The 72089-nt window shown below is 44.6% G+C and overlaps 1 protein-coding gene across 7 annotated transcripts; it reads left to right on the forward strand.

Moving 5' to 3' along the window:
- Window positions 1-16471: 16471 nt before the first annotated feature.
- Window positions 16472-48543, forward strand: LOC137528945 (cytochrome P450 2C18-like). 7 transcript variants are annotated; one of them, XM_068250744.1, is made up of 10 exons: window positions 17268-17681; window positions 23352-23514; window positions 28560-28709; window positions 36645-36805; window positions 38144-38320; window positions 40354-40501; window positions 42359-42546; window positions 44416-44557; window positions 48236-48264; window positions 48362-48543. In XM_068250744.1, the coding sequence occupies exons 1-10, from the start codon at window positions 17502-17504 to the stop codon at window positions 48479-48481; spliced, it is 1458 nt and encodes a 485-aa protein (XP_068106845.1). In that variant the 5' UTR covers window positions 17268-17501; the 3' UTR covers window positions 48482-48543. The 7 variants fall into 7 exon arrangements, 5 of the variants coding, with proteins under 5 accessions (XP_068106847.1, XP_068106848.1, XP_068106845.1 ...); XM_068250746.1 differs by lacking the exon at window positions 17268-17681 and adding an exon at window positions 16472-16519 and having other exon boundaries at window positions 48236-48543; XM_068250747.1 differs by lacking the exon at window positions 17268-17681 and adding an exon at window positions 16528-17251 and having other exon boundaries at window positions 48236-48543.
- The last annotated feature ends 23546 nt before the right edge of the window (window positions 48544-72089 follow it).

Raw genomic sequence — 72089 nt, forward strand, 5'->3', positions numbered from 1 at the left:
TAACGGAACCCAAGATATTGCCTGTTTTTGAATCAGTTCTTGTACGTAAGAGAATAGGATGTTCCTCTTCTTGTGTGAAGCTGGGATTTTTGTTGCTATAAACCGGAACTCCGGGGTGCGTTTGAACGTCCAGAAATGACCTGTGGAGATGGTTCTGTTGACCCAATGTGAGTCGATCTTGTCTTTCCAGATTAAGGTGAAGTAACTGAGTCTGGCACCTACAGGTACATCCTGGACTTGGACACCGTCAAAACGACTTCTTCTGAGTGGTAGGAGCTTCTGTGGTCTTTTGCTTAGTGATTTTGCGTAATGTCCCTTGTGTGCTTTTCCAATCCCTTCTGTAGTTCTTGCCCGGCCGGTATGACCTGGCATTTCTATACTTGTTTTGTTGCTGCTGTGAAGAGGAAAAACTTGGTTTGGTGGATCTTCTGTCCTGAGGTAAGAGACCCGATTTTCCTCCGGTAACCCTTGAAATGGCTGCGTCCATTTTTTCTCCGAATAAAGCCTTCCCATCGAATGGAATCTTGCACCAGGCCTGTCTCGAGTTTATATCTGCGGACCATGATCTGAGCCAAAGAGCTCTCCTAGCTGTGACAGAATACAGCATGGCTCTGGATGCTCCTCTCACCACATCAAATGATGCTTCGCCTATGAAGTCTGCCGAGAGTTTCAAATCTTCAAGTGCTGATACGATTGTATCTTTGTCTACATCTGTCTTGACAGCCGTCTCTATGTTTTCCGTCCAGGATTTTACTGCCTTGGCTACTGCTGCTAATGTCACTGCGGGTTTGCATGCACCCCCCGCCGAGGTGTATATTTTCTTCAGGTCTAGGTCTGCTTTTCTAAGTAGCACATCTTTAAAGGATACGCAGTCTTCAAGAGGTAGTGTCATATGCTTAGCCAACCTCATTATAGAGGCGTCTACTATAGGGGCATTGTCCAAAACCTTAGAATTCTTCTCAGGTAGTGGATATAACTTTGAAAGTCGGTTGGCTAGAGGGGCCTTCTTTTCCAATCTTTGCCATTCATCCTTAACTACTTCTTCGATTTCCACTAAGTACGGAAACGTATCTTTAGGCTTATCCAGGTGCGTATAGTATCGTTTCCTTTCCTTTTGCTTAGAACAACCCTCCTCTATTTCCTCCTCTGATTCCCATTCAATCGCCTCTCGGACTGACTTGATGAAGGGAGGAACGAGGGAAAAATCGAAACCTCCAGATGTGATATTTTCAGTGCTGAGATCGTAAGCTGAGGTATGCGAATGAGACTGTTCCAAGGATCGGGAAGAAGGGAGGTTCGAGATATATGTCTCCATCGACTCTTGAACAGCTTTTTTAATTAATGCTGACACATCCACCTCAGAATGCTCTGATTCCCCAGACTTTTGTAGAAAGCAGGATTTGCACAGCAATTTCCCCGGCATCACGGTCTCTCCGCAGGCCCAGCAGGCTTTCTGGCGTGGATAACGATCTGGTGAATAGTGTCTAGGAGGGCTTCTCCTCCTATGATATGCGTAATGGTCATCATAATAATCGGAATAATTCCTTCGGGGTGGGGAGCGACTCCTTGAATGGTATCTTGTATATGAGGGTGAATAATGTCTTGTGGGCGATGACTTCCTTGTTGTCTTTCTGGGACTTGGCTCTCGTTGTCTTCTTGGGCTGAAAGAAAATAGCCATACATGACCAACTGGACTGTGCACTCCCAAAATGTAGGTAACCTACCTGAAATGCACCTACCTATATATGGTTTGCTGGTCTCTGAGAGGCGCATCTGTGTCTTGAGATGAAGAGGAAGAGTAATAGCTGGAGAGGAAAAGATAGAATTTAGTACAGACCAGTCAGTAATAGAAAACAGTACCAGCCCTTACTGCCTGCGCAGATTTTGCACAGACAGTGCTATGACATTAGGACTCGGTATGAAAAGAAGAAATACTCACTCCTCCGCTACAATGGATACATCTGCTGCAATAGCATTTCCCGGCTCCATCTGTCCCCCTGCGTAATGTTCCGCCGCCTGAGCAGTACAGAGAACGCCAGCCGCCGCCACCCAAGGATTCAAATACTTCCTGGATGGGCGGCGGCCGAGAGACCAAGGGAGGAGTAAGCCTACGTCACCCCCCAATCCGCACAGAGGGTGGTGACGTCACGGACGAGCGAGCGAGAGGACGCCACTGCGTCTATTCCCCGCCCACCTGCGCTCCAGCATGGAGGACTGTGGAGCGCACGCCCACGGACAGCGAGAAGATAGAAGACACGCGCCAGGAAAAGACTCGTTTAGAGTTGACTAGGAGCCGGTAAGGTTCGCAGACAGTGTGCGTGGCTCCCATAAATAGCATGTTTATGCAAATATAGGGAGGGGGGAGAAGAAAAAAAAAAAAGTAAACGTCCCCCGCAACAACCATATGCAAAGACCTTGCATATAAAAGCATACCGGCTAAGCCCCCAAGAACCAGCAGAACGGGGCATCCACCTTAATCCTAGTTTATAGGATGTAAGAGGGGATCTTCACACAGGGAGGCAATGTGTGGGGACTGCAGGAAAACAGTCAGATAGGTGCAAAAAAAAATAATTTTCTGTCTGTTTGCAGCATCTGATCCTATGAGGTGAGGACAAGAAAAAAAGACAGCGAGCACCTCCTCTAATCTCTATTTACCGTATTTTTCGGACTATAAGACGCACTTTTTCTACCCCAAAAGTAGGGAGAAAAAGTTACTGCGTCTTATAGTCCGAATGTAGCAGTTTTACCTATCCTGCCGCTTGTCTTTTGTGAGCTGTAATTAATCCTAATGAGGTCCGCAGTGGTGTCTCTGAGCGGCATAGCAGCAGCCGCGGTAATGACTGGCTTTGATGTTCTGTCCCTGCATCAGCGCAATCTTAATTAAGTTTCCTAGGGGCATAGCAGGAGCCGCTGTGATCACCGTGTGACTGATGGTTTTCTGTCCCTTCATCAGCGTAATCCAAAGTTTGCTAGCTGCATACCAGGAGCCGCTGTGATGACCGGTGTGGCTTCCATGACATTCTTTCCCTCCATTTGTCCGCGCATCTGCCCTGCTTTAGCGCGATCCAGAGTTTCCTAGTAGCCGATGTGATGATCGCCGTGACTTTGTCCCTTCATCAGCTGATTCTGGCACGGACATACCATAGATCTTCAGCCGCTATAACGGCAATGTCCTCAGAGGCTTCCGTACTGCTTTGTTTATTGGGTGTTACTTCATGTCCCCGGCGCACGTGCGTGGCAGGTCATGAGAGGGCGCCAGTAAAAGCAGTACGGAAGCCTCTGAGGACATTGCCGTTATTGCGGCTGAAGATCTATGGTATTTCCGTGCCAGAATCGTGCTGCTGATGAAGGGACAAAGTCACGGCGATCATCACAGCGGCAACTAGGAAACTCTGCAGGGCAGATGCGCGGACAAATGGAGGGAAAGAATGTCATGGAAGCCACACCGGTCATCACAGCGGCTCCTGGTATGCAGCTAACAAACTTTGGATCGTGCTGATGAAGGGACAGAAAACCATCAGTCACACGGTGATCACATCGGCTCCTGCTATGCCCCTAGGAAACTTAATTAGGATTGCGCTGATGCAGGGACAGAACATCAAAGCCAGTCATTACCGCGGCTGCTGCTATGCCGGTCAATGTATGTTAAAATGTTGGAACACCGGCTGCTTGAGCCCACTGCGAATACCCACACTGGACCCAGCTACTTTTGGAAGAAGCTGCTGTCACCCAGACTGGTGAGATCTGCAATATTCTTGTACTGCTTAGTTAATGTAGCTGGTGGGGGAGGGGAGAAGGGGAGGGGGTTTGTGTAGTATAGTGTAGCTGAAGGGGGGAGGCATCAGGGTTAGTGTAGTGTAGTGTGTATTTGGTGGGGGCAGCTATGGTTAGTGTAGCTGGGCAGAGTTACTTAGATAGAGACATGGGAAGGGGGTCCATAAGACACTTCTGCACTATGGACGCAAGTAGGTTTAGTAGTATTTTTTTTCCCTGGTTTTTGCCCTCTAAACCTAAGTGCGTCTTATAGTCCGGAGCGTCTTATAGTCCGAAAAATACGGTAAATACTAACTGGTCCTATGGGGTAGGGGGGCGGAGCCACTACCAAATGTGCTGCCATGGAGGCATAAGGAAAGCTCAAAAGGCTCCATCCTGAAGGCCAAAAGCAGAGAAGTGATAATTATCACCTAACATTTGTAGGTGATAAAAAATCCTTAATTAACACCAACTTTTCAATTGAGAAGCTCAAATTGGAGATACATTTTGAGGTCATTACCTCACTTTTACCGCATGAGGTAATTTAGGGAGAAAAAAAATTGTGAATTTCAAAATGGAGATATTTTGGTTGGTGTTTATCACTACCTAATTTAACTCATGCGGTAACTCATTGAGAATAGAGCCCATTGGGCTCTATTCACAAAGAGGCAAATTTTCCGCAAAATTTTACCGCTATATTCCCGCCAGCGGTAAACTCCGCATTTTTTCTACATTCACTAATATTTTCCGCATGTTTTCTGTATGCGGGAAAAAAGATGCGGAAACAGCCATTATTCATGCGGGAATCATGCGGTAAAAAGGTCGCATGAAAAAGTGTTTAAAAAAAAAAAAGGTACTTATCCGTTAGCCGGGCGCATCCTCTAGGTGGCGACAAAACTCCACCAGAGTTACATCTTTCCCTACTATCCATGTCGGCCTGGAGGGGGAATAGTAATTAGCGCCACCTGCCGGATGCGCCCGGCTAACGGATAAGTACCAAAAAAAATTAAAGTCCACCCAGCACAGCCCTTAAGCCTCCACACTTCATTAAAGTCAATGGGATGTGTAATATATCACCTACTATTTGTAGGTGATAAAAAATCGGTAAATAACGACGAAATGATGCGCCTGAACATTTTTGAGAATTTATTTTTTTATTGCGGAAAATACCAACTTTTTCGGAAATGTTTCCACATGAATCCCGCACTTTTTCCGCATGCGGAAAAAACATGCGGAACATTTTCAGAATTTCAACTTGACGGTATTTTGGTCGCAAACTTCCCGCATGTACTTTACCGCATGCGGGAAGTCTTTGAGAATAGAGCCCAATGGGCTCTATTCACAAAACCATGTGCGGTAACTCTTTTTTGGGTGAAAAATTACCTCCAGTTATAATTCACTAAAAATAGTGAAAAAAGTGAGTATTCACTAAAAATGTACCAAGTGTGATAAATGTTTGATAAAAGTGCGGTAAAACAGGTGATAAAACAGGTGATAAAACAAGTGATAAAACTGTCAGTAATAGGTACGGAGATAAAGCTTTTTTTGACCACTGTAGGGCAGCCCATATACTTGTCACCCATTACACAGAGATGAATCAGGAAAGCCTGTCACATTTACAGTGGGACCTCAACTCTTGCACAGGACAGAAGGAAAACATATATAAATGTACCCTGTATGTATATAATTTAGCCTGTCCTTCCCCCTCATCTGTGAATAATCACAACTGTAATTTGACCTCTCAGCTGTGCCAGCTGGCTGCCTCAGCAGAGCAGCTAATGTGTAAACACAGGATGTTAACCCCATGTCTGCTTCCATGAAAGCAGGAAGTACATACACTGGAGATTGTTTGCTGGATTTGTATCAGCTGTAACAAAGAAATGTTTTTCTTTAAAGGTAATTATGCTGTTGCTTATCTTTTAGAGCAGAGAAGAATTTCCTCCTCGGCATCTATTAAATCATCTAAAAGACTGTACGAGGTCTGAAAGTGCGCTTTGAGATTAGACACACTCGTCTTTGCTGCCTTCTGTGTAAAATTGACAGAAACTCGAGCAAACAAACTCAAAAGGCTCCATCCTGAAGGCCAAAAGCAGAGAAGTGATAATTATCACCTACCATTTGTAGGTGATAAAAAAATCCTTAATTAACACCAACTTTTTAATTGAGAATCTCAAATTGGAGATAAATTTGAGGTAATTACCACAGTTTTACCTCACTTTTACCGCATGAGGTAAAAAATGTTTGTGAATTTGAAAATGGAGATATTTTGGTCGGTGTTTATCACTACCTAATTTAACTCATGCGGTAACTCATTGAGAATAGAGCCCATTGTGTGGTGAACTCCTCCAGCACATGTCGTAAAATGTAATTAAATGTCAATTCATACAGATTAGAGCAGGCAGTATTGACACGGGGAGAAATACCGTCTGCTTTGAAGAGACGATAAGCCAGCTGAAGAGGCGATAAGAACAAAGTTAGGCCTCTTTTCCACGAACTGTTGAGCTGTGTGCTCAGCAAGCCATTACCAGGCAGCAGTAAGCAGTCATAATGTAGGAACAAACATTTACCAGGCAGCAGTGAGCAGTTGTGAGAGTTTGAGAGGCATTTCACTAACAACAGTTCCTGGAAAAGAGGCCTGAATGGGGACAGATCTCCCCCAGGCAGCAGCAGTGAGAGCAGAACAAACAAGGCTTTCCCAAATAAACATGGCGTCATACTCTTGGGTTAGGCTCCACCCCCTGACCCGATAGGACAGACCACTCTATAAGACTTGCGGTCCCGCCCCCCCCCGCCATTCTCCTTTTTTCTGTCCTCGATGGACAGTCACTCTTTTATCTTTTTTTCTTTTTTTTTGTTTTTTACTTACGGGTTCAATCGCTCTCCCGTTCAGCGGTGGCATAGTTGTCCTAAATCGGACTTCAGCCGCCGCGCTGCCGCCCTCATATGTCTCCTGGCAGAGCCCTCTGAGCGCTTCCGTGTAAGGACACGGAAGAGCAAGTCTCGCGAGATCTGTGACGTCATTCATGACGTATAAGGAAGTCTCCTGTTGGAACACGCTGTTCTAGGTAGGAAGCGTGCGGGGACCTGGGACGCTGGCTGCTGGTCGCTGCTTCCCCTCCACTAGATGTCGAATACATTGGTCGCCTACACCTCGTCTGACTCAGGTCTGATAAGCTACTGTATTTCTGATTGCCATGTATATATGTACAGAAAGGATCCAGCTCACTTACTGAAGTTAAATACTTCCTTTAAAGGTGAAATGGATGATGCTGGTCAAGGGGATTCTGCTGGGAGACACAGGTAAAGGATGCTAAAGGCATCCAAAAACACGCTGACAATTCACAGGGTGCACCTTTTTAGAGTATTACTCACTGGTGCTGGGCAGTTTATAATCAAAAGAGCATGCTCTCTCTCTCTCTTTCTCTTACTGATGTTTGGCGGACATTTTTAGTGAAAACGCTATTTTTTTCTCTATTGTGTATTCACAGTCCGCTTGAGAGAGAAGCAAGGCAAAAGGTTCCTAAAAGCAACCGGCCACAGTCATCAAAAGACATGCAACAGCCTATGGAAGATTTCCAGAGGTTTTCTGCAAGGGGAAAATCCCCACAAAGATCCTATGAAAATAGACCTAATACTTCATGGGGACCTTATGACTATAAGAGGAGATCACCTGATTATGCTTCAGGAAACCCTCGTTTGCGTTATTACGACTATAAATCTCCTAGGAGGCAAAGACCAGATGATTATCAGTATAGAAGGGCCTCAAGAAGGACCTCTCCTGATTATTATTATGACTCAGACAGATTCTCCCCAATGAGACACTATTCTGATAGATCTCCAAGAAGAGATTATAGATCTAGATCACATTCCTCAGAACATGAGGAAGTTACACACCGGGACCAATTGGCCCTAAACACATGTTGGTCTTGTTCTGAGCCAGCTTTGCCTAATAAGAAATTGTGCCAGTCATGTCTCTCGGAAGTCGCTAGAGATAAGGAGGCGGACAACCAACAGGTCCTATCATACATTCAGCAGGCGGTACAAGATACCTTTCAAAAAATGGCTTCCACTCAAGCAGTTCCAACACAGGCAGCACAGCCTCAGATGGAAGAGCCGGGGTCTCAATATGACTTGCCACCCTTAGGCTTTGATTTCGCATTAGTCCCAGCATTTCTATCGGCTATCAAGTCGGCAATTGATTGGCAAGAGGAAGGAAATTCATTCCCGGAGCCAGATAAATATTACCCACATTTACAAACACAACAGAAGGCCTTTCCTTTCATGAAGGTTATTAAAGACATTATACTTAAAGAGTGGAGTAAAGTTGATCATAAGCCTTCTCTAACGAATAGGTTTAACAAATTGTATCCACTCAAGGAGGAAGATGCAAGATTACTGGATGTAGCCCCTATAATAGATGCATCTATAACAAGGCTGGCAAAACACGTCACACTACCAATGGATGATGCCGTGCTGTTTAAAGATCCATTGGATAGAAAGATCGATATGGACATTAGAAAGGCGTTTATAGCGGCAGGAGCAGCCTGCAGACCGGCGGTTGCTCTCACCTCTCTGGCAAAGGCAATAAAGGTCTGGGTGGATAATGTCGAAACAGCCGTAAATAACGAAACAGATAAGCAAGATATCATAAAGGCACTTGATGAACTCAAATTGGCTGGTGATTATGTGGGTGAAGCCGCAATTGATACAATTCGTTCATCGGCAAGATCGATGCTACATTGTGTTACTGCTAAAAGGGCCCTTTGGCTTAAGCCATGGTCGGCCGACCAGGCCTCACGCAATAACTGGTGTAAAATTCCGTTTGACGGAACTCACCTATTTGGTCCAGTAATGGATAAGGCCATCTCCGTAGTTACTGGAGGCAAGACAGGTCTTATTCCGCAGGACATTAAAAGGAAAGAATTTAGGCAACAGGGCTCTAGACGATTCAATACAAACAGATTTCAACAAGCTAAATCTTACAGGCCCGGTAGACAGTTCAATAGAAACTGGAAGGGCACACAATCCTCATTCCTGAAGAATAAGGGTAAGCCAACCGCTCCTTCCCAGCAAAACCAGAAGCCCTTTTGAGGGAGCGTCCATCCAAGATTATCCGGTAGGGGCCAGGCTTCGCCTCTTCTGGGAGTCTTGGGTGGGAAAGATAAGGGATCCTTGGGTGTTGAACACCATAAAGAATGGTCACAGATGGAGTTTCTTCAAGAAACCTCCAAAATCACATTATGTCGCGACAAAAATTCCAGAGAACAGACAGAAGTCTCAAATTCTAATGGACTATGTAGATACCTTACTCCAAGAGAAAGCAATCACCGAGGTACCAATAAGCCAGCAATGTGCAGGAATCTATTCTCAGCTATTCTTGGTCCCAAAGTCGACGGGAGGATGGAGGCCAGTGTTAGATCTAAAATTTTTAAATCGTCATATAAGGGTATCCCATTTCAAAATGGAGTCACTTCAATCCATAATCCCTATGATAGAAATAGGAGACTGGATGACCTCGGTGGATCTAGCAGACGCCTATCTGCACGTACCCATACACAAAAATTTCCAAAAATTTCTACGCTTCTCAATTCAAGGGCATCACTTTCAGTTCCAAGCGCTACCATTTGGGATTTCAACAGCCCCAAGGACATTTACAAAAATCATTCTCCCGATAATAGCGCTGCTAAGAACTTTAGGTCTAAGAACGTTCCATTATTTGGACGATATATTGATCCTGCACCAGAACAGAGACAGCCTTTTACTCCATCAGAACCAGCTTCTGGACATGTTCAAGGAATTAGGATGGTTGATAAATCACAAAAAGAGCCAGCTGGTGCCATCACAGGACGTAATCTTCTTGGGAGCCAGATTTCTGACAACACTAAACAAAGTCTGTCTTCCAGATCAAAAAGTTTCTTTGATTCAAGAGAAAATTTCTCAAATCTTACAGTCTCGACACATAAGGGCAAGGAGTTGCATGAGTCTTCTAGGGTCCATGTCATCAACGATTCCTATGGTCAAGTGGGCCCACTGGCACCTTCGTCCTCTGCAGTGTGTATTCCTAAAAGTCTGGAACAGGCGAAACCTGAATCAAATAATACCTTTGCCACAAAAAGTGAGAGATTCATTACAATGGTGGCTATGCAAGGAGAACCTTCTCAACTGTCATCAGTTCCATCCACCTATTCCAGTGGTGATAACCTCAGATGCGAGCATAACCGGCTGGGGTGCGCATTGCAACGGGATATGTATGCAGGGGAAGTGGGTTACCCCACAGAGATATGTCCCGTCGAACATCTTGGAGCTGAGAGCAGCATTTATGGCGCTGAAGTCATTTCACTTCCTAATACACGACAAGCCAGTCCTGTTGAAAATAGACAATGTGACAGCTGTATCGTACATAAAGAGACAGGGGGGAACAAGAAGTCGGAATCTTCTTCAAGAGACTTGCCAAATAATGGATTGGGCGCAGGAAAACCTGAGCAACATTACAGCGACTTACCTCCCAGGAGCCAAGAATTTGTTAGCGGATCATTTAAGCAGATCATTTGTGGACCCCCACGAATGGCAGCTGAACCACGAGATATACAGGGACATAACTCAGAAGTGGGGGGTTCCGGAAATAGATTTGTGGGCGTCCCCTCAGAATACCAAAACACCGACTTTCTTTGCACGCAGACCTCATCCCCTTGCAGCAGGGACGGACTGTCTGACGCAGGAATGGGACTTCAGCTTAGGGTATGCTTTTCCCCCATTCCCAATGATCCCCAGGTTTCTACAGAGACTTTCAAAGGAATCTTGCTCGATCATAACTATTCTACCCTTTTGGCCAAGAAGGCCCTGGTTTGCCCTGGCAATGGATCTCAGCATAGAGAAGCCGATAATACTGCCGGAGCGACACGACCTGTTATTTCAGAAACATCTCCTCTACCCGAATGTGAGGACGCTACATTTAACGGCTTGGAAGTTGAGAGGGAAAATTACCTAAAGCAGGGATGCTCTCTTTCCGTAATAGAAACTCTCCTAAAGGCTAGGAAGCCTTCCACAAATGCAACCTATAGAAGGATATGGGAAAAGTTTACTTCATTTGCAAAAATCCACAAATTTGATTTTCTTAAACCTGTATTATCCCAAATACTGGATTTTCTACAGACTGGAGTGGAAAAAGGCCTAAGTTTATCCGCAATCAAAGTCCAAATATCTGCCTTATCAGCATTAACTAACGTGAGATGGGCACAAAACCCGCTGATAATACAGTTTGTAAACGCAGTGTTGAAAATGCGACCGCCAAGAAAGCCATTTTTTCCTAAATGGGACTTGTGCCTAGTACTTAATATTCTCTCCTCACCTCCCTTTCACCCGGTGGAAGCAGCTTCTTTACTGGATGCTACTCTTAAAACCGTTTTTCTAACAGCAATTGCTTCAGGGAAGAGAGTTTCCGATCTACAATCCCTAGGTTGTACAGGCAATTTATTGGAATTTTTTCCAGACAGGGTGGTAGTCAGGCCAGTCCTAAGCTATGTTCCAAAGGTAGCATCTAGTTTTCACATCAACCAAGAGCTCACTTTACCTACCTTCACCTTGGAAGGAGATACGCACCCTCTAGACGTTGGAAGGAGCATTAAGGCCTACTTAGACAAGACATCTTCTTTCAGGCAATCCGAGCATTTGTTCATCAACTCGCAAGGCCCCAATAAGGGGAAAAAGGTCTCAACCAGGACTTTGTCGGCTTGGTTGGTAAAGATTATTCAGAGAAGTTACCAGTTAAAGGGTCTGTCAGTCCCAAAAGAAATAAGAGCCCATACAACCAGAGGCATGGCAGCCTCTTGGGCCTCCTTTTCAAAAGTGTCATTAGAGGTAGTATGTAGGGCAGCATCCTGGTCATCTGTACATACCTTCATGTCCCATTATTGTGTTAATCCTGCTGCTTTGTCAACATTGGAATTTGGGAAAGCAATAATGTCTGTCAATTGTAAATAAATTGTGTGATATTTCTGCATTATACCCTCCCTCGTTGGTGATTTGTTACATCCCAAGAGTATGACGCCATGTTTATTTGGGAAAGCCGAAAATTGAATACTTACCTTCCGTAATTTTCCTTTCCCGAATAAACAATGGCGGCATACGTCTCCCTCCCTCCTGTCCATTCGAGGACTAATTTTTAACGAGAATGGCGGGGGGGGGGCGGGACCGCAAGTCTTATAGAGTGGTCTGTCCTATCGGGTCAGGGGGTGGAGCCTAACCCAAGAGTATGCCGCCATTGTTTATTCGGGAAAGGAAAATTACGGAAGGTAAGTATTCAATTTTCGGCTTTCCAGAATACTGCAGGCTGTGTTTTTAACCTCTTGGGTACCTGTTTTCAAATATATTTAATTTCAGAAAGCCTGCAAGTGTAAAGTTTCTTGAAGTTTTTCTAAGTTGCGGCAATTACATAGATTGTTTAAAAAGACTAATAGACAGATTCAGGGCTGGTGCACACCGAGCGGCTTTTTCAGCGTTTCTGCAGCCGCTTGCGGCTGCGGATCCGCTTGGTCAATGTATCTCAATGGGGTGGTGCACACCAGAGCGGGAGGCATTTTGCAGAAACGAAAAATGCCTGGGTGAGGCATTTTTTGGATTTCGGATGCGTTTCTGCCTCAATGTTAAGTATAGGAAAAACGCAAACCGCTCTGAAAAACGCCTGTTCAGAGCGGTTTTGCCGGCGTTTTTGTTACAGAAGCTGTTCAGTAACAGCTTTACTGTAACAATATATGAAATCTACTATACTGAAAACCGTAGCAGCAATCCGCAAAACGCTAGCAAAACGCCATAGAAAAATAAAAAAAAGCGTTTCAAAATCTGCTAGCATTTTGCGGATCTGCTAGCGGTTTTTGGTGTGCACCAGCCCTCAGAGAAGATTCAGGGCTGTCAGAGGCAGTAAAAAAATGCACATCTAAATGGAAGTTGGGGCTGCCTCTTTTATTGTAACGCTGAGACCAGGAATGTAACAAATTAGCCGGCTCATTAATGTAACAACTCAGCCTCATGGACAACTCAGTTCGGAAAATTTCCGCATTTCTACTGCAGCTGAGAAAATGTTTAGGTACTTTTCCGTTAGCCGGGCGCATCCACTAGGTGGCGATAAAACTCCACCAGAATTACATCTTTCCCTACTATCCATGGCGGCCTGGAGGGGGAATAGTAATTATCGCCACCTAGTGGATGCGCCCGGCTAATGGAAAAGTACCAATGTTTATGAATGAGCACACAGAAGTCTAAAATACTGAATGCGGTATTTTCCCTCCCAGATTTTTTGTTATCGCACTGCTTTTATGAATGTTAGCCAAAGTGATTTTGCTATACTTTCTATTGAATTGCAAACGCTCTGGTGCAGGAGCCAAGTTTGCGATTGGATAGGAAGCTCATCACTTGGGTGAGAACAGAACACTCACTCACTAACATCACTAGCATTTAAAAATAAGGAAAAACACTTATAATGTGAACAAGCTCTCAGCCTCAGTGTTTCTGACTGCATTAGCCACATGTTTGTTTCAGGGGTGTAATATGGACACTACTGCAGCCAAAGAGAACAGACGGAGGTACTTATCCGTTAGCCGGGCGCATCCGGCAGGTGGCGCTAATTACTATTCCTCCTCCAGGCCGACATGGATAGTAGGGAAAGATGTAACTCTGGTGGAGTTTTGTCGCCACCTAGAGGATGCGCCCGGCTAACGGATAAGTACCCAGACGGACAGCAATGCAACTGGTACAGAGGCGTAGCTAGGGTTTGCAGCGCCCGGGGACAAAGACTATTAATGCGCCCCCTAAGGTGAAGGGGTGTGGCCAAATGTGGGCGTGGTTATGGGTGGAGCCCAATGTACATGGAGGTTAGCAGGCTCACGCTCACCCACCCTCCCTCAGTATGTACCTTCCAGCATGTTCCAAGACAAATTCAGCAATCATGAGCCCCCCCATCAAGACAAATTCCGCAATCATGAGGCCCCCAACATGACCAACTTAGCAATCATGAGGCCCCCAACAAGACAAATTCCGCAATCATGAGGCCCCCAACAAGACAAATTCAGCAATCATGAGCCCCCCCAACAAGACAAATTCCGCAATCATGAGGCCCCCAACATGACCAACTCAGCAATCATGAGGCCCCCAACAAGACAAATTTAGCAATCATGAGGCCCCCAACAAGACAAATTCAGCAATCATGAGGCCCCTAACAAGACAAATTCAGCGATCTTGAGGCCCCCAACAAATCATGAGGCCCCCAACAAGACAAATTCAGTAACCATGAGGCCCGCAACAAGACAAATTCAGCAGTCATGAGGCACATAAATAGACAGCATTTCACATAAATAGGCAGAATGCCCCCTTAATATGGTAGACACCTCTCACCTGGCAGCAGTTCCCCAAAATACACTCAATCTGACAGCAGTGCTTCCCCAAAAATAGGTAGCCCCAGGTCTATAGGTGTCCCCAGAATAGGTGGTCAGCAGTATAGATGTCCCCAGAACAGGTAGCCAGGGGTAGAGATGTCCACAGAACAGGTAGCCAGGGGAATATGTGCCCAGTATATGTAGGCAGGGGTATGTGTCCCCAGTATATGTAGCCAGAGGTATATGTGCCCAGTATATGTAGCCAGGGGTATATGTGCCCAGTATATATAGTCAGGGGTATATGTGCCCAGTATATATAGTCAGGGGTGTATGTGCCCAGTATATGTAGTCAGGGGTATATGTACCCAGTATATGTAGCCAGGGGTATATGTGCCCAGTATATGTAGCCAGGGGTATATGTGCCCAGTATATGTAGTCAGGGTTATATGTGCCCAGTATATGTAGCCAGGGGTATATATGCCCAGTATATGTAGTTAGGGGTATATGTGCCCAGTATATGTAGCCAGGGGTATATGTGCCCAGTATATGTAGCCAGGGGTATATGTGCCCAGTATATGTAGTCAGGGTTATATGTGCCCAGTATATGTAGCCAGGGGTATAATATGTGCCCAGTATATATAGTCAGGGGTATATGTGCCCAGTATATGTAGCCAGGGGTATATATGCCCAGTATATATAGTTAGGGGTATATGTGCCCAATATATGTAGGCAGGGGTATATGTGCCCAGAGTAGGTAGCCAGGGGTATATGTGCCCAGAGTAGGTAGCCAGGGGTATATGCCCAGTATATGTAGTTAGGGGTATATGTGCCCAATATATGTAGGCAGGGGTATATGTGCCCAGAGTAGGTAACCAGGGGTATATGTGCCCAGAGTAGGTAGCCAGGGGTATATGCCCAGTATATGTAGTTAGGGGTATATGTGCCCAATATATGTAGGCAGGGGTATATGTGCCCAGAGTAGGTAGCCAGGGGTATATGTGCCCAGAGTAGGTAGCCAGGGGTATATGTGCCCAGAGTAGGTAGCCAGGGGTATATGTGCCCAGTATATGTAGTTAGGGGTATATGTGCCCAATATATGTAGGCAGGGGTATATGTGCCCAGAGTAGGTAGCCAGGGATATATGTGCCCAGAGTAGGTAGCCAGGGGTATATGTGCCCAGAGTAGTTAGCCAAGGTTATATGCCCAGTATATGTAGTTAGGGGTATATGTGCCCAATATATGTAGGCAGGGGTATATGTGCCCAGAGTAGGTAGCCAGGGGTATATGTGCCCAGAGTAGGTAGCCAGGGGTATATGCCCAGTATATGTAGTTAGGGGTATATGTGCCCAATATATGTAGGCAGGGGTATATGTGCCCAGAGTAGGTAGCCAGGGGTATAGGTGCCCAGAGTAGGTAGCCAGGTGTCCCTCTCCCCAGCAGGAGGGGAGCAGCGCAGAGAAGAGCTGCTCTCCCTCGCTTGCGTCTCCCCTCCAATGTCCGGTGGCTGGCAGCGGCGAGCGGAACTTACCTCCGTCTCTCGCAGCGCCGGCTGGATCTGCCGCTACTCTGGTCTGGTCCAGACCAGAGCAGCGGCTGCGCACCCGAACTTCCGGCCGGCGCTGGAGCGAGACGGAGGTGAGTTCCGCCCGCCGCTGCCAGCCACCCGGACATTGGAGGGGAGACGCAAGCGAGGGAGAGCACCTAAGGTGAGGGAAGGAGGGGGGATATGGCCCCCCTTCCCCACCGTCCGCACAGCTCTCCCTCTTCTCTGCGCTGCTCCCCTCACCCCTCCGCAAAAAAAAAACGAAGCTCAGCTGGGCGCCCTTGGGGACCCGGCGCCCCGGGGCACTTGTCCTACCCCGACCCCCCCTAGCTCCGCGCCTGAACTGGTATTATTTAAAGTGGAACTTAACTTGCACAGAACAGAAGGAAAATTGAGATAATGCACCCTGTATGTATTTAGAGAGTTAAGCTTGTCTAATTCCCACTCATCTTTGACTAATCACCGGTGTAATTTGATCTCTCAGTTGACTGTCTCGGCAGAGAGCTCATTGGTAAACGCAGGATATTAACAATATGTCTGCTCCCATGAAAGCAGGAAGTAGGCAAACTGCAGACATATTGCAGGATCTGTATCAGCTGTTAAAAAGAAATGTTTTTCTTTTAAAGGTTAGTATGCTGTTGCTTATCGTTTAGAGAAGAGCGGAAGTTATGAGTTCAGGTTTGTTTTGAAGTGTCAGTTCATCTGTTCTGTAAACACGACCTCTCTGACAGTTCTGACGAAACCTCTCAAGGCCAACATTCCACTGGCTAGAAAACAAGCCCGTGCAGCATGAAATGTCATATTATAAGAAAAAGCTGCAAACATGATCAGCTTTCAGAGTATAATGGGCAGCTTGGTGAGTGGATGGAGGAATTACTGCCGAGGCGGATTAATAAACAGCATGAATAAGGCCTCCTTTCCACAGACCACTGATAGGCAGTGAAATGCCTCTCAAACTCTCTCAACTGCTCACTGCTGCCTAGTAACTGCTTGTTGCTGCATGATATAACTGCTTACTTTTGCCTGGTAACTGCTTGCTGAGCACACAGCTCAACAGTTCGTGGAAAGGAGGCCTAAAGGTGCGTACACACATGCGACTATAGTCGTTTGAAACAATCGTTCACCGATCATTTCAAGCGACGATCGTTTAAAAAAAAGCAGCCAATGATGACCATTAAGTCTAACGACGGACGAGCTAGATCGTTAAAAACGAACGATCTAGCTTGGCGGATTTTTTCCAACGGCGATCGTTTGCAAAAGTAGTACATCGTTGGAAAACGGTCATTCGTACTAGGCTTGACAAGCGCATTTCGCAATTTCTCCATGGAACTTAAAATTTTTAGGCACAAGCGCAATAGTTGCTTTATGTGATGTAACGTTCGTTCTAACGATCAGATCGTTACACACTTTTAAGAACGAACTTTACTTAGGTCGTTCTTTCGTCAATTAAAAGTTTGTTTGTCGTTCACAACGAACGATCGTTGTCGCATGTGTGTACGTAGCTTAAGAAAGATGACCGATCCCTTCAAAATAATTAGATGTGGCAGATTTAACATACGTATATCAGTTTGTGTGATTGCTGTAAAATGTGAGTACTCTTTGACGGAGTTACGATATTGATGTCAAGCAGAAATGTTTTTTTTTTTTTGTTTCTTTTTTTTTAATGGGAGGAGAAGAGGCTTTTTGTATCGGGAGGAGGAATGAGCAGGAGCAGAGTGTAGGCTGAGGATGTCATAACAACACCCCTGCCTGAAACACCTCTGATGGAACCTCCCAAAGCCCACATTCCAATGCTTGGAAACAAGCCAGTGCAGTAGGGATCAGACAATACTGCAGACATGGTTGGCCTTGAAGATGTAACATCTGCCTTGGTGGGTATTGCCACTTTTCTTGTTGTGCTTTCTTACGGGAAGTTCCTGTGGAGAAGAGCCAAAATGCCCCCTGGCCCGCTACCTCTGCCTCTATTGGGCAACTTTCTTCAGCTTCATTTTGGGGGATTGCTGCCGTCCCTAATAAAGGTGAGTGTGACACTTCATATGTCAGTACCTATATTAACCCTTGGTAGGTTTTCCCATACCTATCAAGTCTCAGGCTAGGTTCACAGTGGGGCATTGCGTTTAGGGGACGTTATAGGGCACATAACGTGCCCCTAACGCAACCCTGATGTGGACGTCAGAGTGAGCCGCGTTGTGCAGCTCACTCTGGTGTCCGTGAGGCCGCGATGTGTACTCTTGGACGCATGCGGCATCACGTGGTCCCGCCCAGCCAATCGACGCACAGAGCGGCGCTCCGGGAAGTAAACACTGCACGTCACTGAGTGCAGTGAATATTAATTAGCCATGTGCCCAGCCACTCTCCCCTCCTCCCCAACATGACTGAGCATGTGCAAACAGTCTAACGCGGCTTAGCCGCCTACAACGCACTGCATGCAGTACTTTCTGTTGACGTGGAGCGTTACAATGTAACGCAACGTGGGCACTGTGAACAGCCCATTGATTTTTCATTACTGTGCGGTGGGGCTGCGTTACAGGCTGCACTAACGTGCGCCTGTAACGTCCCACTGTGAACCTAGCCTCAGCCATAGTGCATGTACAGGTGAAACTCGAAAAATTAGAATATCGTGCAAAAGTTAATTAATTTAAGTAATTCAACTTAAAGGGAATTTGTTTTCCAAAGCACATAGTGGAAAACACATATGCGATTCTGCCTAGTGCGTTCCTACCCAAAAGATACAAATATTATGAAATAGGAACCCTTTGCAGGTGTTTTGGATAAATAAGTTGATTAGAGTCTGACACTTTGGGCTCTGTTCACAAAGTATTACCACATTCGATTTTATCGATCACCAATTCACTAAACTGATTACCGCACAGAAAATTTATATCAATGACTAGTGCGGTAAATTACCTACTTGTGTGGTAATTGCCACAAGAAACATCAAGATATCAAAGTTTACAAAAATTGCATATTTTTGCACATAAACCCGCATATGGTTTACGGGGCAAAAATGTTTAGGTATTTTTCTCCAACAGCGTAGCAGCCGATAACTCACTGCTTCCATGCTCTCTCTGTGCAGTAGATTTGACAGAGCCTTTAAGGCTTCTTTCACAGCAAGACGTTACAGGTGCACATTAGTGCAGCCTGTAACGCAGCCCACCACACAGTAATGAAAAATCAATGGGCTGTTCACAGTGCCCACGTTGCGTTACATTGTAACGCAGCACGTACGTTGAGGCTGGTTTCACACCAGGACGTTGCGTTTTAGGGGACATTATGGTCGCATAACGTGCCCCAAATGCAACACCTGGTGCTCCCTGCTTTGGATGTCAGAGTGAGCCGCGTTGTGCAGCTCACTCTGGCGTCCGTGATGCCGTGATGCGCACTCTTGGACGCATGCGGCATCACGTGGTCCTGCCCGGCCAATTGCAGCACAGAGCGGCCGCTCCAGGAAGTAAACACTGTATGTCACTGAGTGCAGTGAATATTAATTAGCCATGTGCCTGGCCGCTCTCCGCTCCTCCCCAACGTTACTGAGCATGTGCAAATAGTCTAACAAGGCTCTGCCGCTTACAAAGTACTGCATGCAGTACGTTATATTATGGCACAGCGTTACACTGTAACGCAACGTGGGCACTGTAAACAGCCCATTGATTTTTCATTGCTGTGCGGTGGGGTGCGTTACAGTCTGCTCTAACGTGCGCCTGTAACGTCCCACTGTGAAACCAGCCTGAAAGTGCTGCGTGCTGTACGTTGTAAGCGGCTAAGCCGCGTTAGACTGTTTGCACATGCTCAGTGTGTTGGAGGAGGAGGTTTTCCCTCCTCCTCGGCCAGGCACATGGCTAATTAATATTCACTGCATGGTGTGACGTGCAGTGTTTACTTCCTGGAGCGCCGCTCTGTGCGGCGATTGGCTGGCAGGGCCACGTGATGCCGCATGCGTCCAAGAGTACGCATCATGGCATCACGGACGCCAGAGTGAGCTGCACAACGCGGCTCACTTTGACGTCCACATTCAAGAGCACCAGGCGTTGCGTTAGGGGCACGTTATGCGACCATAACGTCCCCTAAAACGCAACGTCTTGGTGTGAAAGTAGCCTAAAGGAGTCATCATCAAGCAACTAATGCTATCTAGAGTACTACTTACCTGGTGCTTCCTCCAGCCCCTGGCAGCCGCTATGTCCCTAGCTGCAGCTCTGCTCTCCGCTGCTGGCGCTTTTGGATCAGTTTTCGTTTTTAAAAACAGCCTTCCATTGACTTGCATTAAAATGGCAGCAAAATAGCCGAGTTTGAGATTTTTTGAAAGCTTGTGGCAATTTTGCTGCGATTGTAATGCAAGTCAATGGAAGCTTTTAAAAATGAAAACAGATCTAAGGGCCTGTTCACACTTAGAACCGCAGAACGCCGGCGATTACCGCGGGCTTTTTGCGGGAGTGATTTTCCCGCGACACTGCAGCGGTTTTGGAGCGATCGCGATTAGCGTGCTTTGCACGTTAATCACGATGGCTAATCGTGGAACGCTCGTCGGCGGCAAACCGCTGCATGCAGCGCGGTTGCGGTTATCGCTAACCACAACCGCGGCAGTGAGAACACTGCCACTCGCTACATTGTGTAGCGGTTTTTGCTAAACCGCTAGCGGTTTGCCGTGAGCGGGAATCGCGCGATTCCTGCTCAGGTGAGAACGGGCCCTATAAGTGCTGTGTGGTGTGGTCCTAAGATGATATGACCCAGGTTGCTGCTAGGCTGTTTACTGCTAGGCTCTTGATTTGAGATTGAGAACTATGCACAAATACAAAGAACTGGTGTCAATAATAAATTAATTTAAGCATAGAAACCAATTAGGTTAAGGGCTTATTCACACTACGGCCTAGTGCACACCAGAGCGGTTCAGTTGCGTTTTTAGGAATGCTTGCGGCTGAGGAAACTCTTGGGTAATGTATTTCAATGGGCTGGTGCACACCAGAGCGGGTCGGTTTTAGCTGAAACGCAATCTCCCGGGCTGCAGCATTTTTTGGGATTTTGGAGGCGTTTTTGCCTCCAATGTTAAGTATAGGAAAAACGCAAAATGCTTGATAAAACGCCAGATCAGAGCGGTTTTCCAGGCGTTTTTGTTACAGTAGTTGTTCAGTAACAGCTTTACTGTAACAATATCTGTAATCTGCTACGCAAAAAACGCTACACAAAACCGCAAAACGCTTCATAATAATAAGAAAAACACGCTTCAAAAACCGCTAGTGTTTTGCGGATCTGCTAGCGGTTTTTGGTGTGCACCAGGCCTGTGAGCGTGTTTTTTTTTTTTTTTTTTTTTTTTTTTTTTTTTTTTTTAGCGCTGATGATTTTTAAAATATCTTTAAAAGCGCTTAACCATTTCAACCTTCAGTCATTTTCACTTTATGCATCCGAGCAATGTTCACCTCCCATTCATTAGCCTATAACTTTATCACTGCTTATCACAATGAACTGATCTATATTTTGTTTTTTTCCGCCACCAATTAGGCTTTCTTTGGGTGGTACAGTTTGCTAAGAGCCACTTTTAACAGGAAGAATAGGATAAAAACAGAAAAAATTCATTATTTCTCAGTTTTCAGCCATTATAGTTTTAAAATAATACATGCCTCCATAATTAAAACTCATGTATTGTATTTGCCCATTTGTCCCGGTTATTACACCGTTTAAATTATGTCCCTATCACAATGTATGGCGACAGTATTTTATTTGGAAATAAAGGTGCATTTTTTCCGTTTTGCATCCATCACTATTTACAAGTTTAAAATAAAAAAAAAAAAATAGAAATATTTCATCTTTACATTGATATTTAAAAAGTTTAGACCCTTAGGTAAATATTTACATTTTTTTTTTTAAATTGTAATGTTTTTTTTTTTTTATATATACTAAACATTTTATTTGGGTATTTTTGGGAGGGTGGGATGTAAACAGGAATTTTTTTTTTCTGTAAATATGTGTTGATTTTTTTTTTTTTTTACATTTAGTTGTAGTTTTTACTTTTTCGCCACAAGATGGCAGCAATGAGTTTGTTTACATGACGTCACTCTAAGCATAAGATGTACGCTTAGAGGGATGCATGGGGACGCTAGAGCCAGAAAAAGCGAAGCTTCCGAGAGAAGCTGACGCTTTTTCTGCGGGGTAGAGGAATCAGTGATCGGGCACCATAGCCCGATTCACTGATTGCCTGGCTAACGGACCGCGGGCCGGGAGCGTGCGTGCAGGTGCACAATCGGCCGCGGGAGCGTTTGGACGCGCACATGGCCTCCTGGACGTAGCTAGTATGTCTAGGAGGCGAAAGTAGTTAAAGTGGATCCGAGATGAACTTTTACTCATTGCATAATTGTGTTCCTTTCCTATAGTTTATAGGGCATTCCTCAAGCCAAATACTTTTTGTTTTTGTTTTAATACTCTAATTCCCTAGAAACTAAATAAGCCCCACTCAGTTTTCAGAGAGCCTTGGCAGTAGCAAGGGCTTATGGGAGCTCAGTCTGGGCAGGAGAAGGGGGAGGTATTACTAGCCAGAGATTTCAGAAGCAGAGGGGAGGAGGGAGGAGGAGGGGGATTAGGTTTTTTTCAGTCTGAGTGCTGATGGTGCAGATAAGCCTGCTTCTGTGTAATGTTTACAAACAACATGACTGCTGTCATTGTATCACAGAAATAAATAATCATATTCTATTAAAGCAGTATGCAGACGGATGTGCTGTTTAAACCATCTAACCTGTACATAAGATATATAGAAAAGTTACTTGTTGTAGTTAGTTTTTCATCTCAGATCCGCTTTAAGCAATGTTGCTCTATGTGTGTTCTCACATTCAGAATGAGCTTTCTTTCCGAGTGCAAACGCGGGTCCTGCACCATTTCCTGAGCATTTGCGCTTTTTTTTTTTTTTAAAATACAATGGGCTCTATTCACAATCACACATGCGGTAAGAGATATTTTTTTTTACCGCTATATTACCGCCAGTGATAATTTCCAAAATGTTTTCCACATTCCCTCAAAATGTTCCGCATGTTTCCTGCATGCGGGAACAATGCGTAAAAAAATTTGAGAAACATGCGTAATTACATAGTAAACATGCGGAAACCATGCGGAAAAAAAGTGACATAAAAAACTTGTCCCAAAAATTAAAGTTCAGAAAACACAGCACTCAAGGCTCCAGACTCCATTTAAGTCAATGGGAAGCGAAATATATCATCAAATACTAGTAGGTGATAAAAAAAATCGGTAGTTAAGTCAGAAAGAGGCCCCCTTTTTTTGTGAATTTTGATTTTTTTTCTTTTGCGGGAACTACCGACTTTTGCGGACTGCTTTGCTGCATTTTTTACGCATGCGGATAATTGCGGTAAATGTTCATGCATGCAATTTTGTGAATGTCAAGATGGTCTCATTTCAGTCGGGAATTTACTGCAAGTGCATTTCTGCATGCGGAAAATGATTGTGAATAGAGCCCACTGGAATTATTCAGTTCCAGGTCATAGAGTTCACTTCCTGATTTTCGTCAGGTTGAAAAAAAAAATCACTATACAAAAGCGCTTACCAAAGCGCAAATTGCTCTGAAATCACTCAACGCTTGTGATTGTACTAGCGATTTATCATGTGAACAAGGCCTTACTGGGTGTCGCTGCTTTTTCTATGGAATTGTAATTACTGGTAAGCCTAAAATATGTATTTTTAATCATTTCCAGATGTCAAGAAAGTTTGGCCCTGTTTTCACTGTTCACTTTGGTTCCAACCCTACTGTTGTTGTCACTGGATATGAAGCCATAAAGGAGGTGTTTATTGACTATGGCGATGCTTTTCTGGATCGAGGTTCTATACCATTTATGAAACGGATACTTGATTCTAAAAGTGAGTAGCTCTAGTGTAAACCTAACTTGTGCAATTATTTACGGATTTTGGAGAGCAATAGAGAACAATGGGGAGCCTAAAGGTGGCCACGCACTGGCAATCTAGTTTGTCTCCTCCTCTCCCTTCCCCCTCCCCGTTTTGGGCTCACATACACATGTACTCTATCCCCTTATGGTAGGGAATAGATTGTGAGCACTTCTGAAGACCGACTCAAATAGGGATATGTCCAAATGCGGCGCACCGCAGCAAAAATAAATGGGTGTCACCACGCACTGGAACATGGACGTGGTCATGATAAGTCATGGGCAGACTTAAAAAAAAAAAAAAAACTCACAAAATAAGTAGTGTTGTTATTCACAGAGATTAGGTCCGACCAGATACATTTTAGATAAAATAATCAAGTAGTTACATGCCTCATGATAATTCATCAAGTAGTCAAATGGCAGCAGATTATCTGCCAAAATGCAATCAGATTGGCAGCAGATATCCCCACAAAATGCAATCAGATTGGCAGCAGATAGCCCCACAAAATGCAATCAGATTGGCAGCAGATAGCCCCACAAAATGCAATCAGATTGGCAGCAGATATCCTCACAAAATGCAATCAGATTGGCGGAAGATTTCCCTACAAATGCAATCAGATTGGTGGCAGATTTCCCCACAAAATACTTTCAGATTGGCGGTAGATATCCCCACAAAATGCAATCAGATTGGCGGCAGATAGTCATTTGGGCTCTGGAATCCTTTAAAGAGGATCTGTAACTTTACCTGGGTGGTACTTACCTCGGGAGGAGGAAGCCTCTGGATCCTATGGAAGCTTCTCTCGTCCTGCTCCATCCCACGGTGGTTTCGCTCGGCCGCTCCGAACAGCGGCCATGTAAAGATTTACCTTCCAACGCAGGCGAAGTAGCGGCTCTCGGCTCGGACTTGGGTGGAAAAAGCCGATCCCGGCAGTAGAGTAAACCCAACTGGGACTATTTCTGCCTGATTCCAAGCCGAGAGGCGCTACTGCGCCTGCGCTGGTGAAGGTAGATATTGCAGGTGCTACTGCAACTGCGTCACAGCCTGACAAATTGTCGGCTGTGGCTTACGAGGGGCACAGCGAGACCACGATGGGATGGAGGAGGATGAGGGAAGCCTCGTTAGGAACCAGAGGTAAGTAACCCCAGGGCACTTTTTAAAGTTACAGTCTCTTTAAGGAGAACAGTGGGAACAAGAGGGGAAATTTTCAAAAAGACCTTGTAGTTTTTAGGAAAATCGATGTTAAAATTATGATAGGAAAAATGTACGTATAGTTTTGTATGCAGTTAAATGACCACTTCCCCACCAGGATTTAATCCCACACCATGGGAATTGAACCCATGAACTGCTCCCTGGTCCTTTGAGCCACCTATTACTGGTCAAACCACCACTGGAAAAAATGAAGACTCAAGAGCTGTATCCAGCTATGCATTCGCTCACGATTTCACACCCGGACTATCAATAGATCAACCACAAGCTGTATGAGGTATCTTGTTGGGATGGCAGTTTACATCTGCCTGCTAGTTTGTCAAGTTAGATGCTTAGACCTGTTCCTAGCTCTAAGCTAACGTTCATATCTGACGAGAACCATTACTTCCTGGCAGCATGTAAAGAAGAATTGGATAGGGTGTATTCAGCTTGCTGGGTAAAACACCCTGCCGGGTACTAACAGCAAATAAAAAAGGCCACATTATTGTTGCCTGATTTTCGAACTCATTAGTGGTTAATGTTGGCGAGTTTGCCAGTAGAGTTGGGCCGAACGGTTCGCCTGCGAACGGTTCCATGCGAACTTCAGTGGTTCGCGTTCGCGTCCCGCAGGCAAACTTTTGCGGAAGTTCGGTTCGCCCCATAATGCACCATGAGGGTCAACTTTGACCCTCTACATCACAGTCAGCAGGCCCAGTGTAGCCAATTAGGCTACACTAGCCCCTGGAGCCACTCCCCCCCCCTAATACAAGGCAGGCAGCGGCGGCCATTACGCTCACTCGTGTGCCTGCGTTAGTGAGAGTAGGGCGAGCTGCTGCAGACTGTCTCTCATAGGGAAAGATTAGTTAGGCTTAGCTTGTTCCTGGCTGCATACCTGTTCTGTTCAGTACCTGCATACCTGTTCAGTGAACCTGCCACTGCATACCTGTTCAGTGAACCTGCCACTGCATACCTGTTCAGTGAACCCACCACTGCATACCTGTTCAGTGAACCCACCACTGCATACCTGTTCAGTGAACCCACCACTGCATACCTGTTCAGTGAACCCACCACTGCATACCTGTTCAGTGAACCCACCACTGCATACCTGTTCAGTGAACCCACCACTGCATACCTGTTCAGTGAACCCACCACTGCATACCTGTTCAGTGAACCCACCACTGCATACCTGTTCAGTGAACCCGCCACTGCATACCTGTTCAGTGAACCCGCCACTGCATACCTGTTCAGTGAACCCGCCACTGCATACCTGTTCAGTGAACCCGCCACTGCATACCTGTTCAGTGAACCCGCCACTGCATACCTGTTCAGTGAACCCACCACTGCATACCTGTTCAGTGAACCCACCACTGCATACCTGTTCAGTGAACCCACCACTGCATACCTGTTCAGTGAACCCGCCACTGCATACCTGTTCTGTGAACCCGCCCCTGCATACCTGTTCAGTGAACCCACCACTGCATACCTGTTCAGTGAACCCACCACTGCATACCTGTTCAGTGAACCCACCACTGCATACCTGTTCAGTGAACCCACCACTGCATACCTGTTCAGTGAACCCACCACTGCATACCTGTTCAGTGAACCCAACACTGCATACCTGTTCAGTGAACCAACCACTGCATACCTGTTCAGTGAACCAACCACTGCATACCTGTTCTGTGAACCCGCCACTGTATACCTGTTCTGCTCAGTGAACCCGCCACTGCATACCTGTTCTCGCCATGGTGCGCACCAGTCCAGCACGGCCGTCACTACACAAACAGCTGTTTGCGGTGCGTTACACGGTGAGTTTGGTGTGTCAGTGTGAAGCAGTACCTTAATTACACTACCTGATTGATGTATACACATGCAAGATGTTTTAAAGCACTTTAGGCCTGTCATTTAGCATTCAATGTGATTTCTGCCCTTAAAACGCTGCTTTGCGTCAAATCCAGATTTTTCCCCGGGACTTTTGGCATGTATCCCACTCCTCCACCTGGGGGTCCAGGTGTTAGACCCCTTGAAACATCTTTTCCATCACTTTTGTGGCCTGCATAATTTTTTTTTTTTCAAAGTTCGCATCCCCATTGAAGTCTATGGCGGTTCGTGAACTTTTACGCGAACCGAACCTTACGCGGAAGTTCGCGAACCCGGTTCGCGAACCTAAAATCGGAGGTTCGGCCCCTTGGATCGGGCTCATTTAATCTTTCTTGCCATTGCAGTTTGTCCTTAGGGCAAGATCGTAAAACAATTAGAAATATTGGGCCATATGCAATAAACTGGGTAAGCTTAAAAACGAGAAGAGAATCGAGAGCCCAATATGGTGCAGTATTGTCAGGTAAAATGAAGAGTTCAATACAATTTTATGTGTATATACTCACAAACACGGGTTACCCCCATAGGCAACCACTTTAAGTGCAGGTGGGGAGCATTAAGACCTGACCCCACTCAGGTTAAGAAGTCGCTGTCTGTAGATAGTAGATGGGAATGCACCCCTCCACCTAGAGGCGCTCAAACCTATTGCTTGACCCACTGAGTTGTGCTCCCATTTTAGCCTGAGGAAGCGGGGTCACGCCCGCGAAGCGCGTTGCATTTGTGGAGTTGAGTAAATTATATGTCAATTCTGTTGTATCGAGACTCAAGTGAGTTTTCTTTTTTTGTAAGAGGGAGGTAACATCCCCCTCTGCTTTTAAGCGGTTTTTAAAACGTTTGACTCTACTCTGGCACCTCTGTATACCGAGTTTTTTGCTAATAAACTGGGTAAAGTTGCCCTTTGGGGGGAGGGCACAGCAATTTTATTGTTACTACCACCGGTGGAGCACTGCTCATAAATAAGTTAGCACCACTGGCTTTACCATGGTAATCTGGGTGTTGCTGTGGTAACTCATGTTAACATAACATTGCGCACATTACCATGGTAATGCCCGTTGCTCTAACAGGTTAATGGGCAGTGCTCCACTGGCAGTAGTAATAGTAAAATTGCCATGCACTCCACGTGCGTAGCAACATTACGCAGTTTATGTCCCCACCTCTTGTTTCCACCCCATTCCTTTAGATTGTAAACTTGCAAGGGCAGGGCTCTCACCCTTTAGTGCCATGGAATGTTATTAATTTAATTGCTTGCACTTCATCATGTTAAATCAAATTGTAATCAGCAGTGCTGTATCTTGTAACAGTGTTCATATTTGATGTATATCATTGTCTGTATATCATTATGTATCCCTTGTTGGTTTTCTTACATTGTACAGCGCCACGGAATATGTTGGCGCTTTATAAATTAATAATAATAATAATAACTGGCCCATAGTGACAGTAATAATAAAAATGATAGATGAGGTCCTACCATTTGGGCCCAGTTCACACTTGCTTTAAGTGGCAAACGGATCCGTGAAAACTGATCTGTTTACCAGTCGATTGGATCTGTTTTTCCTCTGTTTGCCTTCCGCTGCATCTGTTCCGTTTCCCCATATCCCCCCCCCCCCCCCCCCAGACCCCCATCAGCAAAGTGAATGTTGCTGGATAGAATGGTCCGTTTCTTCACTAGTGTGAAGAAACATTCCATTTTCTCATTGCCCCCAATGTGGTGTTTCAGCTTCCGTATCCATTGCGTTGGGCTCAGTGGTCCCCAAAAATTTCTGCAGGAGGAAACTTGTGGTCTGTTCGGAGGATCATGCAGAATGGATCCGTTTGAACCGCCGAATGTGAACGGATCCATAGGTTAGCATTAGATCTGTTCCCATCAGTTGCAATCTGCTTCCTTCCAATCTGAGAACAGACTGTTTTTTTAGCGCTAATGTGAACCACGCCTTACATTATTTTAATCTTTATTATTTTAGCAATGTCTTTCACCAATGGTTATAAATGGAAGCAGCTCAGACAATTTTGCCTCCAAACTCTTAAAGATTTTGGAATGGGTAAGAAGAGCTTAGAAGACCCCATTCTGGAGGAGATCCAACATCTTGTAGAGCACTTTAGAAGACTAAATGGTGAGTAGTTTTTTTTTTTATTTTTTTTTATTTATCCAGGTCTATATAAAAGAAGCATCCCTGAGCTGGTGGTGGTTTCTGTTTCCCCTGTGTCTCTGTCCACAACCAGCACCGCCCCCCACATCTCCTAATCTGTTCCCACTCAACACTTGGGCTAATGGGATGAGGAGAAACACAGCAGGCAGAATTGTGTGTGAATCCTGCACTCACAAGACCCAGCGAACACGGCGATTAAAGCGCTGCTTGAATTAGGCGCGGCTATTCTTTCAATGCAATTTTCGGCTATATAACTCCTTGCCGGCGCGGAGTGCATAGTATGGGCGCAATGTGAATTAACGGCAAACGGTTATTAACTGCTATGGCTGGCAATCTGCTCTTGCTATTTGATGTAAACGTCGGGCTGCCCTCCCTGTGGCTGCTGCTCAGGCTCCTACAGCGACATAACCGATAGATATTTCTCGTTATTTCGAACACTAAAATAAACATATAGCCGCAATATAACAAACACGGTAATCGCGCCCAATTCAACAAGCGGCTAATTCAAGTGTACGGAGACCCAGACCTGACCACCAGGACCCAGGAGGCAGCCATTGGACAGCCAGGGTTTTAGAGCCTGAAAAATAAGTATGTATTTATGGTGGGTGGGATTTTTAAGGAAATCGTAAGTTAAGAAAAAAAAAAAAAGCTGTTTAACTCCCCCCCCCCCCCCCCCCGCAAAGGTGGCTGGCCATGCACCTCCTCATCGCGGCATCATGCATGTCATATGCAGTATGGAGAGACCGCTTTATTACTTAAATAACCCTCTAAAGATTTTTTTATTTTTAATGATTCTTCACATCAGAAAGCTAGCAGGCATATTAAAGGAATTCATTGGTGACTGTAATTAAGCAATGAAATCTGGACACGGAATGCATCCTCCACCCCCTCCCTCCAACGGCAACGGCTGCATGTGTTTTGGACTAGAGGGTTAGGTCATTTGAACTAGGGCATTCAAACTGGAGCATTCAGTTGTTTCTGAGAGTGTGCTGTTCACAATGTAGCACATATGAGCAGAGCGCTCCTGGACACGGGAGTATGATCAAGGAGGCATGCCCCAGGCCAGCACATGTGCAGTAGCACTAGACATGCTTCACAGCTAACATTAACTCAATTAAAGTGATTGCCTTTTAATAAGAAATAAATATGTGTGTGTGTGTATGTATATATATATATATATATATATATATATATATATATATATATATATATATATATATATATATATATATATATATATATATATATATATATATATATATATATATATATATATATATATATATATATATATATATATATATATATATATATATATATATATATATATATATATATAGCTTGCAAAGTATTCGGCCCCCTTAAAGTTTTCCACATTTTGTCACATTACTGCCACAGACATGAATCAATTTTATTGGAATTCCACGTGAAAGACCAACACAAAGTGATGTACACGTGAGAAGTAGAGTTGGGCCGAACGGTTCGCCGGCGAACCTGGTTCGCGCGAACCTAGGTGGTTCGCGTGCGGGTACCGCACGCGAACTTTATTGCGGAAAAGTTCGCCCCATTGCGGTTCGCCCCATAATGCACTGAGGGTCAACTTTGACCCTCTACATCACAGTCAGCAGGCCCAGTGTAGCCAATTAGGCTACACTAGCCCCTGGAGCCCCACCCCCCCTTATATAGGCAGGCAGCGGCGGCCGTGGCCACTCGTGTGCCTGCATTAGTTAGAGTAGGGCGAGCTACTGCAGTCTCTCATAGGGAAAGATTAGTTAGCCTTAGCTTGTCCCTGGCTGCATACCTGTTCATTGATCCTGCCACTGCATACCTGTTCATTGATCCTGCCACTGCATACCTGTTCATTGATCCTGCCACTGCATACCTGTTCATTGATCCTGCCACTGCATACCTGTTCATTGATCCTGCCACTGCATACCTATTCATTGATCCTGCCACTGCATACCTGTTCATTGATCCTGCCACTGCATACCTGTTCATTGATCCTGCCACTGCATACCTGTTCATTGATCCTGCCACTGCATACCTGTTCAGTGATCCTGCCACTGCATACCTGTTCATTGATCCTGCCACTGCATACCTGTTCTGTGAACCCACCACTGCATACCTGTTCTGTTCAGTGGACCCGCCACTGTATACCTGTTTAGTGAACCCGCCACTGCATACCTGTTCTGTTCAGTGGACCCGCCACTGTATACCTGTTCAGTGGACCCGCCACTGCATACCTGTTCTGTTCAGTGGACCCGCCACTGTATACCTGTTCAGTGGACCCGCCACTGCATACCTGTTCTGTTCAGTGAACCCGCCACTGCATACCTGTTCTGTTCAGTGGAGTTTGGTGTGTCAGTGTGAAGCAGTACCTTAATTACACTCCCTGATTGATGTATACACATGCAAGATGTTTTAAAGCACTTTAGGCCTGTCATTTAGCATTCAATGTGATTTCTGCCCTTAAAACGCTGCTTTGCGTCAAATCCAGATTTTTCCCGGTGACTTTTGGCGTGTATCCCACTCCGCCATGCCCCCCTCCAGGTGTTAGACCCCTTGAAACATCTTTTCCATCACTTTTGTGGCCAGCATAATTTTTTTTTTTTTTCAAAGTTCGCATCCCCATTGAAGTCTATTGCGGTTCGCGAACTTTAACGCGAACCGAACCTTCCGCGAAAGTTCGCGAACCCGGTTCGCGAACCTAAAATCGGAGGTTCGGCCCAACTCTAGTGAGAAGTGGAATGAAAATCATACATGATTCCAAACATTTTTTACAAATCAATAAGTGCAAAGTAGGGTGTGCGTAATTATTCAGCCCCCTGAGTCAATACTTTGTAGAACCACCTTTTGCTGCAATTACAGGTGCCAGTCTTTTAGGGTATGTCTCTACCAGCTTTGCACATCTAGAGACTGAAGTCCTTGCCCATTCTTCTTTGTAAAACAGCTCCAGCTCAGTCAGATTAGATGGACAGTGTTTGTGAACAGCAGTTTTCAGATCTTGCCACAGATTCTCGATTGGATTTAGATCTGGACTTTGACTGGGCCATTCTAACACATGGATATGTTTTGTTTTAAACCATTCCATTGTTGCCCTGGCTTTATGTTTAGGGTCGTTGTCCTGCTGGAAGGTGAACCCCCGCCCCAGTCTCCAGTCTTTTGCAGACTCCAAGAGGTTTTCTTCCAAGATTGCCCTGTATTTGGCTCCATCCATCTTCCTATCAACTCTGACCAGCTTCCCTGTCCCTGCTGAAGAGAAGCACACCCAGAGCATGATGCTGCCACCACCATATTTGACAGTGGGGATGGTGTGTTCTGAGTAATGTGCAGTGTTAGTTTTCTGCCACACATAGCGTTTTGCATTTTGGCCAAAAAGTTTAATTTAGGTCTCATGTGACCAGAGCACCTTCTTCTACATGTTTGCTGTGTCCCCCACATGGCTTGTGGCAAACTGCAAACGGGATTTCCTATGCTTTTCTGTTCACATTGGCTTTCTTCTTGCCACTCTTCCATAAAGGCCAACTTTGTGCAGTGCACAACTAATAGTTGTCCTATGGACAGACTCTCCCACCTAAGCTGTAGATCTCTGCAGCTCGTCCAGAGTCACCATGGGCCTCTTGACTGCATTTCTGATCAGCGCTCTCCTTGTTCGGCCTGTGAGTTTAGGTGGACGGCCTTGTCTTAGTAGGTTTACAGTTGTGCCATACTCCTTCCATTTCTGAATGATCGCTTGACCAGTGCTCCGTGGGATTTTCAAGGCTTTGGAAATCTTTTTGTAGCCTAAGCCTGCTTTAAATTTCTCAATAACTTTATCCCTGACCTGTCTGGTGTGTTCTTTGGACTTCATGGTGTTGTTGCTTCCAATATTCTCTTAGACGACCTCTGAGGCCATCACAGAGCAGCTGTATTTGTACTGACATTAGATTACACCCAGGTGCACTCTATTTAGTCATTAGCACTCATCAGGCAATGTCTATGGGCAACTGACTGCACTCAGACCAAAGGGGGCTGAATAATTACGCACACCCCCAGGGTCGTAACTAGATATCACTGGGCCCCCCTGCGAAACTTTGGATGCCACCCCCCCCCCCCCGCGAAACTTTGGATGGGAGCCCCTCACCCCCCTCGCTTTCTGCACAGGAAAACTGAGGACCAATGTTTTCCCCATGCAGATAAAAACACTTAGACTTAAATGGGAACTGAAGAGAGAGGTATATGGAGGCTGCCATGTTTATTTCCTTTTAAGCAATACCAGTTGCCTGGCTGTACTGCTGATCCTCTGCCTCTAATACTATTAGCCATAGCCCCTGAACAAGCATGCAGCAGATCAGATGTTTCAGACTTCAAAGTCAGATCTGACAAGACTAGCTGCATGCTTGTTTCTGGTGTTATTCAGATACTACTGCAGAGAAATAGACCAGCAGGGCTGCCAGGCAACTGGTATTGCTTAAAAGGAAATAAACATGGCAGTCTCCATATACCTCTCTCTTCAGTTCCCCTTTAAAGGAAATGTCAGGCAATCTATGCTACCCCTAGATCTACTTACCCAGGGCTTCCTCCAGCCCCTTGCAGCCGACAAGTCCCTCCCTGCTCCCAGTACATACATACACACACAGCCTTATTATTTTACTACATGAGAGCACATGCTTTATGGAGGAACAACAATGACATGCTGAACATAAGATATAGTATCACTGTAACTTTGGCAAAACATTCAGAATGTCACTGATTGATACTGTTATTGCGGGATCTTATGAGACAACAAGCTCTCAATGAGGCAGTGACAGTCAGACATCAATCTCCACTCCACTATTGCATTGTAAAAGTATTCAGAGGTCATAAAGTCATTAGCCGGTGTGATAAGGATCTAGGAAGCCTTTCCTGAAAAGGGAAAGTCTACAAACAAAGGAGTCACATTTTGAAAAAAAGTTGCAAAGTCTTTGTCAAGTCTTTAGAACTTTGCTGCAGTGAGAGACAGTTTTTTTTTTTTTTACGAACCCTAGGGAGCAGGGACAGTGTACAAATTTCAAAGTGTGTGAGAGTCCTTATCTGTGTTGTGGACACATGCAGTCAATATAACAATGCTGTGAGAGCACAATACGTTTTTTTTTCTCCATGCACTTAGCTGTCAGTATCTCAAACTTTTCCCCCCACGGGCCCCCTGTGGCGTCTGGGCACCCCTGCGGAGGCATCCCTTGCAGGGTCTATTGTTACGCCCCTGCACACCCCACTTTGCAGTTATTGATTTTCAAAAAATGTTTGGAATCCTGTATGATTTTCGTTCCACTTCTCACGTGTACACCCCTTTGTATTGGTTTTTCACGTGGAATTCCAATAAAATTGATTCATGCTTGTGGCAGTAATACACCCAAAACTTGCTCACATATGTGAATCATAAGAGAAAGGTAGGAATCCCTGCTTGCAAGGAGCAGTTTCTTTTTTTTTTTGTGTGTGAGAAATTCAGCCTGAACAGATCAGGGCATTTCAACATGAGCTGTTGGGCCAGGGTCCAGGTCGCAGGTAGTATGGCAAAGGTTTAGAAGGATGGTTGAGATGTCTTCTTCGGTAATTATCTTAAAGTGTAACTGTCGGGCATAAAATCAAAAATCAATTTTTTCTTTTTTCTGGTAAACAAGTAATAAGGATGCTAACCAGGCAATCCAAAAGTTAAAATCTTTATTACTTTTCTTGTTTATAAATGATAATTCCCCAGTTTACCTGACTCTTATTTGGTAAGTTGCCGCACAGAGGAAGTTGCAAGGCATGCTGGGTTGTCTTTTTTTACTTCTTTAGTTCCCCTGAGACTTAACTAAATGTACAGAAGCAAAAAAAGGACAACCCAGCATGCCCTGCAACTTCCTTTTTACACGCATCCAGTACTCACACCCAGCCACCATATGGCATGCAGTACTTGCAACCACCACCCACATGGCAACTAGTAGTTTTATCTGCACCCAACCTTTATTTGGCACCCATACCTAGCACCCCCACTATATCTAGTACCTGTACCCAGAACCCACATGGCACTGACTACCTAGCAATTGGCTCACGTATGGCTCCCAGTAGCCAGTACCCACCTATGCCAACACCCACATGGCACCAAATAACCTTCATGGCCCATACCCAGTACCCAACCATGGTTTGTACCCACATAGCACCCAGTACCTAGTCATTATGCACCTAGTACCCTTCCATGGCCTGCACCCACATAGCACCCAGTACCCACCAATGGTCCAAATCTATATGACATCCAGTACCCACCCATGGTGCACATACAGAACCCACATGACACTCACTACCCACTCATGTCTTATCAATAGCACCTACATGCACCCAGTACCCACCTTTGGCCTGTACCTGGAACTCACATGGCACCCTGTACCAATTAGCACTCATATGGCAACCACTACTGTTTAGCACCATCTTCTGCTCAGTCAGTACCCAAAACTGTTTAACATCCACTGCAAAATAACACCCAATACTTACTAGCATCCACTAGAACTTATCACAAACTATACCTTGGTACCTTGACACAGACTGTACTTTGGCACCTCGGCACCCACTGGAACTTGGGACAAACTGGACTGTAGCATCTTAGCACTTGCTGCAACTTTGCACCTATTGATGCTTAGCACTTAGCAAGTGTATATTGGAAACCACTTCCTCTTCGCCTTAAATACAGCCTGGAAGCTTATCAAGAGGGACAAAGGTCCTAGTCATATAGGTGAGTCTGGGCCTTCATCAGACTCCACTATGCCCACTCTAATAGTGGGTACCTGTTACTGTTGATTTAGAGTGGTGGAGAAAAAAAGCTTCCTAATGCTGCTACACAGTTGAAACTCAAAAAATTAGAACATCGTGCAAAAGTTAATTTATTTAAGTAATTCAACTTAAAAGGTGAAACAAATATATAAAATATTCTCATTACATGCAATTTGTTTTAATTTTGATGGTTATGGCTTACAGCTTATGAGAAACTCAAAATCTCAGACCATTGGTATATTGTGAAAATGTTAAATATTCTGGGCTCAAATCTGGGATCCAAAACACCTGCAAAAGGTTCTTATTTCATATATTAGTTTCACCTATAAAGATGAATTGTTGAAATAAGTTGACTTTTATCACAATATTCAAATTTTTTTGCATTTCACCTGTAAAAGGGGTTGAGAGAGTGGACACACAATCTGCCTGACACTGCTATCAAGGAAGGGGGGGGGGGGGAGAGAGAGAGAGAAAGAGACTGTCTAATACTGCTTTTGTGGGGAATTAAATACATAATGTTTCACAATTAATTGGTACCCCTTTTTAAAATTTGAGCACCCCCTTCTTGAGGATCCTCTGCACGGCCCTGTAACCCACCTCCCCCCACCCCATAGGAACTGGGACTCAAAGCGCAAAACATTTATATTTTCTAACCGCTACAGACCACTCACTAAGTTTTCTGCCCATACTGCCTTCCAACCCAATCCAACAATGGCCGGGAGAGGGAGAAAACCTCCCTCAAGGACCGCTTTCCTTATAACAAGGGATTTATATTTACCAACGTGTTTTGGTTTTGACTACCAGAATTTTTTTACTTCTCTTTTTATTACTTTCCAACCCCCTAGGCATGCAACTATTTTTCCCAAAACTCTCTGAATTCTTTTACTTTACCCCCTTCTCCCCTTCTCCTGCCACCACGGGGAAGGAGTTGTTGATGAGCAATATGTTTATGCTTTTCTCAGCTGATAGTTGTGCAAAGGATTTTATTTTTAAACCAAATGCCCCTCCAGTGGGTCAGCTCCTGGTTGTCATAACTGGTAGATATTCTGTTAAATGAGTGACATGGGCAATGCTTACTGTGTAGACATCTTGCAATAGGTACGTCTTTTAATTGCTGTCTTTTTCTATCTTCAGAGCAGCCATATGATCCTAGCATAGTGTTGAGTTGTGCCTCTTCCAATATCCTTGCTAAAATACTAATGAGCACTCGCTATGACTACAGTGACGAAAAATGGATAAAAATTCTGCAGAATACACAAGAAGCCTTCCATATTGCTTCATCTATCTGGGGTCAGGTAACGATTTTCTTTTTCTTGTTTCAACCGATGTGTAATATTTGGGTGGCATTTGAACTAGGAATCTCAATGTGTGTTTTTTTGCTAAAACTATCCTAGGAAAGACAACAGTAGGGAACCTAGAAAAAAAATATATATATATATATATTATACGCAACAATTGTAGAACTTTCTTGGGTCGTATTACCTACGGTAGTTTTGTTTGGTGAAAGGTTGGCAGAACTGTAGTCGCAGTGGAATGCAAGCTTTTGTATTGAAATGTTGTTATAAATCTTAGACAAACTGAAATAAAAATAAAAAAATAAATTAAAATAAAAAACCCCACTGAGATCCTATGACTAGAAACGTCTTTATGGGTCTCCTTATGGTAAATTGTCCTGATCGAGACTTTTCCTGAAGTCTTTACAATCAATCAGATCTTTAATTATTATCTTGCTTGAAGAATGTTGTCGATTTGATGGCAGCATGGTGGTTTGGAGGATTTTATTTATTTATCTTGCATTATATTCTTTATTTATCTAGCATCTCGATTGTATCGCCTCCACTTCCTAGTTAGTTTGCAGGTTTCCTGCAACCAGCCAATCACCATGTGGGGACTGAAGCCGCATAGGGATTGGCTGGCTGCAGGACACCTGCAAACTAACAGGGAAGTAGGGAAGTGGAGGAGATGCAATAGCCCGGAGCAGGTAATGTATAACACCCCTGCCTACTTACACTTAACTCTCCCTCTACCTATGCTTAACCCTTACACTCCACCTGGTGCTGCCCAAACCTAACCACTCCCCCCTCAACTGCCTAACCTTAACCGCACCCCCACCTAACATTAACCAACCCTTGCTCAGTGCCTTACCTAAAGCCACACCCCCCTCGTCTAAACTTAAAGAACAACTGAAGCTAAAAGAATATTTTCTTTCAAACAATAACAGCTGCTTGGCAGCCCTACTGATCAATTTGGCTTACAAAAAAAAAAAACAACCAGCAGGCACTCGGTAGTGAGCCAGCCAGTGGTGATCCTGTGATATGGATGCTGGTGACAGTGCAACGCTCCCAGATAGGCTAGTGTGCTAGACCAAAGTAGCAGAGGTACACACAATCAAAAGACTGTCTGGCCCTACTAGCCAATTACTGCTGCAATTCAATGTTGTTTCAACATCAAACATGTACACAAGGATGTACAGTATGTTGCGAATGAACAGAGTATACTTATCGTGTCTGGAGCTTCCGGGTGCAGGGTGATAGCAGTGGGCGCAGAAGGGGTGCACAGCCTGACAACCATTTTGCAATTTTGCTGCTTCTGAGGCTCACCCTAAACTTAACACCTGTATATTCTTCTGTTAGATGTTTAACATGTTCCCTACGATGATGTCATATTTACCTGGAACTCACCGGAAGGCATTTACAATTTTTGACTCCTTCAAAGATTTACTAATGGAAAGCATCAGAACTCACCAGGAGACTCTGGATCCAGCCAGTCCACGAGACCTCATTGACTGTTTCCTCATAAGAATCAAGCAGGTCAGTAAAAATGTGGTAAAATTGTAGGAGTGTGTCAGAATATATGTTTCTGTAAAAGTTTATGAACGATTAATGGATCCTGGTTCTATTTGTGATGGAGTTTTTAAATGACTTTATAGACAAAATGTAATTCTGCCTATCCATGTTTAATTTTAGTTGTTTTTTTGTGCTGACTGGATACCTTGTTTTGGGTTTTTGTAAGTATGGTGTAGGGGCAGCAGAAAGACAGCTAAATGATACAATATACAATACAAATGGACTTGACTGATAAAAAAGAAAATCCATGCAGGCCATCAAACATTCTATAGTTATGGCAAATACTATATCTGCATTTACTGGGGGATTAGATGCTTTTTCTTAGGTTATAATTATATGGTTATAATTGGTTATGGTTATAATTACATTACAGATTTACCTAGTAATTATAACCATGGCTCAATTTTTGGCTCCATTATAATGTATAGGGGGCAGGTCGAACATGCCATATGTTCACGTACAGACGCGAACGCGAATAGCCGTTATTTGCCAGGGACTGTCCGCCGCGAACAGTTCGGGCCATCTCTATTCATTGCTGAGAAAAACAAAACGTTGTTTCAGCCTCTTTCCTAATGGTGCTTGCAGAGCTCCCGCCAGACATCAGATATATTGAAGTTCTACTAATGTGTCTTTATAGCCATTTATTTTTTTAATCTAATCTTAAAGGACAGGTCCGGGGTTAAAAAAAAACTCAATCTACTTACCTGGGGCTTCCTCTAGCCTCTGGCAGCCTATCTGTCCCTCACCGCTTCCAGCCAGTGTCTCTGGTACCCTCCGTTGCACAACCTGACATCATCTGTACCTGCAGGAGCGTGCGGTCACGCCACTTGCGTGCATGCTCACGTGGCCTGAAGCGTTCTCTGCAGACGCAGAACTACCGTGATCCCACATTTATGCTCCTGTCCATGGGAGCGCGACCACAAGTGGTGTGCTCACGTAGGTCAAGAAGATACCGACCTCTGCAACGGTGGGGACACCAGCTGGGAACGGTAGTGCGGCAGAGGACAGGCTGGAGGAAGCCCCAGGTAAGTAGATTTAGTTTTGATTTAGTTTTTTTAACCCCAGATGTGTCCTTTCATAATTATTATTTTTTTTTTTTTTTTTGTATTGCTAGTCATACGTCAACTTTATTTTTTAAAAGATTTTCTTGATTGATCTCATTTTAGCCAGCCAGTGATGGGCCGAAATTCACATTTTCGCATCGTGATCGTAATGTGAAATTTCAGGGAAAATCGTAATTGATTTTGTATGTAATAGTAAGATTTCATAATTTTGCGTAATTTCCTCACCGTTTCGTGACATTTTGTGCCGACTTTGGCAGTTAATAGCAAAGCCCCCATACATGCTATCGTTACCAACATTGGTACATATGTTAAACTGAATATTGAGTACAAGTCAAAAACCGAATTTTTCAAAAAGAAAATGTAGTTTTTAAGAAAATTGATTTTAAATATTCAAACGTATTAAAAGAAAACTGCGCCTGCCACAATATAACCAGTGAGTCTTTGTAGTGAGTATTTGCTACCACAAAACCTATATTATGAGTCCAACGTTGCTGTGACAGCGCTCCTCTTGTCCCTGAGGAGCGCTGTCACAGCAACGTTGGACTTTAAATATGCAAAGAAAAATGGTTTTTCAACTCATTTTTCCAAGTTTAAAAACCATTTTTCTTTGCATTTTTTTAAATCGATTTTCTCAAAAACTACAAGGTCTTTTTGGAAAAAAAAATGTCCCTTGTACCCACTATTCCCGTTAACATAGGTAGCAATTTTGGTGTCAGTAGCATGTATGGGGGCTGTGCTATTAACCTCCAAATTCAGCACAAAATTATGCGAAATTACGAATGACTACAAAATCAAGTTAGTTTGCAAATCGTAATTGCGTATAGGCATAATTGTGAAAATTCTCATGAAATTTTCCGAAATCATAATTTTGCTGATTACGGTCATCACTGATTAGCCAACGAATGTGAAGCTCTTCTGTCTCCTCTTTCACAGGAAGAAATGAATCGCACTGCTGACACGCCGTTCACTTTAAGCTACCTGGTACCATTGCTCCTCGATATGTTCTTAGCTGGGATGAGCAGCAATGCGGTCACTCAATACTTTGGCCTTTTGATACTAATAAAGTATCCTGAGCTACAAGGTATGTGCTTTACTTTTAGCAAAAGATGGCAAAATTTATGTTCTATAGGTGACCATTTTGAGTATAACCCGTAAGCTAGGGAGCTGCTTGCTGGTGGCAGAGGTAGTCCCACTGTCTCCCCGGCATGACTTTCTGCTGCTGCCTTGCCATTTATTCACCCCCACCTAGGGCTCATTTCCATATGCAACGCAGGAGCTGTGCGTCAGCGCAGCTCTGTGCTGCATGTGATTCCCCCGGGGGTTGCGCTTTCGTTCCCATTCAATAAAATAAATGGGATCGCAGGTGCAAATCTCCAAAATGCATGCAACCATGGGTGATGATTCAGTGGTGAATCGCAGCACATGTATGGAAACATTAGAGAGTGCAGTCTGTGCATTCTCTGATGTCCCTGCGATCGTGTTTCCATAGGCGCGCATATGGAAATGAGCCCTTACAGAGATTGGAAAAGTGCATTGGATTGGAGACATGGGTATCTCCTCCTGCAGCAGGTTCTATGTAATGGTTTAACGGTCATGTCCACTCTATTCTTGACATCTTTCATGTGATGTAACTTGAGGAGCATAAGAACACAAGAAATCAAAACTTAGCAGCTAATCCCCCTGCAGAGAAGTTTCTGCAGGAGACGAGAAGCTGAAGTCTCGAGAGGAGACGCAAGCACGCTCGGTCTGGTGAGTTATACAAACAGTACTGCTGCTATTTACAGCACATGCAGGAGCAGAGCAAGGAGACACTGAGGGGGCTACAGCGGACACACACGGGAGCGAGGCAAGGGGACACTGAGGTGACTACAGGAGACACACAAGGGAGCGAAGCAAGTGGACACTGAGGCAGCTACAGGGGACACACACGGGAGAGGAGCAAGGGGACACTGAGGCAGGTACAGGGGACACACACGGGGCGGAGGAAGAGGACACAGAGGAGGCAACAGAGGGGAGAGGGAGGCAGAGAGAAAAGGGAACATGAGGGTTACAAAGGGTAAAACGGAGGCGGACACACAGGACACCGGAGAGCCCCAACATGCGGCGGATCGGCAGGCGATTGTAAGTCGGGGACTCCCTGCATTCGAAACTATAAGAATCAGGGTCTCTTTCTTCACACTGTTGGGAGAGGAAAAGTCTGTCGTATAGTCCAAAAATACTGTACCAAGATTTGTACATTGTATACCTTTACCTTTTGCAAAAAAAAATGTATCTGGCTGTTTGAATCCTGCTGTTCCTTTTCCTGTTGAGCAGTCACAGTCATAGTGGAGCTGGGAGGGGTCAACATTCAATATTTTGCTATGTGTGCAGATCACCTGACCCATTCCAACCTCTCCTTCTGCTGCTGCTACAATAACTCTTTGTGGCCTGCACTGCAATTACAGCTCTCCTTGTCCCTGATCAGTTTTTAAATAAGATGTTTAACCCTTCCTACCTCCTCCCCAGTGCACTTAATTTTTAGCCTGAAATCTATACTCTGTGTCCAGAGTACAGACAGCCCAGGTGTCCTCCTTTTCCACTGTGTGTAATCAGCTGCACAAAGCAGTTTCTTTTAATTTTAGGGTAGCACAGTGGTGTAGTGGGCAACACTCTGACGTTCCACTGCTACGGTCCCTGGTTAGAATCCAGGCCACAATACTATATGCGTAGGGTTTGTATGGTCTTCCTGTGTTTTGTGTTGGTTTCTTCTATGTACTCCGGGTTCCTCCCACATCGTAAAAATATACAGATAAGGTATTTGGTTCCCCCAAAAAATGGCATTTGGCAATCATTGATGAATATTTGTGTTTTTCAAAAATTAGCAGCATTATTAATTATAATAAAAAAGAAAAGCAGAAGACAGACTTGTATGCTTTATTCTTCTACGGGTGACCTGCAGAAAAGCTCCATGATGAGATTGATCGAATAGTCGGACACAACCGAGAACCCAGAGCGGAGGAAAGGAGCCAGATGCCATACATGAATGCTGTTATTCATGAGATCCAGAGATTTGCTGACGTCTTTCCCATGGGTTCGGCCAGAGCCACCACCAGAGATATTACATTCCGTGGCTTCTTCTTAGCTAAGGTGAGCAGTCTGTCTTCTTCCTTGGTGGACAATTCATAGAAAATAATGTTAATTCTGCATTTATGCTCATGTTTATCAGAAAGAAATACTGTATTGCCTCAATCTTTTTTCATATCAAATTATTTGAAAAGAGACAGGCTGTAGTGGACTATAATGTTGCATTCTTTAAACAAGTTATTTTCTATAAAATAGTTTTGAGTCACTGTTTCACATGATGCATCACTCCCAAACATGCAAATCATCTCTTAATGCCCCTGAAAGCCAGGTACACACCCAGAACTGCTGGTATATAGTGAGCCTATAGCCTATAGGTTTTACAAAGCCAAATCAATCCAACATGCATGCAACCTGTTTTGGTCCTCGTCAGGGCAATGGATTCATATGTCTCTATGGGATAGGGCTTAGACCAGTACTAAAGCGGAATATAACCCTGCATTTGAAAATTAAAACATTATTAACAGCATATTATATGCAACCAGCATTTTTTTTTACTAGACCAGCATTGGAAGGGTTACACAGAGCTTTAAAGTTCCATGGATAGAAATGCAGACGCATCCAAAGTTTAGATAGATAGATACATTTAAGTAAACACAATGTAACAAGTGGTGAATGTTACACACTCTCTGGCTGTCTTCCAGCTCCTGCACAGTCAGAAAGTGTGTGTCACATTCCACACTTGTTACATTGTGTTTACTTAAATGTATCTATCTAAAATTTGGCTGCGGCAACATTTCTATCCATGGAACGTTAAAGCTCTGTGTGTAACCCTTCCAATGCTGGTCTAGTAAAAAAAAAAAATGCTGGTTGCATATAATATGCTGTAAATAATGTTTTAGAGCAAAGTTGAAATGCAGGGTTATATTCCGCTTAAGGAAGGAATACCGAAGCAGCTCATGGTGACCCAGAACCACTGGGAAAGTATAAGGAGCTAAAATAAACCAAGAAAAGTCCTCTAACTACAAAGCAACTCTGAACATAATTGTACCTTCTTAAAACAGAAGGCATTTGCAACAGCTCAGTTTTAAGCAAGCAATGGTTCCCCATGATGCATCACTTCCGAATATACAAACCATCCATATAAATACATGCCACGGGCGTAACAATAGCCATAGCAGCCATAGCAACTGCTATGGGGCCCTGTAGAAGAGGGGGCCTAGATGGTACTTGATGCGTTCAGCTTTAACTTTGCTTTGTAGCTCTACGGTCGGAGTTTGTCTCAGTGCTCATGGACTATAAACAGTGTGCATTGCATGAGAATGTAAATTGACCAATCAACTTATATTCATAGGGTAGGGGCAGGTAGCATTGCTCGAGGTTGTCTAGATATGATAGCCCCATGAAAATTTTGCTTTGGGGCCCCATAATGTCTAGCTACGCCACTGATGCATGCCATTCCCCTAATGAGGACCAGAAAGTTCGAAACAGGCTGTATGCTTGTTGGGTTGATGTGCCTCTGTAAAATTGATAAGCAATAGACTCACTATACACCAGTGGTTCGGGATTTGTGCCTGGCTTTCTGGGGTATAAAGAGATTATTTCCATATTTGAGAGTGATGCATCATGGGGCAACCATACTTTCTTACTTAAAACTGAATTCTCACAAATACCTTTTTTGTTTTTGTTTTAAGAAGGCAAATTTATATTCCACATTGCTTTTTAGTAATATGGCTTTTCAGGTCTCTCTTAGCCTCTTATACTTTCCTAGTGGTTCTGAGTCACCAGACAAGGTCACCAGAAGTTATCTGGGTATTCTGTAATCAAGGGCTGTAGGAAACAGAGGTGTTTTACAGAGTTGGCCAACCTGGTATGTTTTTTTAGATATACTGATAAAAGTTTTCAATTTCTTTCAGAACTATTTATTTTTCACAGGGTACCAATGTTCTTCCTATGTTGACCTCAGCATTAAAGGACCCCACACAGTTCAAAACTCCTGAAGAATTCAACGCCAGTCATTTCATGGATGAGAATGGAACATTTAAGAAACAGGATGCATTTCTAACATTTGGTGCAGGTGAGATACATACAGCATGTCTTCCTGTATTCAGGGGCAACGAGGAACTCTGTATACCTTTGTATTGTACTTCCACTTTATAAACAACTTAGAACCAAAATAAGAAATGGAAGAGCAATCTTTTCAGGAAGGCAGTGGACAAATGTCTGTTCTAGGGATGAGCTCTCCTAACTCCTTTTTTGCATTGAAAGTTACATCTTTACTTTTGTGAAAATATAATCGATATTTTGCAAGATATACATTTTCATGAAAACTAGAACTTTGTTAACAATGTATCAAGGAAATAAAATGAACCTCCGCATACTATTGAAAACATCACCTTTAAATATCACCTGACACTCTTTTGATATGCATAGTTAAAGGTGAAAGGCAAGGGGCAGGGGCATAGCGATAGCCATAGCAGCCAAAGCAACTGCTATAGGGCCCTGGAGATGAGGGGGCCCATTTGGTACTTGATGAGTTCACTATTAACGTTCCTTAGTTTCTCTACCCTCTGACTTTCTCAGTGCCCTTGGAATATTAGCACATTGCATGGAATTGTAAATCGCCCAATCAACTCATAGTGTGGAGGTAGGTGGCATTGCTCAGGAGTGCCTTGATTGAATGGCCCCATTAAAATTTTTCTATGAGACCCCATAGTCTCTAGCTACGTTACTGGCAAGAGGAATGGAGTAATGAGCAAAATAAGGGCAGTAGAGTAATGAGTAAAATAAATGCAGTGGAACACTGTATCACATAAACAGAGGATTCTGGGCATGTGCTATTATAATTGTTCCAAACTGTGCATGCCCAGGATTCTTCTGGCCGTTCAGTTGTGTGCACAGGAAGAGCGTATGGAGGAAACCGAGCATGTGTCATGTCTCTGACTGAGGTCAGTAGCAGCTTTAACAAAGGGGGGAAAGGGGGGGGGGGAGCAAAACCACCAAAGAGTAGCCAGCCAAAGCAGAGTGGCCTGGAAGATTATGGGGACATCAAGAAGCCCTAGGTGTGGCCAAATAAAGGCCTCAATTCATAAAGCATTACCGCATGCGGTAATGCTGAAAACAGTAGACTTTCCCGAGCACTTAGCAAAGTGTCAATTCATAAATCTTGTTACCGCATGTAAAAATGAAATTACCAAGCAGCGAGGTAAATTACCAATTTGGCTGTAATTACCTCCAACACATGTCAGTAAATTGTCAGCAAATGTCAATTCATAAAGCCTACAACAACCGGTAAGTAAAGACTATAATTACCGACACCTCTGGTGAGGTCTTAACAATGCGAAGTCTCTGAGTGTGCAGTGAAGCAATTGACTCACACAAGCAGAAGCAGAGACAGCCAGAACAAAACAAATTTCCCCAGATACCCTTCAGCGGTGTAACCCATTTGTCATAGACCGCACGGGACGGTCTTTGATCGGGTCAATCACTCAGTCAGAACATCTGTCTCGCTGTCGCTTTGCGCATAGATGCCCATATGTGGATTCGCAGTCTATGAACCGACTAGCCGAGAGGAGCGTCCTGACTCCAAAGGATTCACCACAGACGTACAATTCAAATGCTTAACACCACCTGTGAGTCAGCACGGGACTGTAAATATATTAGCTTACTGCGAACACTGTAAGTTAACCCTTAGCTGTATGTAGGGATCGGCGCCAGACCTTTTTATCTGTGCCCGATTCAAGCATATGAGTTATAAATACACGGTACTCAAGAACACAAGGAAACGGTTTTGGAGGAGTAAGTACGATTGTGTATATTCAGCAACAGCTCATAACCGATAAACGATTTTTAAACGTTTAATAACAAAAATGCATTACACACATTTACATACACTAATTAACATATACACACACAGCTTAAAATAAAAGGGAATACCCGTGAGAGGTTTACTTAGCCGAAATGCAGTCTTTGTGGGAATATTTCCTTCTGGGAAAAGAAATGCAAAGTCCTTAGTTTCAGAATCATAGGCCTTTAGGTATATTTTGTAATCCAAGCAGATGTTACAGTTCCAAGATGGCTACTGGGGGGTCCTCTGCCCAGCAGCAGGTCGAGCTGTAATCCAGATGATGTTAAAATAGAGGACTGAAGTCCACCTGCTGGCAATGTGCTTTTGCTGAAGCTGGTTTGGGGGTGTGGCAACACCTGCCCCCTCTGAATTACCCACCAATGACAGCCCACCTCCTCCTAGGAGGATTTTGAGCTTAAATTGTGAAACACTGTAACTCATAAACTATACATGTCATATTTAGGTGGATAGCAGATTCATAATTTTCAGAAAATACCAATTTAATATGACATCTTCCGTGAGTGTGTTAGGCTGACCGGTCCCCAAAAAGAGTCGTACACCAATAACCGGACAAGTTATTGTTATGAATATTATATCAGCACATTGGGCAGATTTTAACTATATTATTTTCATACTCATAGCTGTGCTATACATGGTTTTCATTTAACAGACCGAAATCAAAACTACATGCATTTCAATCTGTTCCTAATCGGAGCCACTCTGGCTGGACTCCCGCTGGGGAAACTGGCCTTAGCCTTTCCTGTGATGAAAGGAACTTTTGGTGCTCAATTAGCATCTGAGTGTGAACAGCTACAACAGCCTTTGATGTATTATACCATTCTAGGGTTTCACACCTCTGTGTCACTGGCAAGGAAAGGGACTCTTGATCAAGTTAATTTAGTGTTGATGACTGGTTTGCTTTCACTCAGCAGAGAAGGAAAAGACATCTGTTGTCCGTTTTTAAAAAGAACAAAATGTCATTCTGCTCTGCTGTGCGGAACGATACAGAATCGCTAATCGTCTTGACTTCCGTATCATTCATCACACCATTCAGTTCCTGATTGAATATGCCAGGAACTAGTGGTTAAAATGACATAATTATGACATATGTAAAAGTCTCTTGGAGTTCATCTAATCTGTGGCAATTAAATAAAATGTTAAGAAAGACTAATAGACAGAGATTCAGAGGGAGCAGTGGCAGTATAACAAACAGGCATTCTAAAGGGATGTCAGGGATGCATCTATTGTAAAAGTCCTCACTGCATGTAATTACAGCTTGTAACAAAAGAGAGATAACGCCACACTTCTGCTGTACCACTCAATGGGCTGCGGTAATTTACCGAACTTCAAAGGCAGCTGGGAAGATGTTTATGAATTAGTAGTACACAAAGGTCTAAAATACCCAATGTGGTGTTTTAACGACCAGAATATTTTATCGCACAGCCTTTTATGAATCGAGGCCAATGTTGTGTTTTTCCCAGTTTAGATGTGATTTTTGGAGATTATTGGGTCCCATGCCAGTTCAAATGTAAATTAGAGATTAAAGTTTAAAAAGTTACAGGTGAGTTTTATTGCACTGGGAGGTGTGATTGTCAATCCAGGAAGGATAAAGCTTCTGATTGACTCTTAAACTGTCCAAGGGAGCGTTTTTTTTTTTTTGTTTTTTTTTACAGCATACCAAGAGGGTGTCCTGAGTCAAGTAACACCATTTTATAATTCAGAGTCACATGTAATAGAGAAAACCTTGTTAAGTTTATGTAGTTGCATAGATGTTTTGGTTGGAAAAAGACATCCGTCTAAGGTTAACCAGGAATGAAATTTAAATATAATAAAAAATGTACTGTCCTGAATCTTGTGTATTTGGATACACTGCTGTACTCCCTAATATTCTCTAAATTGTTATTTTAGGGAAAAGATCTTGCATTGCGCAGAGTATGGTGCGTTTGCAGCTATTCCTCTTCTTCTCTATCATCCTGCAAAAGTTTATTTTGAAATCGATGATAGACCCTGAAGATCTTGATATTTCTCCTACAGAGAGCAGCCTCGAAAATGTCCCACCAACTTGCAAGATCATCTTCATGCCTCGTACTTCGGAAGGACAAGCTTGAGGAATTCTTCCTTCTTGTAAATCGATACTGTGATTTAAATAACTGAAATAATGTTTGTGTGGTTCAAACCAGGGCTTAGAATAAAGCTTACTTGTCTGCTGGATGCCAGTTACTCCTCACTGAGTGATAATTTCTGCTGTTGCATCTCATTTGCTCTGCTTGTTGACCAATGGCAGGAGAGGTAATGGATGTTAGTAGAGAAGGTGATTACTCACTGATGACAAGAAGACCCAATAGCAACAATTAGGTAACAATACTCTATTATAAGCATGTGGTGTTTCATGGGAATATTTATATGGAGCATTTTAGGTAAATGTGTTGTGGGTCATGACAGGTTACGCTACATTTGTTGCATGGGGAGCCTTTTTGACTATACTTGCTATGTGGGGTTGGAAAAACATTTTTGGCTACACTTGATATACGATGGCAAGTCCCAGTTTATGTTAACCCCCTACAAATCTTACCAAAAAAAAGCTAGGTGGCCATCAAGCGTGAGCCCCAAGTCATTACTTGCCCAGGGCACCATTTCACTTTAACCTTCCTGGCGGTTTGATTCCCGCGGCCGCGGGAGGGTTTTAACTTTTTATTTTTTTAGCATGTAGCTAGCCTAGCGCTACCTAAATGCTTCCCCCCCCCCCCCCTCCCTGCGGCATCCTCCCGTATGCGCCGATCGCCGCCGTCGCGTATGCCCATCCGGAAATCCCGTTCTGAACGGGATTTCCATGAGGGCTTCCCCCATCGCCATGGCGACGCGCGCGATGACGTTATCGACGTCGTAACGTCAGAGGGAGTCCCGATCCACCCCCAGCGCTGCCTGGCACTGATTGGCCAGGCAGCGCACGGGTCTTGGGGGGGGGGCACCCTCTGATGCGGCGGGTAGCGGCGAATCGGCGCGGGGAGGCGGCGATCGTAACACGCAGCTAGCAAAGTGCTAGCTGCGTGTATAAAAAAAAATATTATGCAGCTGAGAAATCCTCCTGCGCGGCTTACCCCGTGTCCAGCACGGGGTTATCGCTAAGGAGGTTAATCCATCTCTGGATGCACAGGGGTGCAGAGGAAGCACAAGTACACTGAAAGTGCACAAGGAGATAGGAGGCACAAAGGGAGACTGAAGGTGGCACAAGGAGACAGAGGGAGGCACAAGGAGACAGAAGGAGGTACAAACACCCGTGTGGGTGTGGCTTTGTTCAGGAAGCATGGCTAAATTCAAGGCTTAGTTTAGCGAGTGTGGCTTAATTAGGGGCATAGCGCCCCCCAGGACCAATGGCACTCCAGGCAGTGGCCTGTAATGCCTATGCCTAAAAACGCCCTTGATGACTGTTATGATAAGACTGTTAGAAAAAGATTAGAATAATTAGTGCAGTGGCCTGAAACGTCTGATAATAATGAAGACTTTCCAAATGACAGTACAGTTTGTAAGGTCAAGTCCTCCATTCACAATAGCTTACAGGTATATTGAATATATGGGTTGCTTTACCTCTTTTGCAGAGAGACTAGCTCTAATGAGGTTGGGGAAATTAGCTGCCTGCCAGGGTACATAATGTGACTACTACCTCACAGCGTGGAACTGTGGTAGCAACATTTCTAGTATATATTCCCTGCATTAATGTGACTGGAGTCAAAGGATCTGATTGTTGACCCCAACCAGAGCAGAATCATCCACCAGGCACCCTAGGCAGGTGCTTGGAGCCTAGTGGGTGTCAAGGGGCCCACCCGTCACCTTTTCTGACCCTTCTATACTGCGGATTGCCAAAAAGACTACAAGGGGACACTAAATGTACTTCTTTGCCTAGGGCCCTATCTTAATCCATCTCTGACCACAGCATCTATATTCTCTGCACCACATGATCCAGTGTAACCACTGATGCAATGAGTGAGTCTTAGGGCCAGTGCACGACCAAAAAGCTCTAGTGTGATCACAAATGCTCAGCACTTTTTGAAGTGATTTTTTTTTTCAAGGCGATTCTATGCATGTGCCTACCGATTTTTCTATTTATACCTAACGATTTTTGTAGATTTTTTTTTTTTATTTTCCTTTTTATACAGTACAATTGCTAGTGTACTGGTTATGTAACAAAAACGCTATGATCTAGCGCTGAATCACCTCAAGAATCAGCAGAAATGCTGCAAGACTTAAGTTTGGTAAAAAAATCACATCGCTCTAGTGTAATTCATCCCGTTCTAATACATTAGCCAAACGCTTTTTAAAGCACTAGCGTTTTTTTAAAAGCGCTCAGAAGCGTTCTTGATGTGCACCAGCCCTCTCGGAATCCCAGTTCTTGTTAAAACAAGGGAGAGTGTGGCTAGAGAGACTGTCATCAGCTGCTACACTGATGTCCCTGGAACATCAATAATAGACAAAAGTACAAAATAGATGAATGGTATTCAACCTCCTTAGCTGTTATCCCGAGCTAGGGTCGGGGTGGAAAACGGCAGCTAAGAGCGGTAATCCCGACCTCTGCTCGGGGTAGCCGCTGGAGGCTCTATGCAGAGCAATGCGTGCAGCGGGAGCTTTTCTACATACCTCCCGGGGATCCCGACGTCGGACGGCATTCTTCTTACTCTCCTCCAGGGCTCTGCTTCCTCCTGGTGAGATCGCCGGCTGTCGTCATGACAGCCGGCAATTTCATTTTAGAGTTGCAGCGCCACCCGGAGGATGGAGGCCTAGCTGCAGCACTGGAGCCAGGGAGGTGAGTGATTGCAGAACTGCTGCAGATCTCCCTGGCAGCATGTTTTTTTTCCAGGTTTTAGGGTCTGAAAGGGTGCAAAAAAAATTGCACCACTTTTAGACCCTAAAATCTAGAAAAAATCATGACGCCAAGGGGGTTAATAAACAATGGGATTTATGCACTGATTATCGGTAGTTACACTATCAGCGGGGCTCACATTACTAGAGCAGCGCAACTGGTGCTACGGTAACACTAGTTACCATAGCAACAGTCGCCCTTCTCAAGTACTGTGATTAAAGTTAATATTGCTGTACGCTGTTTGTGCACTGCTGTATTAACAATGTTTTGTGCATCAACCTTGATGTCGCTTGTTTGCCAGGTACTTGTGTGAAGAGTGCTCCTGTAGGCACACCTGTTAATATACTCAAAATGACTTGCTTCAAAAGAATTTGTAAACATTTACAAATTATAAATAGGCCTTGTCCATGGATTGGACAAGGGCTCAGGAGTAGAGTGGGAGGCGTTGCCACCTCCTGTTTTCCAGAGCCCCCCCCATACCATTTACTGTACGGGCTGGTATAGCTCTGGGTGTGGAGCCCCACATGGTTCCAGCTCTGCATTCTGGCTATACCAGCCTGCCTGACAAGGGGTTAAAGGACAACTGTAACGAGAGTGATATGGTGGCTGACATATTTGTTTCCTTTTAAACAATACCAGTTGCCTGGCAGTCCTGCTGATCCTCTGCCTCTAATACATTTAGCCATATACTGTCAAAGAAATTTCAATGTACATATATAAGAACAAGAACATTGAGCGGTTTTCAAATTAAAAGTTTAAAATTAAAAGAATACGATTTATTTTGCACGTATGTGGAGATATTATTAGTCCAAAAGTAGTCTATAGTATAATATCTGACGAGCTGTTAGTGGGACGTTTAATTTATACAAAACAAAAAGTGGGCAGTAACATGACATCATAAAATGTATACAACTGAAGTCCAATCATGAGCAGTATATTCAAATCCGGGATTAGGAAGGTAATCTGTCATGTAGAGTTGTCCTTTCCCTTGATGCATTTGTCTTCAGACTTGAGGGACTATTTGTCCGGCTGATATCATTGAGGAAAATGTAAGCATGTACTGTACATATGTGAGACAATGAAGTGGCTACAGATACACAACAGATTGTTTGATTAGTCTTCTCTTACTATACAATGTAGATATTTGCTAGATAGTCTATACAACAGATACCTATGAGAATGTGAACAAACTATTACAAAGAGATCAATATACATTGCTGTTATTTGTAAGATCTCACAACAAATAAGAGAATGGACTTAAAGCGGATTCGAGATGAAATACTAACTATAACAAGTAACTTGTCTATATATCTTATCTAAAGTTTAGATAGTTTACACAGCAAATCTAGCTGCAAACAGCTTCAAAAGTTTTTATCATTATTTATTCCTGTGATACAATGAGGGCAGCCATGTTCTGTTTGTCACAGGCTGAGGGCTGGAAATGCTATCAGCTTGCCTGTGTGTAAATTCAGTCCCATCTCCTCCTTCCTCCTCCCCTCTGCCTGTGAAATCTCTGGCTAGTAACCTCCTCCTCCTCCTGCCCAGACTGAGCTCCCATAAGCCCTTGCTACAGTGCCAAGGCACTGTGAAAAGCTGTGGGAGAGGCTTGTTTAGTTTATAGGGAATTTGAGTATTAAAACAAAACAAGAAAAGTATTTGGCTTGAGGAATGCCCTATAAACTATATAAAAGGAACACGATTATGCAATGAGTAAAAGTTTATCTCGGATCCACTTTAAAACCTTACTAAGAGTCTAATCCTAACAACAGTGGTTTGTGAGGGATGAATATGATTTACCTTTTACTTGTAAACTGATCTTGTTGAGTTCAATACAGTATACTTCTATATATCCACTGGTGATATCTTTGAACTGTTTAACAGTTACATAGCTCAAATGGCTTGAATCTGTCATTAACTTAGACCATTTAATTTACTCTATGCAACCTTAATAACAATTGTTATTAATTCAGTGCTTTATGCTAGGGGAATATGAACAACAGGCATATACATGCATAATTAAATAAAATGAACATAATAATGTCCTGAAATATTATTTCACAATACCCTGAACAAGCATGCAGCAGATATAAATAAATATGGCAGCCTCTGTATTCTTATCACTACAGTTGCCCTTTAAGGAGTCTCTTAATGATTTCAATGCAATTCAGGAAAAACATTGGAAAATATTTATCTGTACAGTACCGCGGACTATGGTAGCATTACATAAAAGTTATTATTATTACTACTGCTAATAATAATAATAATGGTAATATTTCCCTATATTGTTTCTTTTAGATACTCTGAAATGCCGTGCAGTGTTTTTGGGTGTGTTGCAGGAGATCAAATCTTCAACAACATCCAGTTTTTGTGAATTCAACTTCACTATTGTACACAATGCAGTACAGTTCTTGGCTCCAGCAGCCCTTCTTCAGGCCAAACACAACAAGGTACCCACAGAGAACAAGCAGACAACCTTTTCTTGATCTAAAGCTCTTCAGCTCCCAGGGAATTCCATTGTTCATAACCTGCTCTTCCTACAGAAAACCTACATCATTGCTTTACTCAGTATGATGAGATCCAACTGTTTTTTTGTTTGTTTGATTGTTTTTCAGCTGAGGTGACATGTGACAAGGTGAACTAGGCTGTGTTCCTTTTCTTTTTTCTTTCTCTGCCTGAAAGAGTTAAACATCAGGTATGCAAGTGACAGTTTCTAACCAGGTTGGACTGGGTCAGACTAGCATATAACCTTAACTGATAAGTAATTACAGCCATAAAATACGCGGCTGGCAGGCTTACCACTGCGGCCGCTTCTCCCCTTTCAGGGAACGACACTTGAGCAAGCGCTCATTTTCTGCAAATCTCACACATCGAGATGGCACAATTCCACGTTAGGCGGTCCTGCGGGAGCCACTCTGTGGCTGCAATTCTGCCTTAGGCGGTTGCAGAGTTGTTAACATTATTTAAAGAGGATTTTAAGTGAAATGGAAAGTAGCCAGTTACTGACCTGGGGCTTCTTTCAGCCCCCTGAAGTCCTCCTGGTCCCTTGTCGTCATTCCACGCTACTCCGTTCTCCTGTGTCCTGCAGGGAGTAGGTCACTGGGCAATGGGCGGCGGGGCTATGCATATAACCCTGTTGGCGCACTCTGCCGCACTGCTATATGTTAGTTGGTTTTTGTGTAGCAGTGGGATATTGCTGGGGCATCACATCCTCACCTCAATGCAAAAATTAGATGTAAAACTGGCCTCAAGGCATTTTGTAATTTGTTAGATGAGTTGTTTTAATTGTGTTTTTTTCCTTTGCTATTTCCCTTCCATTATATAAGTTCAGTTTTACATGAGATGCAGTGGTCCTTATACTGATTAGGGTCCTTTTATTTTACCCTAATTATATAATTGTTTCCTGTTAATGGCAGTGAGCAGACATTTGGGTTTTATTAATATTAACATGGCTGCACAGGCTGACAAATGCCAGGGACGTGTAAAGCAAAATCATGTGTGCTCAGTGTCAGGATTACATAGACAATGAGAGCTAATGTAAAACTTTCCACTGGCGTTTGCATCATGAAAAAAAAACTAAACAAAAAGAAAAAAGGGTAATAGGGAAAAAGGGCGCTGGAGGCTAATGGACAATTTGGTCACCACCATCGACTCTAATGCATTTATTAGTCATATGTCGCCCAAAGCAAAGACAGCCAGGCAATGTGTATTATTTAAATAGAAATAAACATGTCAGCCTCCATATCCCTCTCACTTTGGGTCCCCTTTAAGACTGAAAAGAAAAGCAGAATAATTTATATCAATCACAGTTGTATTCATTATTTAATGCTGGACATACACTGCTCGTTTGTGCGCCAGAATCGAGCCACTGGCTCGATCCCGGCACGTATCCACTCGTCCCCGCGGGCACCCGAATCGATTCCTGCTCGTCCCCGCGGGCACTTCCTTATCTGCGCTTCGTTTCTTTCATTGTCCGCCCGCAGGGATCGAGCACGGTATCGATCCGGCGCAGTGATCGGACACGTCGGATATTATCAATCGAGCCATCAGCGGCTCGATTGATAATAAAAAACGAGCCGTGTATGCCCAGCATTAAATGTGATTCTTGAGATCTTCTTTATCATTCTGTGAGAGCAGATTCCAAAGTCTTTTACCAAAACATTCCCAGAAGGAAGTCTCTGATGCCAATCCCCTTATAAGGCCTCTGAAAGCTTTTGTGCATACAAAAGGCTTCTACAGTAAAAGGAATTGTTTGTGTACTTTAGAAGAGTTGAAGAAAAAAGAGAAAAAAAAAGGAATTTATCCGTAAACATTTGTGCTATATATAATTCATCCACAAAGGGCCATTCAGTCTAAATCATATGCCACAGCACAATTGGATTACTGTATGGTACTGGTTCCCACGGCCAGAGATTTACAGCTCATAGGGGTGATAATTATCATTATTTTTGTGTATTTATATAGTGCTTTAGGCCTCTTTCACAGTGCAACATTAAAGTCGCACGTTAAAACGCCATTACCACAAAATAACTCACTGCAATGAAAAATCAAAGCCCTATTCACAGTGCACACGTTGCGTTGGTGACTAACGCTGCACGTTAAGTGAAAGTGCTGCATGCAGTGCGTTATACACGTTAGCTGCGTTGGACTGTTTGCACATGCTCAGTAATGACTTGGAAACATACTTTTCATTGCCTGTATGCTCTACTGTATGCGACCTTTAACGGGGCATTGAGTCGTGTTGTAACTTTTTTGGGGCATTGCGTTGTAATTTGCGTTGCGACCTTAACGTCGCATCAAAACGCAACCTCCTACTGTAAAAGAGGCCTGAAAGAGTTTGCAGTCATGTGACTTGGACTTGGTTCACACGAGTGGTGGGCGGGATAACTTGTTGCTGAGCAGAAAGGCATTTGGCATTGGTTTCTGGCATTTTGTTGTTGCATCACACTTTAAGCCCACCAGGAGGTTACGGAACCCTGTGAATGCAGCCCTCTTGGACACTCCATGTAGTGTCCATGCAGCTCTGTTTCTATGGGCGTGCAAGTGCCTGGGGTGCCGGATTGAGCGGCAGGAGGGTGGGCACAGAGGCGGGGGGAGCGGGCATAGCGTAGTTACAACTCGCCTGCCACGATCCCTGCATGCACACAGCCTCTATCTTCTTCCCCTCACAGGTATCTATCGAGTTGGTAACAGCGCCTGCCTGTGATGATGTGACCGCATGTCATCATAGGGGACGCAGTTACCAATGCAACAGACGCCTGGGACAGGAAGGAGATAGAGGTTGCTGGGGAACACGATAGGTGAGTTGTAACTATGCTATAGCCACCTCCCCCCCTGCCGCTGTGCTTATACTCGGGGCACCTACCTATCTAACCTATAGCGGGGAAACCTACCTATCTAACCTATACTGGAGGCACCTACCTATCTATCCTATACTCAGGGAATCTACCTATCTAACCTATACTGGGGGAATCTACCTATCTAACCTATAGGACCTAGAGCCTTCCCTCTCCTTAGGTAAGTATCTTAGTAGTAGGTAAGCTTTTTATTTTTAAACTCACTTTAGTCTCCCTTTAATGGACAACTGTAACAAGAGGTATATGGAGGCTGCCAGTTCCCTGGCAGCCTTGCTGGTCTGTTTGGCTGCAGTAGTGTCTGAATCCCACCAGAAACAAGCATGCTGCTAATCTAGCCAGATCTGAAAATATCAGAAACACCTAAGCTACTGCATGCTTGTTCAGGGTCTATGGCTAAAAGTATTAGAGACAGAGGATCAGCAGAACTGCCAGACAACTGGTATTGCGAAATAAATATGGCAGCCTTACCCTATACCTCTTGCTACAATTGTCCTTTAAATTTCTTGACTTATAGACAAGGATACATGGTCTGTAGCGGTTGTTGAACTGTCCCAGCATAGAGGTGTTTAACAATGTCAGGCAGGATGTGTCAGTCCCCTAGGATGGCAATTACTTCATCAGACTCCACAGCAACCAGTGCTGGTTTTTACCTATTGCCCACTTTCCAATCCCTTGCACAATGACCTGTAATGTCACCATCATTTACAGCTACTTTAGATTTGTCACAGCTTGCTTTCTTCTGGAATTGTGAATGTCATAACTGACCACTCTTGCGCAAATTCCAGGCTTGGAGAGAATAGTAGCTGGCTGCACAATGACATGAGAAGATGCTTTTAGGCTTCCTGCACACTGCAAATCCGTTTTGTGATTCCAATTCCGATTTCCCCTGAATGCAATCAACAGAAAAACGAAGGAAAAAACGCAGCATGCAGTAACGATTAAAAATCGGAATCGGATGTAAAAAACGATTAAAAATCGGAATTGCATGCAGTGTGCAGGGAGCCTATATAAGATTACATTGCAGAACTAGTTATAGCCATTTTCAGTGTAAATAATTTTTTCACTTTAAAGGGCACCTGAGACGAAAACAAATAAAAAGTTTTATATATACCTGGGGATTCCTCCAGCCCCCTTCAGGCTGACCGGTCCCTCACCGTCCTCCTGCACCACCTGGACCCTCCGCTAGGGGGCCCGGTAATTTTGTCAGTCAGTGCAGACGCAGTCCGCCACATGCGCTCCCCCATCGCTGTCCCTCGGGCCCAGGAGCGTTCTGCACCTCCGCATCAGTACCGCACAGGACTTTCCTGGTGACAGGAGCTCAACAGGGTGCGCGCGGCTGGGCTGCACAGTACATACCGACAACCGGAATTACTGGCCCGAATTACGAAGGATCAAGGTGGCGCAGGAGGCTGGCGAGAGACCGGTCAGGCTGAAGGAAACCCCCCAGTATGTATAAAACTTTTAATTTCAATCATCCCAGGTTTACTTTAAATTACACCTATATGGTTTTCTGTATCTGCATGAAGAGCATCCTACAAGAGGCTCAATGGTGAATTTCTGTAACTGATTGCTCAAAACATATTCTAACCAGATGCAACAGTGCCACCTATCTACATACTGACATTATTGCCTTGTAAATGAAACCTAATATACAGTATTACAGCATAAGTTTTACATAATAACCATGGGCGTCCGCACATATGGCAAAACCGGGCATCTGCCCGAGCCTGGCCAGCCGCTGCCCCCCCCTGGCCGCGTGCCCGTGCAGCCAGCAGGAGGGGAACAGCGCAGAGAAGAGAGAGAGCTATGGGCACAGTGGGGAAGGGCGGACGTCTCCCCCCCCCCTTCCCTCACCTTAGGGGGCTCTCTCTCCCTTGCTGTCCCCTCCGGAATGAAGTGTGCACTGTGCAGCGGCTGGCAGTGGGCGGAACTTACCTCCTCTCGCTCCTGCGCCGGAAGTTCTGGTGCCGCACTCTGGTCTGGATCAGGCCAGAGTAGCGGCTAATCCATCCGGCGCGTGTGATGAGAGGAGGTAAGTTCCGCCCCCTGCCAGCCGCTGCATACTTCATTCCGGACTCCGGAGGGGACAGTGAGGGAGGGAGGGAGAGCCCCCTAAGGTGAGTGCCCATAGCTCTCCCTCTTCTCTCCGCTGCTCCCCTCCTCCTGCACACAGACATGGCCACTTTTTCTGGGGACATATCCCCCTGCCTACATATACTGGGACATATACCCCTGCCTACATATACTGGGACATATACACCTGCCTACATATACTGGGACATATACCCCTGCCTACATATACTGGGACATATACGCCTGCCTACATATACTGGGACATATACACCTGCCTACATATACTGGGACATATACCCCTGCCTACATATACTGGGACATATACCCCTGGCTACATATACTGGGACATATACCCCTGCCTACATATACTGGGACATATACCCCTGCCTACATATACTGGGACATATACCCCTGCCTACATATACTGGGACATATACCCCTGCCTACATATACTGGGACATATACCCCTGCCTACATATACTGGGATATATACACCTGCCTACATATACTGGGACATATACCCCTGCCTACATATACTGGGACATATCCCCCTGCCTACATATACTGGGACATATATCCCTGCCTACATATACTGGGACATATACACCTGCCTACATATACTGGGACATATACACCTGCCTACATATACTGGGACATATACCCCTGCCTACATATACTGGGACATATACCCCTGGCTACATATACTGGGACATATACCCCTGCCTACATATACTGGGACATATACCCCTGCCTACATATACTGGGACATATACACCTGCCTACATATACTGGGACATATACCCCTGCCTACATATACTGGGACATATACCCCTGCCTACATATACTTGGACATATACCCCTGCCTACATATACTGGGACATATACCCCTGCCTACATATACTGGGACATATATCCCTGCCTACATATACTGGGACATATACCCCTGCCTACATATACTGGGACATATACCCCTGCCTACATATACTGGGACATATACCCCTGCCTACATATACTTGGACATATACCCCTGCCTACATATACTGGGACATATACCCCCTGCCTACATATACTGGGACAAATACACCTGCCTACATATACTGGGACATATACACCTGCCTACATATACTGGGACATATATCCCTGCCTACATATACTGGGACATATACACCTGGCTACATATACTGGGACATATACCCCTGGCTACATATACTGGGACATATACACCTGCCTACATATACTGGGACATATACCCCTGCCTACATATACTGGGACATATCCCTCTGGCTACATATACTGGGACATATACCCCTGGCTACATATACTGGGACATATACCCCCTGCCTACATATACTGGGACATATACCCCCTGCCTACATATACTGGGACATATCCCCCTGGCTACATATATTGGGACATATACCCCTGCCTACATATACTGGGACATATACCCCTGGCTACATATACTGGGACATATCCCCCTGGCTACATATACTGGGACATATACCCCTGGCTACATATACTGGGACATATACCCCTGCCTACATATACTGGGACATATACACCTGCCTACATATACTGGGACATATACCCCTGCCTACATATACTGGGACATATCCCACTGCCTACATATACTGGGACATATACACCTGCCTACATATACTGGGACATATACCCCTGCCTACATATACTGAGACATATACACCTGCCTACATATACTGGGACATATACCCCTGCCTACATATACTGGGACATATACCACTGCCTACATATACTGGGACATATACCCCTGCCTACATATACTGGGACATATACCCCTGCCTACATATACTGGGACATATACCCCTGCCTACATATACTGGGACATATACACCTGCCTACATATACTGGGACATATCCCCCTGGCTACATATACTGGGACATATCCCACTGCCTACATATACTGGGACATATACACCTGCCTACATATACTTGGACATATACCCCTGCCTACATATACTTGGACATATACCCCTGCCTACATATACTGGGACATATACCCCTGCCTACATATACTGGGACATATATCCCTGCCTACATATACTGGGACATATACCCCTGCCTACATATACTGGGACATATACCCCTGCCTACATATACTGGGACATATACCCCTGCCTACATATACTGGGACATATACCCCTGCCTACATATACTGGGACATATACCCCCTGCCTACATATACTGGGACATATACACCTGCCTACATATACTGGGACATATACACCTGCCTACATATACTGGGACATATATCCCTGCCTACATATACTGGGACATATACACCTGGCTACATATACTGGGACATATACCCCTGGCTACATATACTGGGACATATACACCTGCCTACATATACTGGGACATATACCCCTGCCTACATATACTGGGACATATCCCCCTGGCTACATATACTGGGACATATACCCCTGGCTACATATACTGGGACATATACCCCCTGCCTACATATACTGGGACATATCCCCCTGGCTACATATACTGGGACATATACCCCTGCCTACATATACTGGGACATATACCCCTGCCTACATATACTGGGACATATCCCCCTGGCTACATATACTGGGACATATACCCCTGGCTACATATACTGGGACATATACCCCTGGCTACATATACTGGGACATATACCCCTGCCTACATATACTGGGACATATACACCTGCCTACATATACTGGGACATATACCCCTGCCTACATATACTGGGACATATACACCTGCCTACATATACTGGGACATATACCCCTGCCTACATATACTGAGACATATACACCTGCCTACATATACTGGGACATATACCCCTGCCTACATATACTGGGGCATATACCCCTGCCTACATATACTGGGACATATACCCCTGCCTACATATACTGGGACATATACCCCTGCCTACATATACTGGGACATATACCCCTGCCTACATATACTGGGACATATCCCACTGCCTACATATACTGGGACATATACACCTGCCTACATATACTGGGACATATACCCCTGCCTACATATACTGAGACATATACACCTGCCTACATATACTGGGACATATACCCCTGCCTACATATACTGGGACATATACCCCTGCCTACATATACTGGGACATATACCCCTGCCTACATATACTGGGACATATACCCCTGCCTACATATACTGGGACATATACCCCTGCCTACATATACTGGGACATATACCCCTGCCTACATATACTGGGACATATACCCCTGCCTACATATACTGGGACATATACACCTGCCTACATATACTGGGACATATCCCCCTGGCTACATATACTGGGACATATCCCACTGCCTACATATACTGGGACATATACACCTGCCTACATATACTGGGACACATACCCCTGCCTACATATACTGGGACATGTCCCCCTGCCTACATATACTGGGACATGTCCCCCTGCCTACATATACTGGGACATATACACCTGCCTACATATACTGGGACATATACACCTGCCTACATATACTGGGACATATCCCACTGCCTACATATACTGGGACATATACACCTGCCTACATATACTGGGACATATCCCCCTGCCTACATATACTGGGACATATACACCTGCCTACATATACTGGGACACATACCCCTGCCTACATATACTGGGACATATACCCCTGCCTACATATACTGGGACATATACCCCTGCCTACATATACTGGGACATATACCCCTGCCTACATATACTGGGACATATCCCCCTGCCTACATATACTGGGACATATCCCCCTGCCTACATATACTGGGACATATATCCCTGCCTACATATACTGGGACATATACACCTGCCTACATATACTGGGATATATACCCCTGCCTACATATACTGGGACATATACCCCTGCCTACATATACTGGGACATATACCCCTGCCTACATATACTGGGACATATACCCCTGTCTACATATACTGGGACATATACCCCTGCCTACTTTTTCTGGGCACATATACCCCTGCCTACATATACTGGGACATATCCCCCTGCTACATATACTGGGACATATACCCCCTGCCTACATATACTGGGACATGTCCCCCTGGCTACATATACTGGGACGTATCCCCCTGGCTACATATACTGGGGACATATACCCCTGCCTACATATACTGGGGACATATACCCCTGCCTACATATACTGGGGACATATACCCCTGCCTACATATACTGGGGACATATACCCCTGCCTACATATACTGGGGACATATACCCCTGCCTACATATACTGGGGACATATACACCTGGCTACCTGTTCTGGGGACATCTCTACCCCTGGCTACCAGTTCTGGGGACATCTATACCGCTGGCCACCTATTCTAGGGACACCTATAGACCTGGGGCTACCTATTTTTGGGGAACCACTGCTGTCAGATTGAGTGTAGTTTGGGGAACTGCTGCCAGGTGAGAGGTGTCTACATATTAAGGGGGCATTCTGCCTATTTATGTGAAAAGCTGTCTATTTATGTGCCTCATGACTGCTGAATTTGTCTTGTTGCGGGCCTCATGGTTACTGACTTTGTCTTGTTGGGGCCTCATGATTTGTTGGGGGCCTCAAGATTGCTGAATTTGTCTTGTTGGGGGCCTTATGATTGCTGAATTTGTCTTGTTGTGGGCCTCATCATTGCTGAGTTGGTCATGTTGGGGGCCTCATGATTGCTGAATTTGTCTTGATGGGGGGGGGCCTCATGATTGCTGAATTTGTCTTGTTGGGGGTCACATGATTGCTAACTGCGAGACTATGGAAAAAGCTGAATCATCATCATATGAGACAATAGCATTAAACCTACTTTTTCCGCTTTTTAAAACAGAAAATGAAACTGGGAGGTTCTAAAAAAATGAATAATTTTTTTCAGGAGTACGATGGATGAAATTGTTTATCTTCACAGTTTATTTTTAACTTAATTTTCCATAATGTTCATGTATGAGTTAAAACGTTTGTATTTAGTTTAAATTGCTGTTGGCACTTTGTGATAGTAAAGTGACTTTGCAGTTTGGACACTCAACCTCCAAAAGGTTCGCCACCACTGTCCTAATCTAATGTCCCACCATTGCTTAGTTCATGTAAACTTGTCTCCACCCACGACCACACCCACATTCTGGTTCATGACCACACCCATTTGTAGCTCCATTTTTTGGCGCGCGCCACACAACACCAGCTACGCGCGCCGCCCCGCTTTTTGCTCCCCACTTTTTGCCCCCCCCCCCTGGAAAACATGATAATAACCTCTACAGTGGTGTAGCTAAGGAGCTATGCACCCCAGTGCAAGTTTCACATGGGGGTCCCGCCCCCCCCCCAAGCATTCTATACATAACAATTGATACGGCGCACCAAAACCTGCCAAAGACAACCACAGTGTCAGAGGTGCAAGAAGGGGGGGGGAAAAGCTTGTTAATGATCACTACTATTCAAAGCATCTATAGAAGTGATTATTACCAGCACAGAACCAATAAGGAGCTAATACTATGGTTGAGTGAGGGCCCTATGGGGCCCCGATGCGTTCTCAACCTGTGCTACGCCACTGACCCTCTACATTTTTTAAAATGTTTTAGAGCTCTTTTATACAGACAGCAGCTGATGGCAGTTAATGCCACCCGAATGGCTCTTGGCTGTGGTAGCCGGGAGGCTGAACTGCTTGACAAACACACAAACCAGCCTCTTAAAGGGGAACTGAAGAGAGAGGTATATGGAGGCTGACATATTTATTTCCTTTTAAGCAATACCAGTTGCCTGGCAGCCCTGCTGATCCTCTGCCTCTAATACTATTAGCTATAGCCCCTGAACAAGCATGCAGCAGATCAGGCGTTGTGCTTGTTTCTGGTGTTATTCAGATACTCCTGCAGAGAAATAGACCAGCAGGGCTGCCAGGCAACTGGTATTGATTAAAAGGAAATAAATATGGCAGCCTCCATATAACTCTCTCACTACAGCTGTCCTTTAATCTATCTTTGGCTTGCAGTCTTCAATGGCAGTGAGCCATACAAGTTGCATTCTGACTTGTCATCAACAGCTTCCAGTTGTCAGAAACATTCACATACTCCTGTTCACATAATCCCTGGGTGGAATAATTTGCCATATTTGCTAGTAGGATTACAAAGTACATCTTAGTAGGGCATACTTATTGTGCTTACTCCCTAAATATGGCAGCCTCTGTATACCTCTTACTTCAGTTCCCCTTTAACTAATAGAGGCCTTAACCACTGGGGTTGTTGCCTCTTAAAGGAAACCTAAACTGAGCAGGATGTGGATTTTCCTTTTAAAGTAATACCAGTTGCCTGGCTCTCCTGCTAAAAAGTATATGGAGGCTGCCATATTTATTTCCTTGTAAACAATACCAGTTTTCTGGCATCCTGCTGATACTTTTAGCTATAGACCCTGAACAAGCATGCAGCAGATCAAATGTTTCTGACAATATTGTCAGATCTGACAAAATTAGCTGCATGCTTTTTTCTGGTGTGATTCAAACACTACTGCAGTCATAGACCAGCAGGGCTGCCTGGCAACTGGTATTGCTTAAAAGGAAAGAAATATGGCAGCCTCCATATAACTCTCTCACTACAGCTGTCCTTTAATCTATCTTTGGCTTGCAGTCTTCAATGGCAGTGAGCCATACAAGCAGGGCCGAGCCTGGGAGGGTGCAAGGCACCCAGGCGCCTGCCTCTGAGAGGCGCCGCCCGGCCGCCGCTCTCCCCCTGTGGCCGCCGCTCCCTCCCTCCCACTAGCCGCCGGCGCCGCCGCGTCAGACCTCGATCAGGCGGGCGGGCGCTAGGACCTAGCACGCCGCACTGATATGCGGAAGTGACATCACTTCCGCATATAGAGCGGGTGCGTCCGGCGCCTTCTTACTGGTCGGATCGCCCGCTGATTGAGGTCTGAAGCTGCTGCAAGGTGAGGGGGGAGCGGCCGCGGCAGCAGCGGCGGGAGGGGAGGGTTGGGTGCACTCCTGTCACTCACTACCTAAACGGGGACCCTATACCCCCTGGTTACATATCCTGGGCACATATACCCCCTGGCTACATATCCTGGGCACATATACCCCCTGGCTACATATCCTGGGCACATATACTCCCTGGCTACATATCCTGGGCACATATACCCCCTGGCTACATATCCTGGGCACATATACCCCCTGGCTACATATCCTGGGCACATAAACCCCCTGGCTACATATCCTGGGCACATATACCCCCTGGCCTCATATCCTGGGCACATATACCCCCTGGCCTCATATCCTGGGCACATATACCCCCTGGCCACATATCCTGGGCACATATACCCCCTGGCCACATATCCTGGGCACATATACCCCCTGGCTACATATCCTGGGCACATATACCCCCTGGCTACATATCCTGGGCACATATACCCCCTGGCTACATATCCTGGGTACATATACCCCCTGGCTACATATCCTGGGCACATATACCCCCTGGCTACATATCCTGGGCACATATACCCCCTGGCTACATATCCTGGGCACATATACCCCCTGGCTACATATCCTGGGCACATATACCCCCTGCCTACATATCCTGGGCACATATACCCCCTGCCTACATATACTGGGAACATATATCCCTGGCTATATATTCTGGGGACACTGGCTGTTTGTCATTATGTGCATTTACTGGTGAAAAGCTGTCTTATTATGTGCATTTACTGGTGAAAAGCTGTCTTATTATGTGCATTTGCTGGTGAAAAGCTGTCTTATTATGTGCATTTGCTGTTGAAAAGCTGTCTTATTATGTGCATTTGCTGGTGAAAAGCTGTCTTGTTATGTGCATTTGCTGGTGAAAAGCTGTCTTGTTATGTGCATTTGCTGGTGAAAAGCAGTCTCTTGTTATGTGCATTTACTGGTGAAAAGCAGTCTCTTGTTATGTGCATTTACTGGTGAAAAGCAGTCTCTTGTTATGTGCATTTACTGGTGAAAAGCAGTCTCTTGTTATGTGCATTTACTGGTGAAAAGCAGTCTCTTGTTATGTGCATTTACTGGTGAAAAGCAGTCTCTTGTTATGTGCATTTACTGGTGAAAAGCAGTCTCTTGTTATGTGCATTTACTGGTGAAAAGCAGTCTCTTGTTATGTGCATTTACTGGTGAAAAGTAGTCTCTTGTTATGTGCATTTACTGGTGAAAAGTAGTCTCTTGTTATGTGCATTTACTGGTGAAAAGCAGTCTCTTGTTATGTGCATTTACTGGTGAAAAGCAGTCTCTTGTTATGTGCATTTACTGGTGAAAAGCGGTCTCTTGTTATGTGCATTTACTGGTGAAAAGCAGTCTCTTGTTATGTGCATTTACTGGTGAAAAGCGGTCTCTTGTTATGTGCATTTACTGGTGAAAAGCGGTCTCTTGTTATGTGCATTTACATGGGGAAAAGCTGTCTCTTATGTGCATTTAGTGGGGAAATTTTGTCAGTAAAAATAATCTTTTGTCAGTCAATTTTTAAGTATTTGTCAGTAAAAAATAACGTGAAAGGTTGGCAACACTGGCAGGCTGTGTGGCGCAACGGGAAAGATACCTTGGGCTTGGCAGGGGGGAGGAGCCGACGTCAGCGAGCGAGAGTAGGGTGGCCGCAGGCAGCCATAAATACGCAGTGTGTGACTGCGTCGCACTCGCAGAGCCTCTCAGCCTGAGTCAGTCCAGAGACTAGCAGACTCGCAGGAAGCCAAAGCCAGCCAGGAGCAAGCCCATGGAAGGGGGGTAGGAATGGGGTATCACATGCATGCGTAAAGAGGTGGAAGGTGTGTGTGTGATTAGGCAGGACATGGGTGTGGTTATGTGGTTGGGTGCGGTTAATTTAACCACTCCCATAGGCGCCAGAGAAAATCTTGCACCCAGGTGCCAGGCACCCCAGGCTCACCCCTGCATACAAGTTGCATTCTGACTTGTCATCAACAGCTTCCAGTTGTCAGAAACATTCCCATACTCCTGTTCACATAATCCCTGGATGTAATAATTTGCCATATTTGCTAGTAGGATTACAAAGTACATCTTAGTAGGGCATACTTATTGTGCTTACTCCCTTGTCATCCAGAAAAGCAGCGGTGATGCATTGTGGGGTACCTCATATACTCCATCCTGAATAATCAGAATTACCTTGTCTGTTAAGAAGGCACATACCTGCACTGATACGTAAAACCTTAGAATAGTAGGAGGATGAGATAGAGAGAGAGAGAGAGAAAGGAAAGGAGAGAGAGAAAGGAAGTGTACCTATCTTAGGTACACTTCAAAGAGGCTGCCTCTAATCTCAGGTTGTTAGCTGTATACAATAAGTACACCTGGAGCCTGAAATCTTTTGATAGGGGAATTTTCAAATTTAGGGGAAGTCAATTTACTTATATGTATGTTTTTGGTATGTAGGAGGAAACCAGAGTGCCCGGGGGAAACCCATACAGACACAGAAAGAACATACAAACTCTTGGCAGATAGTACCCTGGCTGGTATTCGAACCAGGGGCCCAGCACTGCAAGACGACAGTGCTAACCACTATGTCACCGTGCTACCCCCGGTGGCGTATAGATATAAAAAAACTGACTTATTTAGGCAGCTGTATGACTCAGAGTTAGTGATGTAGCGAACATCAATTCTATTCTATATCAATTCTATTTGCAGTGGGCTCCATAGACTTAAATGGCAGGCGAATGGCCGCCATCTTTAGCGATTAATAGCAAAGCCCCCTTATGTGCTAGAACCACCAAATTTGCACGGTATGTGGGGGCAGTGGGAACGAGAGGAAAATGTTTTTTTCAAAAAGACCTTATAGTATTGGAGAAAATCGATTTTAAAGTTTGAGTGCAGAGGGTGGGAAATGTTTCCCTTCCCGTTGACTTTAGCGGTTAATAGCAAAGCCCCTTTACATGCTAGAAACACCAAATTTGCAGAGTATATAAATTCTGAGAAAATAAATTTTAAAGTTAGAGGGAAAAAAAATAACAGGCTGAAGCAGTCACTGCACTAAAATAACAGATACTGTATTAACATGTATATAAATGTGTTTTGGTTTTTTTTATGTTCTGTGTGGGAAATTTAAAAAAAGGCCCCGGCCACTTGGGGCTTCGAACCCTGAGCTATACCAGCCCACATGGTCCATAGTATGTGGGGGCTCTGGGGGCGAGGGGTGGCCAAGCCTCACCCTCAGAGCCCTTGTCCAATCCATGAACAAGAGGCTCTTCCCCACCTCCGTTGCCCCAGGAGGAGGTGGGGGTCGACGACGCCCTGGGGGGGGGGGGGGGGTTTCATGGTGGCATCTGGGAGTCCACTCCCAGGAGAGTCCGTCCCCTCCCAGGGAAATGAATATAGGGATACCCCTTACCCATTTATACAAACGGTTAAATGAAATAAAAACACAACAACAAAAATCACCTTTATTTTCTTAATTAACCATAAATACTTACCTGGCTGTACTTACCTTTTAAGAAAATGTTCCCATGCCAATATCCTCGGAAATGTCCTACGCCAATATCCTCTAATATTGAGAACTTGATTGTAGCAGAAGATCAAAGATGCACACCCACCGCCTCACACCGCCACTCCCGCTGGCTCTAGCTATACTACCGTGTTTCCCCGAAAATAAGACACTGTCTTATATTAATTTGTCTTTCAAAATTTGTGCTAGGTCTTATTTTCGGGGAGGTCTTAAATTCTATGGTGGTAGCCAGATAGATTCCCCCCACCCGCCCGCTACCTTTACCTCCCCTACTCCTGCTGCTGTCCCCCTGTTAAAATCCGGAAGCCTTTTCTTATGCCTGTCATTATGCACACCACCTGCCCGCCCGCTCACTTGCCCGCCCGCTCCCCTTACCTCCCCTGCTCTCGCTGCTGTCCCCCTCGTTAAAGTCCGGGAAGCCTCTGCCTATTCCTGTCATTGTTCACACCGCAGATTAGCGGTGACTCGCAGTGAAAGCAGCTACAGGAATGTATCCGGTAACAGCGCCGACAGGAAGTAAACAGAGACCACTTCCTGTATAGGGCGGCACTGTTACGGGATACATTCCTGTAGCTGCTTTCACAGCGAGTCACCGCTAATCTGCGGTGTGATTAATGACAGGAATAGGCAGAGGCTTCCCGGACTCTAACGAGGGAACAGCAGCAAGAGCAGGGGAGGTAAAGGGAGCGGGCAGACAAGTGAGCAGGAACAGGTCTGCCACTAGGTTTTATATTAGGGGGATGTCTTATATTACGAGCATACTCGAAATATATGGGGTGTCTTACTTTAGGGGGAGGTCTTAAATTCGGGGAAAGACGGTAAGTATAGCTAGAGCACTAAAGCATCTTTAAATTTTGGCCCCAATGCTCCCCATCAGTCTATTAACAGACCAATGGGAGTCAGGAGGATCACCATTGGTCCATTATTAGACCAATGGGGAGCATTGGAGTCAAAATGTAGGCACACTTCTTGTATTTCCTGCTTTGTGGAACACAAAAGCAATTAAGCTTTGTTGTTGATTGAAAAGTCACAAAGCAGAATTGTGCATTTAGTTTTTCAAAAGACCTTAATTCAAAACTATATGTATACAAGCTCTTTGCTAATGGATTTTGTATCAAAAGGCCTTTGTCAATAAATGACTCAATGTTTGAAATAAACTCAGATGAACCAACTACAGCTTGTCTCTAGTAGTCAGCATATCCAATGCCCATAGTTGGAGAGATAAACTATAAAAGGGCAACCAAGTTTACTTTAGGAGCATGCCAGACTGACTTTAAGGTCAATCATTATCGTCATCAGAGAGCACAATATTTTATCAGTAACTTATTTACATCATTACAAGTGCCTAAACTCCGGTGACACATTATTATTTGGAAAGGGGGATAAAGGGTTTTTTTTGTGGAAGGTGCCATGGGTGTGGTAGGAGGTAGGGGTTCTGACAATAAGGCAACTTTAGTGCAACTAATCTGCATAAATTGGGGAGGGAGATGAAAGGCGGGATTGGGCCAGCAATGTACAAGTATGTCACAATTAAATAACAGAAGCAGTAAAGTGTTGTACCGTGGTAGCCATGAGTAAAAGCAAGAAGTTTTGAATCAGGATGATACCATTTATTGGCTAACTTAGAGATGGATAAACAGCGAGCTTTCGACTTATAAAAAGCCTTCGTCTGACGAAGGCTTTTTATAAGTCGAAAGCTCACTGTTTATCCATCTCTAAGTTAGCCAATAAATGGTATCATCCTGATTCAAAACTTCTTACAATTAAATAACATAAGATTGAATGTGTTAAAGGGATACTGTAGGGGGGTCGGGGGAAAATGAGCTGAACTTACCCGGGGCTTCTAATGGTCCCCTGCTGACATCCTGTGTTGGCGCAGCCACTCCCCAATGCTCCGGCCCCGCCTCCGGTTCACTTCTGGAATTTCTGACTTTAAAGTCAGAAAACCACTGCGCCTGCGTTGCCGTGTCCTCGCTCCCGCTGATGTCACCAGGAGTGTACTGCGCAGACACAGACTATACTGGGCCTGCGCTGTGCGCTCTTGATGACATCAGCGGGATCGAGGACCCGGCAACGCAGGCGCAGTGGTTTTCTGACTTTAAAGTCAGAAATTCCAGAAGTGAACCGGAGGCGGGGCCGGAGCATTGGGGAGTGGCTGCGCGGGCACAGGATGTCTGCAGGGGACCATTAGAAGCCCCGGGTAAGTTCAGCTCATTTTCCCCCGACCCCCTACAGTATCCCTTTAAGGACTGTATATGAATATGCAAAAAAAAAAAGAGAAGGAAATTAAATGCAAAGACAGCATCAAACCATATAACATGGAATCAACTAATATCTTTATAAGGAAAAAGCTTACATTTGATAAATTAAAAAAACATATATATATAAAACAATTGCAGGGATAAAGGCAGTCTGCATCCATAAATATATTACATGTTAAAGGGGTCACTGGTTGTTTCCATAATAAGGAAAAGAAAATGGATGATGATGAGATTGTGATCAAGGACCGAGTAACAACACTGAATACAAAGATTAGTGCCTATGATAAAAAAACAAAAAATCACTCAGAAGTGCAGAGTGCTATATCAAGTGTGTTTAACTTCCCTGGCAGTCTATTAAAACCGCCAGGGGGCAGCGCAGCACATTAATTTTTTTTTTAACCATGTAGCTAGCCTAGCTCTGTCGATCAGCGCAAACAGGAAATCCCGTTCAGAACAGGATTTCCTGTTTGGCTTCCCCATCGCCATGGCGACGATCGTCATCGATGTCATTGACTTCATCGACGTCGTGACATCATCGGGAGTCTCGATCCAACCCTCAGTGCTGCCTGCCGCTGATAGGCCAGGCTGCGCAAGGGGTCTGGCGGGGGGCGGCGCAGCGGGTAGCGGTGATTCGGCACGGAGCGGCGGCAATCGGTTTGTGCAAATTGGCCCAGCAGAGCCTGAGAAATCCTTCTGCGCGGCATAGCCCTACCTAAGGTCGGG

This window comes from Hyperolius riggenbachi, chromosome 8, assembly GCF_040937935.1.
Source record: "Hyperolius riggenbachi isolate aHypRig1 chromosome 8, aHypRig1.pri, whole genome shotgun sequence".
Taxonomy (NCBI): domain Eukaryota; kingdom Metazoa; phylum Chordata; class Amphibia; order Anura; family Hyperoliidae; genus Hyperolius; species Hyperolius riggenbachi.

Bases quoted from the DNA above. Each gene is read 5' to 3' on its own strand.
- LOC137528945 (XM_068250743.1), top strand. From the start codon at position 17,502: ATGGTTGGCCTTGAAGATGTAACATCTGCCTTGGTGGGTATTGCCACT. The intron at 40,502-42,358 runs GTATGTGCTTTA...GGTGACCTGCAG, and splicing joins AAAGTATCCTGAGCTACAAG to AAAAGCTCCATGATGAGATT. The intron at 44,558-48,235 runs GTGAGATACATA...TTGTTATTTTAG, and splicing joins ATTTCTAACATTTGGTGCAG to GGAAAAGATCTTGCATTGCG.